General features: G+C 42.7%; 2 protein-coding genes across 2 annotated transcripts; one reads left to right on the top strand and one right to left on the bottom strand.

Moving 5' to 3' along the window:
- Nucleotides 1–4,144: 4,144 nt before the first annotated feature.
- Nucleotides 4,145–12,829, bottom strand: SOCS4 (suppressor of cytokine signaling 4). Its single transcript, XM_054162201.1, has 2 exons — nt 12,697–12,829; nt 4,145–5,729 (listed from the first exon to the last, which is right to left on the bottom strand). Exon 2 carries the CDS (start codon nt 5,628–5,630, stop codon nt 4,320–4,322), a length of 1,311 nt encoding a protein of 436 aa, XP_054018176.1. The 5' UTR covers nt 5,631–5,729; nt 12,697–12,829; the 3' UTR covers nt 4,145–4,319.
- A 253-nt stretch (nt 12,830–13,082) lies between these two features.
- WDHD1 (WD repeat and HMG-box DNA binding protein 1) lies at nt 13,083–47,124 on the top strand. Its single transcript, XM_054162200.1, has 26 exons — nt 13,083–13,139; nt 13,535–13,623; nt 15,212–15,323; nt 18,513–18,664; nt 20,561–20,672; nt 21,250–21,300; nt 22,784–22,879; nt 24,835–24,927; nt 26,546–26,652; nt 28,061–28,196; nt 28,767–28,956; nt 29,124–29,314; nt 30,997–31,181; nt 32,927–33,168; nt 33,684–33,821; nt 34,878–35,034; nt 36,892–37,006; nt 38,388–38,519; nt 39,116–39,333; nt 40,580–40,710; nt 42,255–42,311; nt 43,664–43,707; nt 43,851–44,009; nt 44,511–44,644; nt 46,086–46,221; nt 46,777–47,124. Exons 2-26 carry the CDS (start codon nt 13,547–13,549, stop codon nt 46,978–46,980), a joined length of 3,369 nt encoding a protein of 1,122 aa, XP_054018175.1. The 5' UTR covers nt 13,083–13,139; nt 13,535–13,546; the 3' UTR covers nt 46,981–47,124.
- The last annotated feature ends 4,225 nt before the right edge of the window (nt 47,125–51,349 follow it).

Genomic DNA, 51,349 nt, shown 5'->3' with positions numbered 1-51,349 from the left:
GAACCCTTTTAGTGAAGACATTTCTTCAAATGTCCAATTTAAACCACCCCTGGTGCAACTTGGGACCATTCTCTCTTGTCCTATCACTTGTTACTAGGGAGAAGAAACCAGTACCTGCCTGGCTCCAAACTCCTTTCAGGGAGTTGTAGAGAGCAATGAGGCTTCTCTTCAGCCTCCTTTTCCCTATGCTAAACAACCCCAGTCCCCTCAGCTGTTCCTTGTAAGACTTTTTCTCCACTCTTCACCAGCTTTATTGACCTTCTCTGGACCCACTCCAGCACCTCAGTGTCTTTCTTGTAGTGAGGGCACCTCTAAAGGCACTATTTTTATGCACCACACCTTCTTCCCCCAACTGCTGCATTATATAGGTCTCCTAAAACTGGAGCACTCAAGACATTTTTGGGGTAAGTGACGCCACAAGGAATGTCAAAACAAGGTAGGCTGCATACAGAAAAACATGGAAAACACAGTGTGTTGGGGAACTATACCAAAACCCAAGGTTCTTTCACGGCCTTTTGAAAGGACAAAATCTTTGCCGATTTTGGTGGTCTTCACTAAATTCCAAAGCAAGTGTGACCTTTGGTTGAAAACTATTTTTAGGGGTCTAGCAATAATCCCTCCCCAACAATCTATTAAAAATTAGGAGCTTTTTGCCCTAATTAAGAGTTTCTGAAAGAATTTTAATCAGAATGCAAATATCTCTGACATCACTCCATGAAGTCAGACTTTGAACCACATACTATTACTTCGTACTGCACCCACGCAAATCAGAGACCACCACTCTAAGATCATAAAATCATAGAATTGCTTCAGCTGGAAAAGATCTCCAAGATCATCAAGTCCAACCATCAACCTCAGATCACCATGGCCATTAAACCATGTCCTGAAGTCCACACATTTCTTGAACACCTCCAGGGATGGTGACACCACCACCTCCCTGGGCAGCCTGTTCCCATGCCTGACCACTCTTTCCATAAAGAAATGTTTTCTAATATCCAACCTAAACCTCCCCTGGCACAGTTTCAGGCCATTTCCTTTCGTCCTATCACCTGATACTAGGGAGAGGAGACTGATGGCACAGGCAATGGACACAGAAAATGACCCTTGCTGCTTAGTCACTTTGCATTTGGAAAATGGCAGTGATAGGTAGAGGGAAAAACAGATTTCCTAGAATGAATCTGTCCTTAATAAAATACTATTTATGTAGAAGGGCAATGTTGGTTGAATAGAAGCAACACAAGGAAAAGATTACCACAAAAAAAGGGTGATTTTTCTGGCACCAGTCATACTATTATGATTTACATGTGGAGGAGGGAGAATCTCAGCTGGTACAAGCTATTGTGAGCTTATCAATAAAGCCAGGCTGACTTAGAGCAGCTGAGAGTTTGTCCTGTCATCTATTCATCCGTGTGCAACGCGATAGATTGCTGCGTTCGTGTTTTCTCCCTGGAGACTTTGGCTCAAAACCCATTCAAAACACAGTGAAAACAAACGGGCTGGTCTCTAAGCAGATGGACTTGGAAATCTGTTTGCATCATCACAGTGACCATAGCTCAGTGGAAAGGGTTTTCTCTGCTCAGAGGGCAAGGGCAGGGTAGCAGGTCCTCGGTGGTGTTGCATAGGAAAGATTCCTTGGTAGCTCACACAAACATAGAATGATAAGGGTTGGAAGGGACCTTTGGGTATCTTTTAGTCCAGCTCCTGAGTACTGAGCTCGCAGGATGGAGTTGATGTCCACAAATTTGTAGGATTTGTATAAAGTGAAATTAAAAGATTCAAATAGAAATCGTGCTTAGTCTTAGGCTACAGTCTGGGAACAAGTCTCCACAGCACTGTGCTCTGCTGCTCCAGGCCTGCACACAGACATAACCTCAGACACAGAGGTAGTTGATGCTTTTTGATAAGATGTTAGAAGGAAATTCTTTGCAGTGAGTGTGGTGAGACACTGGAACCGCTTGCCCAGGAAGGCCATGGATGCCCCCTCCTTGGAAGTGCTTAAGGCCAGGTTGGCTGAGGGCTTGAGCAACCTGGTCTAGTGGAGGGTGTCCCTGCCAATGCCAGAGAGGTTGGAATGAGATGGTCTTGAAGGTCAAGGTCCCTTCCAATGCAAACCATTCTATGGATCTATGAATCTGCTGCCTACATGAAATGAAACACATTTGTAATTCTGCAGGGTTTGGTCTCAGTTTCAAAAGCATTTAAAAAAGACAGAAAAGCTCCCTGTGCTCAAAGGTGAGGAAACAAGGTGGTGCTTGTAGCCAAAATTGCATCATCTCACATACTTTTGGCAGAATAGTTCTGGGCCCCGTTCTGTGAGAGCAGATAAAGCAGATGAAAATGAAGACAACAGAACTACAGGTCACTCCTACATCTCCTGGAGTTGCACCAGGAGGCCAGCCTGGAAAGCAACAGAGTTTCTTGCCTGACCCCAGACTGACTGAGTCTCACTGGCATTTCACCATTCAGCAGCTGATCTGCCTCTCCATTCAATGTAAGTAATGCTTTTAGAGCATTATCCATGCATGGTTTTCCCGTACGCAGAATTTGGCAGGAGGCCATTCAACCACATGTTTCACATTGCAAGAAAAATCTGCAGACTTTTTGGTTCTTTTGAAACTGTACTTCTTGAAAAAAAACAACCCCCCTACTGTCAAAGTAAGAAAGTTATTCAGCATCACCTCAGGTTTGACCATGCAAGATCAGGGAGTTAATAATCTGCAGATTCTGAAGGAAGTATCTTCCTTCTCACCCTCCCACTCCATGCCTTGTAATTTCAGAAGCAGCTGTTCCCATAGTGAAAACTGGGTATTTCATATAATGAAATACTAACATAGAACCAAGTCCCATCCATCATAAGCAGCTGTGTTAGTATTTCATTATATGAAACACCCAGTCGAGAAACTGGACATGAGCTGGCACTGTGCACTCACACCCCAGAAGCCAACTGTGTCACGGGCTGCATCCCCCGCAGCATGGACAGCAGGTAGAGGATGGGGATTCTGCCCCTCTGCTCTGCTGAGACTACCTCCACCCCCCACCATCGAGACACATGAACCTGGTGGAGTGCAGCTAGGGGAGGCTACAACAATGATGTAAGGGCTGGAATCCCTCTCCTCTGAGGACAAGCTGAGTGAGTTGGGGTTGTTCAGCCTGCAGAAGGCTCCAGGAAGACCTTGTGGCCTTCCAGTACTTGAAGAGGTACTACAAGAAAGGTGGGGACAGACTTATTAGCAGGGCCTGTTGTGACAAGAAAAGGGGTGTTGGTTTTAAACTAAAAGAGGGGAGGTTCAGACTAGAGAGAAGGAAGATTCCTCTTACACTGAGGTGAAACATTGGCACAGGTTGCCCAGAGAGGTGGTAGATGCCCCATTCCTGGAAGCATTCCAGATCAGCTTATTTGGGGCTCTGAGCAACCTGCTCTATTTAAAGATGCCTCTGCTCACTGGGGGGAAGTGGAAATGGACTAAATGAACTTTAAAGGTCCCTTCTAACACAAACCATTCTATAATTCTATGATTATCCCTTCTAGACACTGATCAAATCCCAGTTCACAAGCAGTTGGCTTTTTACTGTTATTACACAAAACTAAAAGCTGTTCCAGGGCCCACTGCTCTGATGATGAAGGAAATACCTTTTCCAACCAAAATCTTTTCACAACCAGTTTATACATGTTTGTTCCTGTCCTGAGTGTTGTCCTTTGCTTGAATTGTTTTTTTCCCCTCCATGGTGTCTGGTCCCCTGATGTATTTATAGAAAGATCATCTCCTCTTTCAAACTTCATTTTGCTCAGAATAGTCATGTTAGAAATAGACAGATGGATTTACTGCATCAGATACATATGGACAGACAGACAGACTCACACAGAGGCTAGAGCACTCATTTTAAGAGAAATGCAGAAAATACAGAGAAGTCAACCTTTAGTTAACAGGGCATTATTTCAAACAAGTCAGCAACACATGGAAATACAATATAAAAGACAGATCTAAAAATCAGTTTTGAGCTCGATCTAAAGACTATCCATCTATGGAAATACCAAAAAGCCTACCTGCAACTCTGTAAAACTCTAGTCTGAGAACAGTACCAAAAGCCCACAATGAACATTAGTACTAAAAAGGAAAAAAAAAAAAAAAAAAGAGATAGCTGGGAAGACTCAAAGTACACTTGGATTAAAAAGCCTTGAACAGAGGCTAGTCTGGGTGGTAAATAATCTGCAGAATAAGGAAAAAAAAATCAAATTGCTATTAATAAGAAAAAAAATCCTACAAGGAAGAAAGACTGAAGAGACTATTTGTTTGGAGGCAATCTCATAAAAATATGTTCTAGCTTTGCTGCTCTGGCACATCAATCCTGAGTACTCTCACTTTTGACTTATAGTGATACTCCTTCAGGTAGAGCTTCACCGACGGAGGAACGGGAAGCGCGTCAATACCGTCGTACGTTGTAGAGTTGCAAATAACTGTTCTGCATATGTGCTGAAGAGAAAAAGGAAAAGTCCTGTTTAGTGGAGTGGATAAAAGTGGTTCAAAGAACATACAGGAACTTGGATCTTTATAATGCTCTAGGAGTCCAGTGATGTCAGGAGAATGGAAGACACAAGGATCGTGGGCATCAAAGCTGAAGTTGTGATTCCACTGCTCTATCCGTGCGTGGAGGGAACGACTGTAGCGCCTGAAGCTCACAGAAAACAAATAGTCTTCTTGGGCAGAATCTCGTAACAAAAACGTTCCCTCTGGCTTTCCTTCCAGCAGCGCCTCAGCTGCGTATTTATCCATGACTCCCCAGTAGCAGGGATTGTTGTTTATCTGGAGGAGGTCTGGGACTAGGCAGTGGACATAATCGATCTGGGTATGGTATTTTGGAGGTGTTTCCATACGTAGCAGCTCGTCATCAGTTTCCCACTTGGGCTTGTTTCTTTTTCTAGAACTTGTGCACAGCGTTATAACTTCATCATCAGAGTCCATGTCGCTCTCATCTCTACTGTTCCTCCCCACCTTACCTGGAACCAATTCAGACCTCGAATCACGCCTAGAGGAACCGCTGTCGGTAAAGTCACAGGACTGGGAGGGAGAGTCCATTCCCCCATTGGCAATCTCATCGTCTTGCAGCTGATCCTCCCTTTCCTCCTGCTGGGATAAATCAGCAATTATCCAGTCTTCTGCTTTTGGACTTATAGGGGCTGTGTGTCTTTTGATCAAGTGCCACCGAAAAGCCAGCTCCGAGCGTGGAGGGAAAGGACACTTGTCTAGCATTAACTCACTGATATGAATTTTTCTTTTGGATGGCAGTCCTGAGGTGTGACGACTGCTACAATTCTTGATAGGAAAGCACTGACCCACAGCATCCTGCAGCTTCTGCTTGAGAGACCGACCTAAAAACCTGTGGCCACAGGAACGATCTAGATCCAGCTCGATAGAGGAGCAGCTGTACTTCCTCTCTTGGCTCCTTAAATTAGCCCCTGATCTTCCTGAAGCGCTTGCTGGTTCCACATCAGAACAATGCTCACTCTTTTTTGACCAGGAGAGCTTCTTTCCACTCCAGACGTAACCATCCTTTCTGTCTGCACTTCTGCTCCGGCTGCTTTTGGGCCTCACGTCTGCGCTTTTAACATTACTGTCCTTATTTTCTGCCATTCTGACAGCTCTGCTTCACGAGTTGCCAGAAAGAGCACTGTGCTTCTTGCAGGGTGTTTCTACATATGGAAGCTTCCTTGAGGCACTTTCTGGAAATATCTGAAGGAAAAAAAAAAAGCCAACACAGCTGGGTTAACAGTTGTGCATGCACAGAGCATGAGACCAACGCAGGACAGCAATGACAATTAATTGCTAACCATGTGAAAAATATGATCCTGCTGAATTCACTACCAGGCTGATCCCAGACAATGCTCCTTTACCTTTTCCTTGGAAAAAGCATTTTCCAGAATAATCCACCTTGGGTTTATTTGGGAGACCTCATTGCTCTCTACAACTACCTGAAAGAAGGTTGTAGTGAGGTGGGGGTTAGTCTATTCTCCCTAGTATCAGATGACAGAAGAAAGGAAATGGCCTGAAATTGTGCCAGGAGAGGTTTAGATTGGATATTAGGAAAAATTTCTTTACTGAAAGAATGGTCAGGCATTGGAATAGGATGCCTGGGGAGGTGGTGGAGTCACCATCCCTGGAGGTGTTCAAGAAATGTGTGGACATGGCACTTTGGGACATCATTTAATGGCCATGGTGGCCTTAGAATCACCATTGAGTCCAACCATCAACCTATCTCAGGTTATTTTTATAGTACTCATTCCCACTACACAGCAGAGCAGAGTTTTAGGTGCTGGCAATCCTATTGTGCTGGGGTCCATTTTAAAGGGAGGCACTTCATGTGGCAGGTGGTACCTCTTGAGCTCTTTAGTGAGCAAGTTCTGCATCTCTTCCAAATAACCTTTCAAGAAGGAACAAGCCAGAACAGAAACAACTAGGTCAGAGTACAAAGAGCTACTGTACCTAGATGATATGCCTGTTTGCTGCTAATCCACAGGATGGGATGCCAGAGATCTTTTTCTTAACTGACACTTCTAGGTCACTTTCTGGATATATTAAAAAAAGAAAAAAAGAAAAATTTTATCAGTCACAGATTCCATCAGTTTCTGAAAGCTGTTTTCCTCTGCCTTTTCAAACAGAGATAGAAAATACTGAGCCCCTAAGGGATTGAAATATCTGGGGCTTTACATACTGAAAAGGATTAAAACAAATCCAGTCCCTTACTAAAAGCAATTTTAAAAGGCTGTGAAAGATGGAACTGCTTATTACTCATTAGAGAAGAAAGTTTACATTATTAAAATCACTGCTGCTCTGAGACCTACGGCTGCTGATTTCATTCTCTTTTGTTTCCAAAAGTGTATTGAATTCTCAGATAGATAAGAGGTTTCCTTTTGAATGCTCTGCTTTAAAAAAGAGAAGGGGGGGAAAAATCCTCTTTTGATTACTCAGTTGAAAGTAGAACAGATTTATTTTTTTTCAGGGTAGATAGATAGCAATATGTTCTGTGCTTTTCTCTCCTGAGGCGAATATTTCCCCTCACTTACCACGATGCTTTTGCACCAAACCCATGTATAGCTCCTCTGTTCCACTGGGGTTTTTTTTTCCTGGATGTGGATTTTTTTGTTGTGTTGTGTTTTGTCTTTTTTTTTTTTTTTTTTAAAGAACTAATTGACATGGTAAATACTAAGCAGGAAGAGAAAAGGGCATCCACTTCCTCTCTCCATTCAATCCATTCTCATCATCAGGATTAGCCAGCATGACACAACCTCTCTGCGGTCCCCCGGGGCTGCGCAGGCTGAGTTCTAGCCTCTGCTTTCAGTAAAAGAATAAGAATGCAGTGCCAAAAGGTTTTACATGCAGTCTGTAGGCCAAATGCAGCCCAGATGGAACTTTCACCCAGGAATTTTTGACATTGCATTCCTTATTTACAGCCCACAAACCTGAAAGCTGTGGGGGAAAGGCAGCGAAAGGGAGGAAGAGATGCAGAAATATAGAATGAGGGGAAAACAGGTAAAATATAGCAAATATGGTGAAGACCCCCTGGTGCTAGAGCAGTGTAGATGAACAATACCTCACTGGTACCCAGAGGAATCACAGATATTCCAACAATTACAAAACAAAGACTAAAATAAAGTTTTCTTTTCCTTCCCTCAGGGTTTTGCAAACCACTTTTCAGTAAAAACCGCTCCCAGGTCTGTGGGTTGGGGAAGGATGCAAAGCAGGCAGGAGAAAGACAACCTTTGTATGTAAGGCCCAAATCACCCTTATTTGGACCAAGATTGCTTGCTTGCTTTTGGAATGCTGGTATTTTTCATACAGAAACAACCAGAATGAAGTGATGAATTTTCTCCACAACTCAAAAAATGAGAACAAAAAAAACCCTATTCTGGTGATAATCGGGAGCAATTGTTGAAGACCAAAAGTTACTCTAGATTCATCCTGTAGTAAAATACATTAACTCCCTATATATGGGATTGTTAATTAGACAGGGAGGTATCATTGAAGTTGCAAAGTCGAGTCCTTAAAAATTAGGACAAGACAGTTTGTAATTGCTTTTGAAACCTTTAGCTATCTCATCCTGCACATCCAGCCCATATAGGGAATAAGAATAGGCAGAATATGGGCTTTTAATTAAAAACTGCAAAATGTACAAAACTCCAAAGTGCTGAAAAGGTCTGTTATCTCCTCCCTTCAGCCCTGCAACTGAACTCAGCTCAGTGGCTTATGTCATTTCTCAGTTGCTGCTGTAGTGAACTGTAAAGCCACCTTTTATTTTGTACCTCTCTTCTACCACAGACTATTAGTGGTACCTAAACCCTGAAACTTCAATGAGAGGAACAGCACGTGATGCTGTACGACATGCACCATTAACCAGCAAGACAGAGAGCTGTTTCCCTGGGGTTTGAAGGCTGCTGGAGCCCCGGCGCCAGTTCTGCCACGTCAGAGCAGTAATTGCTAATCAGACATAACACTGGACCCGTGAAAAGAGCATGGAATACATGAAGGAAAAGAGATGACACTAACTAAAACCAGCCTTGAACTTGGCATTGTGGAGGAAAAGGATGGTTCAGTGACTCGGGAGACAAAACCTTGATTTCCAAATGTGTTACAAGCATCTGCCATGTGAGGAAAGGCTGAGAGAACTGGGGTTGTTCATCCTTGACAAGGGAAGGCTTAAGGAAGACCTGTTTACCATGAACCACTACATAAAGGATAGCTGTCAGGAAGATGGTGACTCCCTTTGTACACGGAGTCACACGGCAAAGACAAAGGGTAATGGCTACAAGTTACTCCTGGGGAGATTCTGATTGGAATCCAGAAGAAAATTTTTCACAATGAGAACAGTTAGACATTAGAATCATCTCCCAAGGGAAGTAGCGGACCCCCACATTAGACAGTTTTAAGACTCAGATTGACAGGGTGCTGGACCATCTCATTTAAACTAGAAAGGCTGGACCAGACAATCCTTGGGGTCCCTTCCAACCTGGCATTCTGTGATTCTGTGATCTGCGCTCTCACAGGCAAGCTGCCTCCTGAAACAGACCCTGTCCACAACATATTTAGGTGCCCAAATCCCACCATTTTGCATTACAGTAAGAGCTCACACCTTCATACCCTTTCAATTCACAGTCCTAACAATAAAATGGGGACCAAAAATAATCTGGGTGCTGGAAAAAAAAGAGGTGTAAAGGGCACCGAGGCATTCGGTGCTGTATTACCACTTAAGGCTATCCACCCAGCCCAGCTATTCCTTTCACTGCAAAGGGCCAAGGGAAATGCCATCCATTAACAGCTGGAGCACGACTGAGAGAGCAGGGCAAGGATAAAAGAGAGAGAACACCGAGTGTACTTTTCCCTACAGGGCAAGGTTAAATGGAGGAGTTCAGCTCTGCAGCTTACACGCATCAGTTCTGAGATCCTTTTGGTAGATACGATTAGTCTCTTGCCTACAAAAGCTGCTTTTGACACAGGGATACCTCCAAGGCATCTCAGAAGCAGGCCTGACAAAACCCTTATGCTTGAAACTCTTCCTTCTAAGCAAACAGCAAAGATAAAACAACATGCAGGGATAAGCAGAGTTCACTTCGGGGCATGGGATCAGGCTTGTAGTTCAAGGTTACCCAACACCGTCACAGCTTACAGTCCGTGAGGACAAGCAGAGAGAGGGGTGGCTTTTGTGGGTGTTTTTATAGTGTGCATGGTTCCCTCCTTCAGAAGCAGGGCTCTTGCCAGGCTGTTAAGAGGGGGGTGCACAGACAGCTGTACAAGATGTTTTTAATCCCATGTGCTGATGCCTCACCACTTAGACTTCAGGCCCAAATAATATCTAATAGATATAAAAGCAATATCTAGTAGCTCTTTAGAGGCAATAACAATATTACCTTCTAGACCGAGGTAGGCTGTGATAAGACAGTTACAGCCTCACCATATGTCTAATTAAATCAGTGGCAAATGCTCAATAACTCCAACAGGAGAAGACTGTTTTTTTTAATTTAATACTGAATTGCTTTAACTAGATATTTATGTCCTAGCTGATGGCCCCTTGCCTCAAGCCCAGTCTCTCCAAGTCTTCATCATGCTTCTTCCCTTTTGGTATAACAAAGGAGGAGGGTATGGTATGAACTATCAGCAAAGCACTGTCTGCTTCAGACATGGGGATCTCCAGCCAATCCTCCCACTTGGAGCAAGAGTGCTGCCAGTGCAGCTCAGTGGAGACATGGCATGGGCTGGCCAGGTCCTGAAAACCTCCAGTGATGAAGGTCCCACCACCCCATGGCTCAGTCTGGCCATATCTTGAAAAATACTGAGGATGGAGATCCCACCACCCCTTTTGTGCTCCCATGCTGCACAATCCTTCTATTGAAGGAACTTGAGTTTTCTGTCCAAGTACACAAAAGCCAAAGCATTGCTGTACTATGCCTCTAATTAAACAAGAAAAGGAGACTTGCACAAAGAACAATAAATCCATTCTGGAATTGTTATAGAAGTTGATATTCTTCTAGAGCTGATAAAATCCTGAGAGGAAAGAGCAAGCTGTAATAAATTGGAGTACTTTTGCTTTTCTTTTTCCTTTCAGCCTACATAAAAAAAGTTATTAAAAAAAAAGTCTCACTGGTCACATGCTGTTTTCATTCATTTCACCCAATTAGATTTTGGCCACAAGACTGCATTTTAAAACCTGACCTTCTCCTGAAGTTGAGCTGTTAGTGACTTATTTTGGAAAAAAGCCCAACCTATTAAGGATAAAATTAAGTCTCAATTCCTCTGTCTTAACTTATTTTAATTCAGTCTTGTCTATGTTTGTTTTGATCTATGATACCATCCAAAAATACCTAAGCTTGACTCCAGAAGCCTTTCCAGCAAATTAAAGCAATAATCACACACACAAAAGAAAGGGACCATCTAAGGATACCAGGATAACCTACAATACTTCTTATTTGGAAATAGCCTGGATTTGTATTGCCTCTGTAATATCTTCAGAACTATAAGAGAAGGGGGTCACAAAGTCATGTCCCCTGACCCTAACACTGGGGCTATTTTATTCATGCCCAGGTGCCAAAGGTGAGGACTGCACATATCTGCTGGTTTAATGAACCTCTGCTCATGTGCTGAAGGAGCAGCACTTGGCAGACCACAGCAGCAGCACTCAATCAGTAAAAGCTTTATGGTCCATGACCAACACTTCGTGCTCCACCCAGAAACCGAATAGGAGAGCAGCGCGATTCCCAGCTCCCGCCCTGCTGCTTGCACCCATTAATCAAGTCAGCAGCAGGTTGAGTTCCTGACCGGATTTAAAGAGTAACTTTGTATTTGACGCCGTGCCACTTCAGACGTGACAAAGCCACAGGACCTGCAGTCCCTTGGCCAAGGGACCACGGGATCCTCTCGCTCCCTGAAAAGCCTCCCCCTAGTTTCCCATGCTGTTCAAAGAGTTATGCCAGCTGGTATCATCTCCAGAAAATTAATTTGTTGCGATACAGAACTGAACTTACACCGGCTTTATATTGCAAAATTAGGTATAAAATATTTTAGGTGTAAAACATTGTCTGAGAGTTTCTGCAAACTAAAATAATAAAGAAAAATAAATACAGTCGACATGCGTTTGTCTCCGTCCCAGGCAGCAGCTTGCAGTAAGAATAGCTTGGTCTTCCCACTCATCTGAGAAGTGGTTCAGCTTGAATCACTTCGCTAGAACACGTTATCCTCACCAGAAATCACGATTTACCGAAATATGTCAGCATACACCCATGGAAAACATGTCTCTACACAGCTTTCATAAGGTTTAATAATGAAATCTGGGCATATAGATGTGTTGGGTTTGGTTTGGGGGTTTTGTTGGGTTTTGGTTGTTTGGTTTTTGTTTGTTATTTTGTTTTTGTTTTTTTAAATAATCCTGTCACTTACTCATTCATGAAAGTACCAACAATGTGACTCTTCTAGGGAGCCCAACCACATTTCCAATATAAATAAATCACTCTGCTCACCCCAACCACTGATAACTCCACCGCAAGAACAAAACTGAAGATAAAAGGGCTTTTGCCTGGCAGCAATCTTTCTTAGAAGCAGGAATAGACTGGGCCAGACCATTAAAGCGACATAAAGGGAAAACAGAGAACTGTTTTTTCAGGTATGACAAGCTCTAACAGCTTTTGCCCTTCAAGACCTAAACCACGCTGCCTTCCTCCTATTTTTCAGCGCAGGAAAGCTTAATGATTTTAGCAGTGCCATCATTACCTGCCTAACTACAACTGCTGTCAACTCCATCTCACAGATGCATCAGGGTGGCTGTAATTACAGTGTTAATTCCATAATTACCAGACCCATCTCCAAGTGGGTTTGATCCTGCTGTCTTTACTGGAGCAAGAACATCCCCCAGCCTCCCTGATACACTTTGCTGTGATGGGGATTTTGGCTAAGCAAGGGGTGAAGGGTGAAAGCCCTCATTTGGGCTTGCCTTGCCATTCACGTGTCTCCTGAAGGATTACCACCAAATAGATGTCCAGAAGTATATACACTAAGTACATATGCACTCCACATATAAGGATATATACATCAGGCTTGCACCCACACACCGGTTTTCACAGGAAAAGCAAACACCCACCGAGGACCGAGCCCACCACAGGGACAGGGGCACAGACTCCGCCTGACACCACCTCAGCTTCCCCCGACCTCAACTTACGATCGTTCCCCCCGCGGAAGCCTCTCGCCGCCCAAGTCGGTTCTTCAGCCGGATAGGGCGGCCTGACCCGCGGCGGGTGACAGCAGAAGGAAGGTCGCCGGCACCTCCGCGACAACCTGTACCGGGTTCCCGGGGAGCGCGGCGGTAGCCTGGGTGAGACGGCGGCAGCCTCGGCTCCCTTCAGCCGCCGGAACACAATCGCTGTGAGGCGCCCCCGGCCGCGCCTGCTGCCGCTACCACCGGCACAGCCACCACCACTGCCGCCGCCATCCTCCCTCTCCCGGCCGGCGGGGGCCAACGGCAGCCCCGCCTGCGTGCAGCTCCGCCCCGGGCTCTGACGGGTCAGGCCCGGCCCTCGGGGCGGGCCGTGCGGCGGGGCCGGACGCGGCGGGGCTGAGCGCGGGAAGGCTCGAAGCGGGTGGCTGGGCCGGAGCGGTGAGCGGGTATGGCTTCGGGGCTGCCCTCGGCCTTCGGGCTCTTCTCGGCCCGGCGGGCAGTGCGAGCCCTTTCCCGTACACGGCGGGAGCTGCGGGTCTGCCCCCCTGGTCTCTTCCAGGGCCTTGTGGATGGCCTGGCTCAGCTCGGCCTGCCCCGAGTGTTGAGGTGCCTGAGGGACAGGCCCCCCGCACCCCCATCAGGGGTGACCTGTTTTTTGCCCTCTTTTCTTTCTCGATTTTCTTTCCTTCACCTCTCCGACTGTGAACCCTTTAGGTCACGGGGGGAGGGCAGCTGGAGGCTGAGCCCCGCGTCCCCAACCCGGTGGGTGGGTGTTAAAGCAGCCCTGATCTTGTCTGAGGCTATCTCTGAAGCTTTAATTTATTTCTTTTGTCTTTAAAAGGTGAGGGTGAAGATGCCATCAGCACAAAAGCCAATGCGGTATGGCCATACTGAAGGTCACACAGATGTCTGCTTCGATGATACTGGGAGGTAAGACCGTAATTCCTGGAGACCAGGAACTGGTCTGGGGAGGGATCGTCTTGGGCCGGTCTGAGGCCTTCCTAGGCACTGCTGGGATGGGTTTATGGCATGGTTTGGTCTGGCAAGTCCTGTGGCTTTTGCCTGTATTGGTAAACTGGTTCTATGACAATATTTTGATGCCCGGGGTTTTGAAGCAATTGATTTTGAGCTTTAAGCATAGGTGTGTGTTTATATATATAAATGCATATATATGTATATGTAAAAGCTCTGTGTGCCCTTTTTTATGGGTGGAGTTGATCATTAAGGTTGGACTTGATGATCTTAGAGGTCTTTTCCAACTTTAATGATTTGGTGATTCTATAAGAGTGACTTTATAGAATATAGCAGGAATCAGTGTAGTGCAGGAGTAAATATGTTCACATAATAAGAAATTTAAAATATACTTGAAGAAATCCAATATTCCAATATATTTTCTTATGCTGGCTCTCAAATGTATAAATGTCAACAAAATACTTGATGTTACCTTTTCACTGATTACAAACAAATGGTAAGCCAGAAAACAGGCCTTCAAAATGAACTCAAGGGGTAAGTCACATATCATGTATGGTTTAAGTCCCTATTCTCATACTCCTTTCTTTAGTTCTTTAGCCTTGGTGCAAAAACTTCTCTTAAGAGTTAGTCTAATAATGTTCCCTAAAAGCCACAAAAAGTCTTCTTTGCTGTCACTGTGCAAATGGCTAAAAATAGATGCAAACACCTCTGCCCAATACCACTGATCCACTACTGCTGCGCTGCCCAAGTACATTAAATATCAAGACAGTGTTATGTTGCTGTCGAAGTACAGACCTTACAGAACTAAGAAGAGCAGCATCACAACTTCACCACTGGCTTTGCAACGTTTTGCTGTTTAATTAGAATTTTGGGAGACTGCAGACAACTTAAGTAAAGAAAGAAATCAAGGCTTGATTATGGATTCATGGCATCTTTAATTAAAAATTCCATGCAAGCTTTTGTGTATTTGCTTTGCAACTTCTGGTTTGTTTGCTGGTTTAAAAAGTTGGAAGTTAACTCCAGCAAACTTGAATTTCGTATTAACTATTTTTTAAGGCTTCTACAGGCCTGGAACACACTAAGCATGCTAAACTTCAGTCACATATGCATTAACACTCTTAGTTTTGCCCTCAACTTTGTAAACAGCTGTGAGGTAAGCTTTCAAGGTCTTGAGAAGTAATTAAATGAATGTCCAGTTCATACAGAAATCAGTGCTAATGTAGTCCTTTGAAGAATTTGCTCTAGGTTCTGGAAAAAATGGATTGATTTGGAGTATCTCAGGGTCAGTTCAGATGAATGCCAGGCCTAGGGACTTACCAGAGACTTGAGGTACTCTGTTATGCTACCAGACGTGATTTCCCATTCTCCCCCACGTTTAAGAAGTTACTTGCATTTGTTATGTTTGTTTGCTATATCATATAGTATGGACCTTATTTCCATTAAAAAAACCCCTAACACTTTAATAACATTTTCATGTTGGGACCGAAAATCACATTGTCTAACCTTTCCATTTCTGGATGTTAACAAATCCTGTCTGTTTTCACAGCTGCATTGTAACTTGTGGCAGTGATGGAGACGTTAGAATTTGGGAAAACCTGGATGACGATGATCCAAAGTCCATTAATGTAGGAGAAAAGGCCTATTCGTGTGCTCTGAAGGTATTGTTAACCAAACTCCTCTGAATTGTGTCATGCATGTCATAGAATCATAGAATCAATAAGGTTGGAAAAGACCTCAAAGATCATCAAGTCCAACCTGTCACCACAGACCTCATGACTACTAAACCATGGCACTGAGTGCCACATCCAATCCCCTCTTGAACACCTCCAGGGACAGTGACTCCACCACCTCCCTGGGCAGCCCATTCCAATGGCTAACAACTCTCTCAGTGAAGAACTTTCTCCTCACCTCAAGCCTAAACTTCCCCTGGTGCAGCTTGAGACTGTGTCCTCTTGTTCTGGTGCTGATTGCCTGGGAGAAGAGACCAACCCCCTCCTGGCTACAACCACCCTTCAGGTAGCTGTAGACAGCAATAAGGTCTCCCCTGAGCCTCCTCTTCTCCAGGCTAAACAATCCCGGCTCCCTCAGCTTCTCCTCATAAGGCTTGTGCTCGACACCTCTCACCAGCCTCATTGCCCTTCTCTGGACACGTTCAAGAGCCTCAATCTCCTTCTTAAATTGAGGGGCCCAGAACTGGACACAGTACTGAAGGTATGGCCTAACCCGTGCTGAGTACAGGGGCGCAATGACTTCCCTGCTCCTGCTGGCCGCACTATGTCTATACAGATGCTGGATTTTCAAGCTCATGGATGTTGCTTTTCAAGGTAGCATTAAATGTATACTGGGATAGCACACAGAAACAGGCAAGAATAATACTGTGTGTCTCACATTTCAGTCTAATGTATGTTAAATATGTTGATCCTTGTCTTCAGATTAATGTATGGAAACAAACTGAATGCTGCTTAATGAGCAGCAGGTATTTAGATGAGCATATGAACACATTCTATCTTTATGTCTAATTGCAAATATTAAAGCAGTGTTGAAACCACAGTTTTCTCAAATGCACAGAAATTTAGTTGATTAAATGTGCCTATAGATGTTTTGAATGTTTTACTTAAGTATTTTATATAAATCAAGACTACTTCTGACAATTCATTTTACCCCACAGAGGGTTATACCAGGCTTCTCTAATGTTTTTGTTTTCCTCTCTTCACATTCAGCTAATCTCATTTCTGACTTTGATCTCATTTCTGAGAACAGAACCCAGCAGATAAAGCTAATTATGCAGTGAACTTTTAAGGTCATTTTAGTGTTTTCTCACAATATGAGTTGCAAAAACTTTCCCAGCATAAGATGCGATCGTCAAGCATTCGGGAAAAGAGCCAAGAGGTTGGTTTTTTGTGGACCTGCTTTAACATCCAAGGAATTATAAGCTACAGTCAAGAATTATTGTCATAGACTCAGTGCCTGATAATACTTTGTTAGCACATTCTCTATTGGCTGACACTTTGCTCTCAAATTTGTCATTTAGCCCAAAGAAGCCCCTGACCCACCATCCCCAAAGCCAAAAGATAATAGGGTTTTTGCTTGTATATGTTGAGAATGCTGACCAGAGGTAGTTCTGTAGTCTGATTGACATTTGAAGCATCATCTGTGCTGTTTGTTTTAAGGCTAAGTCAGTTTCTTTCATTGTATCTTGCAGGAGCTGTTATTTGTAAAGAACAAAAACTTAGCTATGTCAATCTGTATAGTAGAAAATAATTCTTTTTACTATACATGTTCATGTGTTTAGCTTGAGAATTCTCAGAATATTTCCTTTATGTGCTGTTATTCTTTATTTCATCTGTAATAGAAGGTCTAAAATGTCTGTGTGACAAATGTAGAAGAGAGGAATTCCAGGAATCTGCATCAAATCTTTAGGTGTTGCATAGTTAACTTTGCAGTGATAAGGGAAAATTTTGGGGTTTCAACTGTTTGTGATTTTGGAGAGGAATATGAAGGAGGAAATAAATGAGAATTAACATAAGTATTAAAAGTGGTAATTTGAAACTTTATTCAGAGCTACTACCTTAAGCAAAACCTCTTTCTCCTATCCCTTTTAACATACCTTTGCTGCTCTTTTCTTTGCATTACTTCTCTTTTCACACCCCAAGTGAGGCAATTTGACTGAGTTCCACTAGCAAATCAGTAGCAGAGCCAGAAATTGTTAAAGTTATGACTGAATAGAGGAAGGAAAATACCAGGTTTTATTTTTGACATCCAGGGCTTTTACCTTTGTTGTAATTTGCTTTTAGTTTCCTGTGACTGTGTTATTTTTAAACAGTGAGCTTTGTGAGACTTAACTTCAAGAAATCTTATTGCAAAAATTATTCTTCATTAATGGCAATGTTGTGAGGAGCTGATCTGAGGTGTGGATGGTAATAAATCTCATCTTTTATTTAATTAGGTTGTTTAGTACTGGCTGCTGCTTTATCTTCAGGATTTTTATTATGACTTTAGGCAACTTAAAAACACCCCAACCAAACAAAACCCTACACATTCCTAAACTCAAACAAACAAAAACCCTCAAGAAAACAAAGTATTTCTTTATTTCTGTTTTTCCAAACCTTACTGCTATGGACAACAGAGGAATAGTTCTGTCACTTGAACAGGTACTACTTTTCCAAGTGTAGGATAATTATTTGGTTTGTTTTACACTTCTTTTAATCTGGATTAATTTTTAGTAAGCATCAGCCTTCTGTTTTCTGAAGAGAATTAGGCTGTATTTAGGAACTTCTCATCTTTCTCTGTAGTTTGGTCCAAGGGTGCCCTCTCCTGATACCGCAGTGTATTGATCTAAGCAGGATGCAAAATTCTTCCTGGTCTGAGAGCTTCCTTGCCGATGTAAAAGTGAATTTTCCATCCACCAGAAAAAGATTAGGTAGTTCTCTTTGAAATTCATTAGTGACTTTGGGTATTCATTATTTTACTACAGGTACAAGTTGGGAAGGTCTTGGTACAGTAAGTGGCCATATAGCTGGTACAATGAATTTTAGGTCTGCTGAGGCAACTGGGATTTCAATATTAAATCCTGGCAGTGTGCTTTTTTCTACAGGACTGAAAGGAAGAGAATATTTTTTCTAGTTTTCAATAGTTTGGCTCAAGTGCTAAAGTATTAAAGTTACTGTGCTAGCCTGTGTTTTTTGGAGACGAAACACAAGCAAAAAGAATATTTCCCTACTACTCTTACTGTCAGACCTCTTCCAGAACTACTAGAGTTAAGCTACACAAATATTAGGCACATCAAAGCAATTTTGGGACATACATATGTTTTAACTAACAAATTTTCTGCTGGGTTTTGTTTTTAGAATGGGAAACTGATCACAGCAATATCAAACAACACTGTCCAGGTACATACATTCCCTGAAGGAGCTCCAGATGGCATCCTTACTCGTTTCACCATGAACGCAAACCACATCATCTTTAATGCTGATGGTACCAAAATTGCTGCTGGGTCAAGGTAAGCTGTGCCTCATAAAAGTATTGCTGTCATTCAAAATCTGGCATCATGCTGTCTTTTACCAATGAGATCAGTAATCCATGTACCTCTGAAGCTTTTGAAGTATTGTAAAATGCCTTCCAGGGGTGGATGGAAAAGAAGGAATGAAAATGACTTTAGGAAACCATGAAAGTTACTTGATCCACTGAGTAATTCAAAATGGGAATTTGGTATTGTGAAATTATTCCTTTTCTTGGGGAGTCTTGAGTGTTTTCAGCTTTCAGTCCTTTAATGCATAAGAGTTTGCCCATATGGATCTCATTGCAGCATTGAGGATTTTGTTGCTGTGTGCTAAAGGTAATGTCCTGACTGCTCAGGATCATGGTGCTGCAGTTGTGTATACACAAGCAAAAGTTAGATGGATACTGATTTGCGTGAGTGCTTTGAGTCATTATCTGGCATAAGCATCACCGCTATGCTGCCAAGTGATAACAGATGACAGTTGCAAGACTTGCCTGAAGGGAATTAAATGTGTAGTTCAGTTAATTTCTTAAGGCAGTGTGTTTGCTTTTATGTAACATACACTATATTGTCCTGGTTTCAGCTGGGATAGAGTTAATGCCTGGTGAAAAAAGACCTGAGTGTTGGTTGACAGCCAGCTGGATATGAACTAGCAGTGTGCCCAGGTGGCCAAGAAGGCCAACAGCATCCTGGCCTGGATCAGCAATAGTGTGGCCAGTAAGACTACAGAGGTGATTTTTTTTCCCCCCAGTACTAGGCATTAGTAATGTCACACCTTGAATCCTGGGTTCAGTTTTGGACCCCTCACTCCTGGAAGGACATTGAGGTGCTGGAGCATGTCCAGGGAAGGGCAAGAAAGGTGGTGAAGGGTCTAGAGCACAAGTCTTATGATGAGTGGCTGACAGAACTGGGTTTGTTCAGTCTGTAGAAAAAGGGGCTCTCTGCAACTCCCTGAAAGCAGGTTGGAGTGAGGGGGGGTTGGTCTCCCAAGGAACAAGCAACAGGTCAAGATAAAACAGCCTCAAGCTGCACCAGTAGAGGTTTAGATTGGACATTAGGAAAAATGTCTTTCTGCAAAGGGTTATCAAGCCCTGGAACAGGCTGCCAAGAAGGGTTGTGAAGTCTGTGTCTGGAGATTTTCAAAACCCACCTGGATGCATTCCTATGTAGCCTGTCCTAGGTGATCCTGCTTTGGCAGGAAGAGTTTGGACTCAGTGATCTCTGGAGGTCACTTCCAATCCCTAACGTTCTGTGATTCAATTCTTAGCTGCATTCCTTCATTTCAAGGCTGGTAAGATGCCCTCTCAGCCTTCTCAAGACTAGACAGCCCCAGGTCTTTCAGTCTTTCTTGACAGAAGAGATGTTTGAGCCCCACAGACATCTTTGTAGCTCTCTCAACCAAACACCACCATGCCCACTAAACCATGTCCTGAAGTGCTGTGTCTAAACACCTCCAGGGATAGTGACTCCAGCACCTCTTTGGGCAGCCTGTTCCAATGTTTCACTACTTTCAGTAAAGAATTTTTTCCTAATGTCCAGTCTAAACTTCCCCTGGCACAGCCTAAGCCCATTTCCTCTTGTCCTATTGCTAGTTACTTGAAACACAAGACCAGTTGTAGCCTCCCTACAACCTCCTTCCAGGTTGTTCTAGAGAGCAATACGATCTCCCCTTAGCCTTCTCTTCTCCAGACTAAACAACCCCAGCTCCCTCAAGAGCAATGATTACTTTCTATAGCAAGTAGTTCTGCCTTACTCCTATTGTTGTAAGCCTCAGGATTCTCATTTTCCCTTAGATCATACAGCATTGAGAGCCACAGCTTCCTCAGACTATGCCTAGTACCCAGTTTTAATTGCCCTAAACACAGCTTGTCATTGTTAATACCTTTGTGTCTACAGTGACTTCATGATCAAAGCTGTGGAGGTGTCTGATAGCAGCAAGCAGAAAACATTCCGAGGACATGATGCTCCTGTTTTAAGCCTGTCTTTCGACCCCCAGGATGTTTACCTGGTAAAAACATTTTGTTTGCTTTCTGCTTTGAATCTCTTTTGCCCTGGGAAAGAAAATAAATAAATGCTTTTTGAAAACAAACAAAACCAAACCAAAACAAACCACCAGCAATGACTGGGCACATGAGACCACTTCATTTCAGCTGATGTTACTGATGATGGACCGTGCCACAGTTCGTTGCCTCCCAGGAGAACCCAATCTTCGCTTTACTACTCAATTAACTGTCTATGTTCTTCTGGAATCTAATGCTGGTCTGATTTTAGAGGTGAAAAGATGGGTCACTAAAGAACTTTGAGTCTCTTTTGCCAATAAGCAGCTCAATTGAAATATGAGGGTTTGCAATAGCAGTAGCTTGAAACTAAGCATAGTTATCGAGGTGACAGCATTAGAAAGTTTTAAGTCTTAAAATGGTTTAAACAGGATGGCTTTCTTTTTAGAGCTGCCTCTGTATTGTATGTCTGTCTGTATGTCTATTGTATGTCTGTAGCTTTGGTTACAGGAATTTTTAAAATTCTTATTTTCTCGCATTAATTTGTCTATGTCTTTATTGATTGCTTTACAAAAATCTCTCACACAGGCATCCTCGAGCTGTGATGGGTCTGTCAGGGTATGGAAAATTGCAGATCAGGTAAAATATCTCCATTTCAAGCTTAAGATTTCCTAAGAAATCTGAGGTTTCACAGACAGCAATAAGAGCTGGACTGAAATAACTCTGCTGGGATAGTGTTCTCTTTTTGGGAAAAGGATCTAACTACATTTTACCTAATGCTTTTGTCTATTTCTGGAAGAAATTCCAAAGCCTGGTGCTGAAATGCTACCTGGATAAATGTGGACTCTTTTTCCTGTCTGTGGAATTTCTGATTTCTTCCCTTCATCTTTCTTCATTGGCCAACGTTGTGTGTTTAGTCCTCAGCACAATCATAGAATGACAGGGGAAAGGGCCTCTCAAGATAATCTAGCCTATTCCCTCTCCAGAGCAGGTTCACCTAGAGCAGATTGCATGGGACAGCATGAAGATGGGTTTTGAATGACTCCAGAGGTGGAGGCTCGACCTGTCTGGCCAGTCTGTTCCAGTGCTCTACCACTCTCAAAGTAAAGAAGTTCCTCCTCATGTTAAGATGGAACTTTCTATGTTCAATTTTGTGCCAGTTACCTCTTGTCTGGTCACTGGCTCCATCCTCCTGACTTCCACCCTTTAAGTATTTATGAGCATTGATAAGAGCCCCCCCTCAGTCTTTTCTTCTCCAGGCTAGAAAGCCCCAAGACCCTGAGCCTTTCTTCATAAGAGAGAGGTTGTAGCACCCTAATCATCTTCATACCCCTATCAGAAGCCCTATTATCAGAAATAACTTCTGTGTGAAGATGGCAATGACCATCAAATTCCTTATTTCAGGACTTCAGCTAATTGCTTTCAGAGTTAAAGAAGGATTTTAATTTTAATAAACAATGCTGTAGGTGTTTTTATTGATTTTTGCCAAGCTTCCTATGAAGCAATGAACAATAGTCAGGATTGCAGACTGTCTGGTAAAGGTGGATTAATGTCATGAGATGCTACACAGCATCTTTTGTAAGTGATGTTGTTACAACATGATTACTTTGACTTGAGATTAGGAGGAAATTTATTGCCCATGATGATAACATTTTTCTTTGAATGGGGAATTTGAACACTGTTGATTCAGTCTGTGCTGCTCTCTGCTTTTTGGGGCAGTTACACTACCACTGTCCTGGGATAGTGGCAGTATGATGTATCTGTGCTGTAATTTGAGAATATAGCCATTTAGGTTGATGAGTGTCACCTTGCTGCAGTTGATCTGGACTTGACAAGTGCCTTTTGGCTAGATCTCTCTATAACCTAAAAATATGTGAGCTCATTTGTTCTGTACTTGTTTAGCAACACTTGTTCTGTAATTTTTATTTGTGTTACAAGTAGTTGTATTGTCATTAAAACAGTTTCAGTTCTATATTTGGATAGAAGAGATTATTTCAGTTCCAAAAATGCTTTATCTTTTAAAATTTATTTTCCCCCCCCACCATTTTTTCTTTAAGAATTTGTACTGCACAGTAGATTTTGATAGAGCTGGAAAGTTCATTGCTTGATGCTTTGGTTTCAGACATGCACAACAAGCTGGCCGCTGCTGCAGAAATGTAATGATGTGATAAATGCTAAATCAATATGCAGGCTTGGCTGGCAACCTGGCAGCGGGAAGGTAAGTGACGTTGGTTTAGTCACATCTTAATCCTCCTTTTACTCTTTGTATGTCCAAGAGCAGAATTCAATCTGGGCAAGTCCAAATTGCAGCTCCTGAGAGTAAGGAAAATATTTGGGGTGAAGTTCACTTTCAGGAAAAATCAAAAGCTGGAAATGTTTCCTTCTTTAAGCCCCAGGCTGTGTTTGGCAGTAGTCCAGCTGTCAGCCCCAACCACCCTTAAACAGTCATGTGCTGAATAGGAAGAAACACTGTACACAAGGGAAATAATCAAATTGCTTGCAACAGAGTATCAAAGGCGTTTAGGCTTTATCTGGTTCAAGTAAATTTTGCCCTATAAGTAATCTTGCTCTGTAAATATTTCCTTAGTAAGTTGATCTTTTCACCTGAAGAGCGAAATTGATCCTGTTGTGACTAACAATGCTGCTGATACATAGAATCATAGAATTGTTTGGGTTGGAAGGGACCTTGGAGATCAACAAGTCCAACCATTAACCCGACACTGCCAGGTCCACCACTAAGAAATTGTTCCTCATGTCCAGCCTAAACCTCCTCTGTTGCAAAATACTAGAGGTCTGGTGCATTGTGTACATACTGCTGCAGTAGTACTGTGTATGGATCACTAATTAAAACAGCTTGGGGAGTGAATACAGCTGTATAGGTGTCTCTGTTGCATGTCACCTGGAAGACCTCTGCAGTCTCTGATAATGCAAAGGGGAGAGGCAGAATGAGCAGATGAATGCAAACCTGTATGAATTGGGGCATGAACCATTATACTCAAAGTAAAGAACAGTGAATTGAGCAAAAGTTGGTCATTTGGAAACAGTATGTTTGGCTTCTGTTCTTGCTTGTGATATTAGTGTGGCAGAGCCTATTCATCCTTTGTTGATATTCCAGTACATTGAAGCTATAGAGTATTTCCCAGGGTTTTTCTCACAGTTCTTATCTGAATAATCTTGTTTTCCTAACTTAACCTTTGTGTCTGTCTACCTCTGTCCACTCTTCAAAATACCAATCTGCTTTGATAGAAATATGTGTAACTTCTCTGTGGAAGAAAGAATGTCAACTGTAGTGCAAAGTGTTTCAATACCTATGCTTCATAAAAGCAAATCTTTATATTTTTTTAAAGGCTAATTATTCACACACACACATAGAATCATAAAATGGTTTGGGCTGGAAGGGACCCTAAAGATCACCTAGTTCCACCCCCCTGCGATGGGCAGGGACACCTTCCACTAGATCAGGTTGTTCAAGGCCTCATCCAGCCTGACCTTGAGCACTTCCAGGGAGGGGACATCCACAACCTCCCTGGCAACCTGTACCAGTGTCTCAGCACCCTCACTGTAAAGAATTTCTTCCTAATATCCTTCTTCCCTATTTGGAATGTAAGTAGTTGTCTTGCTTCTCTTAAAATTGCAAATTGTTAGAAGTCTTCAAAAACCCCCTAAATACTAAGTAAATAAAGAGTCAGTAATATTTGTGTAGTTTTGTAAAAGGTGAAATGAGCTATGAATCAACGATTGAAATCAGATTTACTGAGAAATTATAACCTGATCAACAGAGGTTTGGGGAGGGAGGGAAAAGGAGAACATGAACCCTATGCTTACAGCATTGAAAACTGCGTGTGCATGTGTGTGTTAGCTGTTCCATAAATGAGAACTTGTAACCTTACAGTGCAGCTGTCATTATCTTCAATTTTCTGCCAGAAAGCAATGCATATTAAAACAAAAGCAGGCATGCTTTGCTATGCTGCATGTGGAAAGTGTTAAAGAATCTTGTAATTCAAGTGACTTCAACTTTCTTTTCTCAGCTGGCACTGGGGGGATTCTAGGGAGCCATTCAATGCTGCAGTAGTCACAATTGTAATCCTTCTGAATGAAGGAACCCTGCTGTGTGAATGGCCTGTTTGAAAGGTAACTTTTTGTAACTGTTTGATTGTTGTTTCCTTTGAACAGTTGCTGGCAATTCCTGTAGATCGAGTTGTGAAACTATACAGAAGAGAAACCTGGGACAGTCAATTTGATCTATCAGATGCATTCATCACACAGGTAGGTACATAAATCAGGTGCCTGCTAAATCTTTCATGATTTAAATGCTGTTCTGCCAGAAATTCTCTTCTGGACAGTATTTCTCCCTGCCTCCTTTGTAACAGTTACTCACATTTTCTATTTCATTTCTGATCCTGTTACGTTCTGTTGGAAAATGAGGCAAGAGATACTGGAGGAGTGTCAAACGTCCTTACATGGCTGTGGTTCTCCTCTTTCACTTATGAGTAGATTTCAGGGATCTAGTGGGTTACTGGTGAGTCACCAACTGCAGCTCCAGAGCATCTGTTTTCACAAACTGCTCTAAATAGAGAGCTTTTTAGGGAAAACATCAAGAATATTATTGCTGTACAGAACAGAGAGATCAGTTGTTCACTTTAGACTTTATTAAGCTGAAATTTAACTGCATAGTAGTTCTAACTGTGCCATCTTCTTTCTTTTGACTTTGGAGAGGGGCCAGGCAGAGAGGGACCTGGGGGTACTGGTTGATGGTAGGCTGAACATGAGCCTGCAGTGTGCCCAGGTGGCCAAGAGGGCCAATAGCATCCTGGCCTGCATCACAAAGTGTGGCCAGCAGGAGCAGGGAGGTCATTCTGCCCCTGTACACTGCACTGGTTAGACCACACCTTGAGTACTGTGTCCAGTTCTGGGCCCCTCAGTTTAGGAAAGATGTTGACTTGCTGGAGCATGTCCAGAGAAGGGCAACAAAGTTGGTTTGGAACACAAGCCCTAGGAGGAGAGACTGAGGGAACTGGGGTTGCTTAGCCTGGAGAAGAGGAGGCTCAGGGGTGACTTTATTGCTCTCTACAACTACCTTAAGAGGGAGGTTGTAGTCAGGCAGAGGTTGGTCTCTTCTCCCAGGCAACCAGCACCAGAACAAGAGGACACAGTCTCAAGCTGCACTAGGGGAGGTTTAGGCTGGAGGTTAGGAAGAAGTTCTACACAGAGAGTGATTGCCCATTGGAATAGGCTGCCCAGGAAGGTGGTGGAGTCACCATCATTAGAGGTGTTTAGGAGGAGACTTGATAGGGTGCTTGGTTGCATGGTTTAGTTGATTAGGTGGTGTTGGATGATAGGTTGGATGTGATGATCTTGAAGGTCTCTTCCAACCTGGCCTATTCTATTCTATTCTATTCTATTCTATTCTATTCTATTCTATTCTATTCTATTCTATACACCTGGAAATGCTTGGGTTAAAGAGGTCCACTTTCTTAGTGTTCTTAAGATACAGAGCACACAGTCTTGAATTTTAATTTATGAACCTGTATTAAGTTCAAAATAAATAAAGCTTTTTAGTGCTAGAGTTTCCAAAATATACTGTGCTTCTGCCTACGTGTCTGGAATCAGGCTGTGATAGACCTCATGGCAGCATTTAGTAACAGAAGATGAATAGTCTTGGGGAAAAAAAACCCACCCTAAAGTGTGCTGTCTATAAAGAACAATTCTTGTAGGGAAATGCTTAAAGCCAGCTCTAGCACAGCAGGCTGGGTATGATTTGTAAAGGTTATTATTGTTTTCTTCCAAGGTGTCTGTCAGTGTTAAGCTCCACAATAGGAATGCTGGGTGTGGATTGGTAATTTTTTTCTTTTACATTTCTCTTTTAAAATTATTTTTTCCTTAGCCCTTGAATGTTGTGGCCTGGTCTCCTTCTGGGCAGCATCTGGCAGCTGGAAGTGTCAATGGGAGTATAGTGGTGTGGAATGTGGAAACCCAGGAGTGCATAGAGAGGTACTCAACTTTATTCCATAATGTTTTTCTTAAAGTAGGATTTTTGTTATCTTCTCTGTGAAACTTGTTTGTGCAAATCATAGAAGCGTGAAATGGTTTGGGTTAGAAGGGACCTTAAAGACCAGCTAGCTCCAACTCCCCTGCCATGGGCAGGGACATCTTCCACTAGACTAGGTTGTTCAAAACCTCATCCAGCCTGGCCTTGAACATTTCCATTGATGGAAGGATTCACAGCCTTAATAGCATCTTGATCAGGACCTGGGAGTCCTGGTGCATAACAAGCATGAGCCAGCAGTGTGCCAATGATGTCTTGGGGTGCATTAAAAAGAGTGGGACCAGCAAGTAAAGGAAAGTTCTCCTCCCTCTCTACTCTGCTCTAAAGAGGCCACAGCTGGAGTACTGGATCCAGTTCCAGGGTCCCAAATTCAAGAGAGACAAGGAACTACTGGAGAGAGTCCAGTGGAGCTGATGAAGATTCTGAAGAGCCTGGAGCATCTCAGTGAGGAAGAAAAGCTGAGAGACCTGGGGCTGTTTAACCGAAAGAAGAGCAGCCTCAGAGGGGATCTGATCAGTGATGATCAATAGCTGAAGGGTGAGGGTCAAGAGGATGAAACCAAACTCTTTTCAGTGGTGCCCAGTGATAGGGCAAGGGGCAACAGGCACAAACTAAAATATGGACAGTTCCATCTGACTGTGAGGAGAAACTTCTTTACTGTAAGGGTGCTGCAGCCTGTGAGCAGGCTGCCCAGAGAAGTTGTGGACTCTCCTTCTCTGGAGAGATTTCAAACCCATTTGGATATTGTGATCCTGGACAACCTACTGTGGGTGACCCTGCTTTAGCAGGGTTGTTGGACTAGATGATCTTCAGACAAAAACAAACAAACAAAAATCCCAACAAACAAACAAACAAACAAAAAGTATTGATTAAGTGAGGTAGAGAAGGAATGATTGATCTGTCTGAATATTGTGGGTAAGAAACTTGATTGTTACTGTAATTCCTGTGCTAAGAATTAGTCAGATTATGGGAGGATTTTTAATGACAATAAAGGGTGGATAAAACAGAGGATTAACTCATCAGTTCAGTACAGGAGAAACAACTCGGTGTTCTTTTTATAAGTGCATGGCCCTGGAATGTGTGACTGCAGGGGATTTACTTTGTCTTTTCTACATCTATCAGGAAGCTTCCATTTTAAGAATATAGTTCTGTTTGTTTTATAAAGCTTAAATGATTTTCTCCATAGAAAAGGAAAACATGCTGTGCATTCTAAAGGTGACCTATTCATCATTTCATTATGTGTAACACCGTTTTCTAATGCCAGGAAATATTGCCACTTGCTGCTGTAACTCTTGGGGAGGTTTCTGCCCTGAGAAGCTAATTAAAAATCCATTATTTTCACATTCTTCTTAGGATGAAGCATGAGAAAAATTACTCAGTTTGTGGACTGGCATGGCACCCCAAATACAACCAAATTGCTTACACAGATACTGAAGGAAATCTGGGGCTGTTGGAACATATCGGTGACGGAAAGAAACCGCATGACAAGGTGGTCAGCACCAATTATTTCTTAAATTATCATGATTGTTTAGGCTACTATTGTTTAGGCTGTTTAGCCTGGAGAAGAGGAGACTCAGGGGTGACCTTATTACTCTCTACAACTACCTGAAGGGAGGTTGTAGACAGACGGATGTTGGTCTCTTCTCCCAGGCGGCCAGTACCAGGACAAGAGGACACAGTCTCAGGCTGCACCAGGGGAGGTTCAGGCTGGATGTTAGGAAAAAGTTCTATACAGAAAGAGTGATTGCACATTGGAATGGGCTGCCTGGGGAGGTGGTGGAGTTGCCATCATTGGAGGTTTTCAGGAGAAGACTTGATGGGGTGCTTGGTGCCGTGGGTTAGTTGTTTGGGTGGTGTTGGATTGGTTGATGGGTTGGACGCGATGATCTTGAAGGTCTCTTCCAAACTGGTTTATTCTATGTATGTATTCTATGTATGTACTCAGTTACAATGAAAGTTCTGGTTTGTGTGCTGAAAATTTCCCTCTTGTGTGTTCATTAATTTCTTGAATTCCAAAAGTTTTCTGATGGTTAAACCTTAAGCCTTAATCTGGTTTTAGGTTGCCAGTACAGTGGCAAAGGACTACAATGATCTCTTTGATGGAGATGATGATGACTATTTAAATGGAGATATTGAATCACAGTCTTCCCCAAAGCCTGGAGCTGATGAAGATGATGATGATGACATTATGCCAACTTCAGGCCATCTGAGACGGACAATAGTTGATGATGATGATGATAACTCGCTAGGTACAGAATGAATTGATTTTCCAGAGTGCTGTAGTGCTGTTATTGAGATAATCTCTCAGCATACATTCTCCCTTATTTTTCCAGAGAAATATTAACTCTTAATTTTTTAACCTACATTCTGTCATAATAATATGTGTAAGATGTAATTATTGTTTTTAAACTTCTAGATATTGGGATGATAAAAGCTAATTCCAATCTCCTGGAAAAGGAAGATGACAATGATGGTCAGTCTGGTGGCTTTCCAGCTTTACCACCAACATCTACACAGCAACCTTTCTATGATGGGCCATTGCCAACCCCCAAGCAAAAGCCATTCCAGTCTGGCTCCACTCCTACACATCTCATGCATCGTTTCATGGTAAGTCTCATTGCTGGGTGGTTATCATAGAATGCCCTTTAGGGATCAGGTCCAAGCCCCCTGCAAAAGCAGGATCACCTATGATTTGGAAAGTCTCTAGAGAAGGAGACTCAACCTCTCTGGCCAGCCTGCTCCAGGGGTCCAGCACCCTCACAGGAAAGATGTTTTATTTTATGTTCAGATGGAGCATCCTGGGTTTCAGTTTGTGCCTATTGCCCCTTTTCCTGTTGCTTGGCTCCACTGAAAAGTCTGGCCCCATCCTATTTGATACCAGCCATTTAGGTATTGATCAGCATTGAGAAGATAACCTTTCAGTCTGCTTTTATCAAGACTCAACAGTCCCAGGTCTCTCAGTCTTTCTTCACAAGACAGATGTTCAAATCTTTTAACCATCCTCACAGCTCTCTGTTGGAGTCTCTCCAGCTGTTCCCTGTATCTCTTGAAGCAGGGTACCCAAACCTGGATACAGTATTCCAGGTGTGCTCCTGACAGGGCAGACTAGAGGGGGAAGAGAAACCCCTAGACCTGCTGGACACTTTTCTTGATACAACCCAGGATACCATTGACCCGCTTAGCTACAAGGGCACATTGCTGTCCCATAGATAACTTACTGTCCACTACAACTCCAAGGTCTTTCTCCATGGAGCTGCTTTGCAGCAGGATGACCCCTAGTCTGCACCAGTGCCTGCTGTGATTTCTCCCCAGGAATCTAATAGATCTGATTGCTTTCTTAATATTTAATAACCAGTTCTGGATGTGCCTTAATGTAATAATTTCCAGGATTTTTGATAATTTTGGTAATGTTTCACAGTGTGAAGCTAAACAGTGGAAAGCATCTTTGTGTTAATGCAAAGACTGCATAATGTCATGCTGTACATGGCAGCTGATTTTGATGTAGGAAGGAATATTTTGCTTTAAGACAAGAGCAAGTTATAAAATCTGTACCTGTGCTATTGAATTCTAGCACAACTGTTTGAAAATTCTTTTTTTAGCCAGGACTTGTGGATATTTTTGTACTGTTAGGACTTGTACATTAGTAATCCACTATTATGACTATTTATTAGTCATCACTTTATTTCTAACTGTACGTTCTTCACACAATTTCATAAGGAGAAAGATGGCTAAAGCAATGAGGATGAGAATAGGTTTTGCCTAATTCAGCTGGTTCAGAAACTACAATTCCTGACCACATGACTCCTCAGTCTTCCCTCCAGCTTTTCACCTACTCTTGTTTCAGACAATAGAAGACTCCAGGGGGACCTTATATCTGCCTTCCAATACCTAAAAGGGAGACTACAGGAAGGCTGGAGAAGGACTTTTCATAAAGGTGTCTAGTGATAAGACAAGGGGGAATGGTTTTAAGATGAGGGAGAGTAGGTTTAGACTGGATTTTAGGAATAGGTTCTTCAGTACAAGGATGATGAGACTCTGGAACAGGTTGCCTGGAGAGGTTGTGGACGCCTCCTCCCTGGAGGTGATGAAGGCCAGGTTGGATGAGGCCTTGAATAACTAAACCTAGTTGAGAAGTATTGCTGCCCACGGCAGGGAGGTTGGAGCATATGATCTCTAAGGTCCCTTCCAACCTAAGCCCTTCTATGATTCTGTGATGTGCAATTTCTGTCAGGTTGTTTTAGGACAGCATCTTTGATTTGTTGGGTTTTGTGGGTGGTTCTTTTTATTAGGTGTGGAATTCTGTTGGCATCATTCGGTGTTACAATGACGAGCAAGACAACGCTATAGATGTAGAATTTCATGATACCTCCATACACCATGCAACACACCTGCCAAACTCCCTAAATCACACAATGGCTGACCTCTCTGCTGAAGCTATTTTACTGGCCTGTGAGAGTACAGAAGAACTTGCAAGGTAAGTCATGGCCTCGCTCTGCAAATATCATAATATAGAATTATACTTAACTTCTTCCAGCACAAGAGAGAGATGGACCTGCTAGAGCGGGTTCGAAGGAGGGCCACAAAGATAATCAGAGAGCTAGAGCACCTCTTCTGCAAGGACAGGCTGAAAAAATTTGGTCTGTCCAGCCTGGATAAGAGAAGGCTCTGGGGAGACCTTGTAACTACATTTTAATGTCTTGAGGGGACCTACAGGAAGGCTGGGGAAGGACTGTTTAGAAGGGCTTGTAGTGATAGGATGAGGGGCAATAATTTTAAACTGGAGCAGAGTAGATTCATGCTGGACATCAGGAGGAAGTTCTTTACAATGAGAGTCATAAAATAATGGAACAAGCTGCCCAGGGATGTGGTTGAGGCCCCATACCTGGAGACATTGAAGACCAGACTTAATATTGCCCTGGACAGCCTGATCTAGTTGGAGATGTCCCTGCTCCTTGCATGGGCATTGGACAAGATGGCCTTTGAGGGTCTCTTCCAACCAGATGCAATCTGTAATTTCTTAAATTTCAGTTTATAATTTCAACTTTTGTAAGCTTTTTTTTTTTTTGAGGTTCTTGGCTTTTGGTGATACTTTTTATTTAGGGGCCCACTTTTAAGGAGGGTTGTCACATCCATCCACCTGAAGACTTCAAGAATGTCTAAAGATATTATTTGTGCTGTGCCCTGAGGAATTTTTTTTAAATCCCTGTTTCAAATGTATTCTGGAAACTTCATACATTGCTGGCTCAAAGGAAATTGTCAACATGAACAATACTTTTTCAGTCTGCTCAGATCAAAGATCAATCATAAGGGCTGTGCTATTTCTTTTCACACTCTTGCTAAAGAGAAATGTTTCTCGATACCCTACGTGTTGTAAGTGTGAAGAACCCAAATTTATGAAAACCATAGAAATATTTAGCAGCTGGGCCAGCTGGACTCTGTTCTTGCATTTAAGAGCAACAGGAATAAAATTTTATTGCTGGTTTCTGCAAAAATATCTTGAAGAACTTCTTTCACACATATGTCATTGTGATCCTTACCTTTAAAAGTATTATTTGTATGTTTTGGTTGTGTGACTCAAGACTTCAATCCTTTTTTCTCAATACAAGTGGGCAATCTCTGAAAAGCCATGGCATCTGTGAATTGGTCATGGGCAGTTTTCAGTTATTAAGAAGGTAGAATTGAAGTTCCTATTTTTTTTTTCCCTTTGGAAGAGAATATATAGTGATGGCTAATACTCGGGGGACTTATGAATGTGAATTAAGCTGGACACTTGCCTGTTTCCAGCTAAAATCTCCTCTCAGACTGCCTGCACCAGGCTTTAGAGGCTTTAAATTTACAGAGCTGGAGGTTGAGCTGGTTCTTCAGTTCTTGAATAATAGAAGTAACACCTTGTCAAACAGAATCATAGGATCATTTCAGTTGAAAAAGACCTTTAAGATCGAGTCCAATCATTCTCTAATTCCACTGAGTCTGGTGCTAAACCACATTCCTCAGCACCACATCTCTGAATCTTTTCAAAACCTCCAGGGGTGGGGATTAAACCACCTCCCTGGGTTGCCTGTTCCGGTGTTTGATAACCCAAATCACCACTTGTAATTAGTAGTTCCTTTGTCACTACCACAGATTCCAGGTGTCTGTAATGTATTGGTGTCTTTTCAGATACTGTATTTTCCTTCATTCTGAGATATTTGACTGATTTTTTTTTTGTCTCTGCGTTAGCAAACTGCACTGCATTCATTTTGGCTCGTGGGATGCAAACAAGGAGTGGACAGTAGATATGCCAAAGGATGAAGACATTGAGGCCATCTGTCTAGGGCAAGGCTGGGCTGCTTGTGCCACTAGTGCTTTGCTGGTTCGTGTATTTACAGTTGGAGGAGTTCAGAAAGAGATCTTCAGCCTTCCAGGTCCAGTGGTGTCTATGGCAGGACATGGAGAGCAGTTGATGGTTATTTATCACAGAGGTAGTCATCTCCCTTCTGTCTTTTACTGAACTTCAAAACAAGAACCTTTGTCTGTTACTAGCTTCAAACACTAGTTAGTTAAAGTGTAATCACCAGAAGTGTTTTATTCTTCTTCTCTTCTTGATGATGATTATCCTTCATGTTCTCTCCTTGATAGTGATTATCCTGCTGCTTATTCTTCTTGATGATGGGTTTGCTGTCTCAGCTCACAGATCTTTGCCTTCTGACAGTGAAGCCCACAATTTATATTATCATGCTTAAGATTATCCTGTAGGGAAGGGGAGAATTTTGTAGTTAATATTAATCCAAACTTGGGGTTTAGGTAGGCCAGAATTGTGGGAAATTAAGGAATAGTTGCTATGTGTGCTCTGTACATCCAAACTGACAGTCACTTGTCTGACAGTGGTATTCATGGATAAACCTGCATCAGAATTGGGTTTATAGTCAAAACTTAGATTTAGCCAAGAGACAAGACAATTCTTTTCTAACACAGTTATTGGACCACTTCTTCCTAGGGACTGGGTTTGATGGGGACCAGTGCCTTGGAGTACAGCTGATGGAGCTAGGAAAGAAGAAAAAACAGATTTTGCATGGAGATCCTCTCTCTCTGACAAGAAAATCCCATTTGGTATGGGTTGGATTCTCTGCAGAAGGTATGAGATACCTGCATGAGTGATGCTGACGAATCTTGACAACTGCTGTGGGAACTTTGGGGGAGAGTTAGGCTAATTCATTAATTCACCCTTTTTGTAATGGTGATCTTGGGCTCTAGATATTTTGTTTCAATCTCAGTGCTAAAAAAAAATTCTGTTTTTCCATTCTTTTAATATGTTTATCAGAAATCTTGAATGCTTCCACTCTGAAGAGAATACACTCAAATGTTATCAGAACTTGTTTTCCTGATTGTTTGCTCTGCTCAGCTAAAAGAAATAAACTGCATTAATACACCACAATAGGTGTGTTCAACTATCTCAGCAAAAGCCCTCCCTCCCACCCCCAAATGTTGGTAACTTGGGAGCAGCTTTTATGATAATCAGACAAAGTAGTTGTAAAATAGTGAATTTTCTTTGGGAATTTACCCAAGCAGTATAAGGAGGAGACACTGAGGGACTTGGGTCTGTTTAGTCTGGAGAAGAGCTGCCACAGAGTGCATCTGATCAATGCTGATCCATATCTAAAGTGTGAGAATCGAGAGGATGGGGCCAGACTCTTTTCAGTGGTTCCAAGTGACAGGCAATGGGCATGAACTGCAACACAGGATGTTCCATCTCAACGTAAGGGAAAACTTCTTTTCCGTGAGGGTACTGAATCCCTGGAGGTGGCTGCCCAGAGAGGTTGTGGATTCTCCTCTGGAGAGATTTCAAACCCACCTGGGCAACCTGCTGTGGTTGACCCTACTTTAGCAAGGAGGTTGGACTTGATGATCTCTGGAGGTTCCTTCCAATCCCCACTATTCTGTGAGCCTGTTTCCGTGGCTTCATAAAATGTGTTAAATTAGAGCTGTCGTTTGACTAGCAGTAGTGTTGACTTGTCAGAAGGTGGCGTATCTTTCTAAGGGAACGAGTTTTGCCCAGCTAGGTTGCGTTGTCTGCGTGGGAGGATGTGGTATTTGAGATCCATTAACTGTCATTTCCCAGCAGTATCCACCAGTTCGGACTAACTTCTGTTCTAATGAATTGCCTGACAGCATGATTGTTTGTAACCAACAGGTACCCCTTGTTATGTGGATTCTGAGGGAATCGTGCGGATGCTGAACCGAGGGCTCGGGAATACTTGGATTCCGGTCTGTAACATGAGAGAGCATTGCAAAGGAAAATCAGATCATTATTGGGTAGTTGGCATCCATGAAAATCCCCAGCAGCTCAGGTCAGATATTTCACAAGGAAATGCTTTGTTTGCATTGGTTTTCAATTACAGAACACATTTTACTAAGAGAAAGTGGAACAACTGCTGAAAGAGGTGGTTGGTAAACATGCACAGAAAACTATCCAGTTCATAAATGTAATTCTGTGTGGATGGTTCATCACTAAATTGGTTTGGAATGAGGTTGTAAGACTTTTGTAATTTGTGACTAATTGTGGCTTTTTGCCTTGCACTTCATTATGAAATCACACATCCTGGATGTAGACGCAGTCCTCGAACTGCATTTTGCTAGAGAAACCTATTGAAAAGTTATGGTTGCTGTTAGGAATATGCTTCTGCTGTTGATGGCCTTTGTGAGGTTGGATTTTTGTGGGTATTTTGTTTATTTTTGGGTTTGTTTTCCCCCTATTTTCCCCCCTGTATTTTCCCCTTTTGTCACTTTGAGAAAAAAGCAATCCTATAGTTAATCTACATCAATAGACACAGATAAATTAGAACTGTTGTTATATTTGAACTGTGGCCATGAAGAACCATTTTTTATTTAAAATTGCTCAAAAATTTAGCTGTGAGTTGGCCATTACTTAATCAAATGTGATACTGGTGATGTCTAAGTAATTCTGTTTCTCTTGATTGTAACGTTCGTCCTGGATATTGGTTTCTAAGCTGTGTTCATAGTCTTCCCTATTCAGTGAGCTGTGTTTGTTTCCTACCAGGACAGAATCCATCAGCTCACATATTTTACTGAATTTGAGGCTTTTCTTCTTTACTAGTCACACACAATTGTGGAGTTTGGTGGGAGACTGCATTTTATCTGTATTTATCTGATATTCTTTTTACTCCTCTATTGGTAATAAGAAATAATTTGACATCACTGGTAAATGTCAATTCACTATCTGCTTCTTCCTCCGAATCATTAAATAATGTTGGCCTCCAGAAAACACACCCAAAATGTGTAGGACACATCACATTGATGAGATGGTCAACTGTGAGTCTGTCATTGTGAGTTTTTTTCCTTCTACACCAAGAAGGAGAGAGCTGCTCTGAGTTGCATAAAAACGTTTTATTCAAAGCCACTGGCATATTAAAGATAAGGTGGGGGAGGGTTGTTGTAGCAACACCATATGCCTTAATTAACACAGATAGCCAGAACACTAGTGCTTCCTGTTCTTTTTTTTTTCCTTCTTCCTAGTGTCTAAAACAGCAGCTTATAAAACCAGACATTTTTGTCAATGCTGCTTTGCTGCTGCTGGAAATTCAGCTCTTCCCCAATCAATGTTTAGCTTAAGTGATTGTTACCAGAAAGCGTTAGTTTAAATAGAATGAAACAATAAGTCTGTGCTTTTAGTGTGTGCTTGTCTGGTTTACCCTTCTTTTTCCCCCACCGCCTTTTCTTTCCCCACCACCTCCCTGTATATGTCTGGACACAGCACTCTTCCCATAAACTACAAGAGCCCCTATCAAAATAAACAGTAGATGTGCCTGCTCCTGCTCCAGTGGCTTCAGTTGTTCAGTACTTTCTGATTTCAATAAATTTCATTTACTTTCTGTAATAGCTGCGACATGCTGTGTTGTGTGAGATAGAGATCTGTGTCTGTTCTGCTTGGGGTTTCTAGTGTGAACAAGAGCAGCACAATGCTTTGCTGTTTTAAACATCTTTGACTGGTTGCAATGCAAAAACAACCCTTTCCAAGTCAATCTTACATGTTGCTATATTTAAGCCAGTAATTTAATTACACCTTTATAAAGAACAAATCCTCTTAAAGTGTCTTGCTTCTTGGGAGACATGATTTAGACATAGAGCAACTGGTGACTGTAGGTGTTGAGGATTTTGTGTGTGTGTTTTTGTTTCTCTTTACACAGGTGTATTCCTTGCAAAGGAGCCCGATTCCCTCCTACGCTGCCCCGGCCTGCTGTAGCAATATTATCGTTTAAACTTCCTTACTGTCAAGTTACCACAGAAAAGGGACAGATGGAGGTATGGCACGGTGTTGAGACCACAGCTGATAGCCTCACGTGTCCTCGTAGTGGAGCTTATACACAATTCCTATTAATCATCTCTGCAATGAAAGGGGGTACTGCAAACTCTGAGTAAGACACATGACTAAGGAGGCTATTTGGGCTTGGTGTTTTTGTTCAGCTTTTCTGGTGTGGTTTGGTTCACAACTGTTTCTAGAAGCATACCAGATAAAGCTGCTAAGCTGATATAAGGTTATATTTACACATAATCTATTTCTGACACATGAAGTCTTTCTCACCCTCTCTTTTATTTTCATAGTGGGTAGTGGTTAATGTTCTAACAAGCACCAGATTTTGGGATCCAGATTAAGACTCCTTTAAGGTCTGCTTTTTAATATTTTAGGCATAACAAAATTTCTGGAAGATGTTTTTTTTTCCCCAGACAAATTAATCTTCAAATTCATGTAATTACTCTGAAAACAGGCCGCCTGCATTGGCTTATTTTCTTAAGGTAGAAGCTGGTGCAGTAAGAGGTACTTGTGGAGAACTTCTAGAAGAATACATGTATTTATCCTTCCATAGTTTATAGGCATAAATATTTCAGTCTCGTGGGGCTCAACTGTAGGGCATGAAATAAAAATGAACCTAAAATTCTAACCTCAACCTTAGAGACAGTTCAATGCTATTTGAAATTTCTTCTCTTTGATAGAAGTGTAGATTAAAAATGTCTATAACCACTTAGTCATTTTTAATGAATTCTCCTTCTTTTGGTTCAAGTCTTTTTGTTCTTTATCTGATGGGGTGAGTCTTTCATCCCTCCACTCCCACAAAATACAGAAGGAGCTGTTAACATAGCTTGAAGGAATGTTCTGTGTAGATGAAGAAACAGATTATTCCAATACATATGATGAAAATATACTGGGTTTGAATAAATTTAGAATGATTTTGTATCAGAGCTAGCCTGACGTAACAGCCATATTGGTATTTCCTTGAAGAACCAGCTTTGTATTTTCTGTTTTCCTGTCCCACAGGTGATGATTACCCCCACAGTTACTGAGTTTTTCTGTAATGCTTACAATTTGCTGTGAGACAGAAGTTAGAAAATAAAATAATCAACTTGTTCTGCAATGGTCTGTCCTGGTAGTGTACAGGTGAACACATAGGGCTTGTCCTGAGGAAGTAAAAAGTGGACTTTAACATTTAGTTTCTATACAGATGGTGATTAGTGTTGTCTTTCTGTTGTTGTTGTTCCTCAGTACTCAATGACTTTTAAAGAGAAATGTGTACCACTCACTCTCTTTGTCAGATGAAAGGAATGTTAAAGTTAATCAAATATTGTTAGGCATTAAGCTATGGACTTTTTTCCCCCCCTCTGACCTCCATCTTTCTCCCTTTTTCAGGAGCAGTACTGGCGTTCTTTGGTATTTCACAACCATGTGGACTACTTATCAAAAAATGGCTATGAAGTGGATGAAAATGCTAAAAGTCAGGCACTGAAGGAACAGCAGGAACTTCTAATGAAGCTCTTTGCTGTAAGTACACATAAATAAACAATGGAAAGAATTCCTGAGACTTTATTTTGAATAGATGGCATCTGATGGAAATTTTGATGTGATCACTCTTCTGGGAATGGAATGAAGCTGGAGGTGGGGAGATTCAGACTGGACATGAGGAGGAAGTTCTTCACCATGAGAGTGGTGAAACCCTGGAATGGGTTGTCCAGGGAGGTGGTTGAGGCCCCGTCCCTGGAGGTGTTTAAGATCAGGCTGGATGAGGCTCTGGCCAGCCTGGTCTAGTGTGGGCTGTCCCTGCTGATGGCAGGGGGGTTGGAACTAGATGATCCTTGTGGTCCCTTCCAACCCTGACTGATACTATGATAACACTGGCTAGTGATTGTCAATCCAGCCAGTTCAGACTATGATAAGAGATGAACTCCAGTTACTGTTACTGCTTATCAGTATGAAGAGTAGGGGAAAGAAGGGAACCAAAAAAAGAGATTTATTTTTGGCTCATGATTGCTGGTGGTTCATCCTTATTCATTCCTTCCACCAAGACCATAACATTCTGGTCCTAGAGAAGAGCTGTGTAACTGCTAAGTGTGGAATCCTCAAGGCTTCTTTTCTTTCAGCTTTCTTGTAAACTGGAGCGTGAATTTCGCTGCATGGAACTTGCTGACCTCATGACACAAAGCGTTGTGAATTTAGCTATCAAGTACGCGTCTCGCTCTCGGAGACTAAATTTAGCTCAGCGACTTAGCGAAATGGCTGTAGAAAAAGCAAGTGAGTTGGAAGCAGCAGAGGAAGATGAAGAGGAGGAAGAAGATTTCCGAAAGCACTCGCGTGCTCGGTAACACAAATTTCTGTGGTTTGGAACCTGGGAACGTGTTTTTATTGATCAGTTAACACTTTGATTTGTCTTTTCTGGACCAGAGTTTGTGATGTATTTGTTGCTCTGCTTAGAAACTGTGCATACAAAATGGTACCTGCTTCTTGATCATAGAATGGCTTGAGTTGGAAGGGATCTTAAAGATCATCTAGTTCCAACCCCCCTGCCATGGGCAGGGACACCTTCCACTAGACCAGGTTGCTCAAAGCCTCATGCGGCTTGGTCTTAAAGATTTCCAAGGATGTGAGGCATCTACAGCTTCTCTGGGCAACCTGTTCCAGTGTCACACCACCCTCATAGCACAGAACTTCTTCCTAATGTCCAGTCTAAATCTACCCTTGCTCTAGTTTAAAACCATTGCCCCTTGTCCTATCACCACAAACCCTACTTTCTGAGGACTCATTACTAACAGGATACTAATACAAAGGGAAACATTTCCACTCCTTGCCTACTGAGGAAAATGCAAGAAATCTACATACTGCTGTTGGGAACTTACAGACTAATCAAGCATTGAAACTTGCTGCCTAAGCTTCAGACTGAAAATACACATCCATGTTACCACCTGTGTCTTATTCATGTATGCAGAAAAGTAATCTGGTATTACTCATGGTATTGGATGTATTGATGTTTAAATGGAGAGTCACAGGGTGGTTTGGGTTGGAAGGGACTGTTAAAGTTCATTCAGTCCAACCTCCCTGCAGTCAGCAGGGACATTTTCAGCTAGATGAAGGTTGCTTGGAGTCCCAAACAACCTGAGAGATTGCAAAGATGTTTTATGTTTGCATTTATGTTTGCAGCAAAGGGTTTTGGCAATAATATGTGCACTCTGAAGAAGGTGGCAGAAGGTTGCTCTTTCTGTTTGGATGATTGCTCCTGTGTGTGGAGCTTCTTTGAAGTCCAGTGCATGTACTTAGCTGTGTGTGAATTTCAGGCAGTTTCATCACCATGTGTGGTCCCTCATAGAATTACAACTACTCAGCCACTTCAGAGAACTACACTTCATGTTTCAGGGTCGACTGAAGTGGTTAATAAAGCTTTATTTTATTTTTAGTAACCGTCACAGTTAAATCAGAGATAGAACATAAATAAATGCCAAATGTTATTGTTCTTACTTCCTAAATTAGGTAAGTAAGTTAGCCTTCCATTGTTCCAGTTTTCCCTCTCAGTGTGGTGACCACTTCCTTTCTGATGGATTCCTTCCATTCAGTTACAGCAACGCTCCCACGGAGTGGGGTCAGCCGCCGGTTAGAAATGTTCAGCAGGACCAAGAAATGGAAGATGCTGAGGAGAGTGATGGCTCTGAGGAGGAAGAAGAAACACCAGAAGTGCCTAAACAGAGTAAGAAAAACATATTCCCTGAATAGGCCGGATGTTGTTTAGATGTGTCTTTCACAGACTTAATCAGGAATTCTGGAAAATTCCCAGGTAATTTGTCATTTGGATAACTCATCAGTCTATAGGACTCTGCAAACAATGAGTTTTCTGTCCTTAGTTTTGTTTGTGTCCTGTTGACATAAAATACAGAAAAGACAGGCCTACCACCTGTCACAGGTCACCACAAGCAAGGTCCATTTAGATCCAATTATGTAAATGGATTTAGATCCATTTATGTAAATAGAAAATAACCCTGTTTGTCTCACTGAGTTCTGAAACTCTGCAGCTGTTACAAGGACAAGCTCTTCTGCTACCTAGTGGGAGCAGGGCTGATGGTGTCCAATCTGTCTTATTTGGGTGTTGATGTGTGGAAAAAAAAATAATCACAAAATGGTAGGGATTGGGAGGGACTTCTGGAGATCATCCAGTCCAACACCCCTCCTAAAGCAGGGTCACCCACAGCAGGTTGCTCAGGATCACAATGTCCAGGTGGGTTTGGAGTCGCTCTAAAGAGGGAGACTCTACAACCTCCCTGGGCAGCCTGTCCAAGTGCTCCAGCTCCTCAAAGGAAAGAAGTTTTTCTTTATGTTTAGATGGAGAGAAGGAAGAAATTTTGATGCTGAGGGTGGAGAGACCCTAGCCCAGGTTGTGGGTTGAACTAGATGACCTTTAAAGGTCTCTTCCAACCCAAACCGTTCTATGATTCTATGGAACCTCCAGTTTGTGCCCAGCCCCTTGTCCTATCACTGCGTACCACTGAAAAGATTCTGGCCTCATCCTCTTTACCACACCCTTTCATTATTGATCAGTATTGAGAAGATGCCCTCAGGCTGCTTTTCTCTAAGCAAAAGCACCCCAGGTCTCTTGGCCTTTCCTCCGCACAGAGCTGCTCCAGGTTACTGATGAAGATGCTGAACAAGACTGGGAACTGGAATAATGGCACAGGAGTAGGAGGTTGACATGCAGTAGCCCCTGCCTGTGGGCTTCCTGTTACGTGGAGTCCCCTATGAGAGATGCATGGCAGTGCCTACTGAGTGAGCAGGTCCATATTCCAGCCTGTGTCTTGCCGTTGCTGCAGGGAAACAAGATTAGTGTCTGTCACCTGCTCTGCCACAACTTGCTTATGCATTGTAGGTCATAACCGTTTGAGGGAGCCTTGGGGAGTTCTTCTGTTGTCTGATACTATTTCTCATGCACTGGGTGACCTTATGAAGTAATTATTTCAGTATCAGCTCAAATCTTACAGGAGTTGAACAGATATACAAGTTGTTTGCTGGGCACACTTGTTCAAGGAATAAGTTTAAGATTTAAGCAATAAGTATACAACTGTGAGGTAAATCTAGGTAGAAGTAACATGGTTTTGCAAGAGTGTGTGCCCCACATGAAAACTATGAGCCCTACTTTAAAGTGCAGATTGTTTAACTTGTCTGTTTGGGAGGTTGTTCTAAAGAAGCTATGCTGTTACATTTTATTGCACTTAAATATGTGCCTCTTTCTTTTTTCTGAAGGGCCAAATCCTTTCTCCAGAAGTGTCACTTCAGCAGAGGTCCCTGCTCCGAAGTCCAGTGAGTACATCTCCACCTATTCCAGGATGAGAACTTTGTCATGCCTCTTGATATGTGTTCAGTTTTGTGTCTCTCACTACAAGAAGGATACTGAGGTCCTTAAGTGGGTCCAAAGAAGGGCAACAAAGTTGGTGAAGGGCCTTGAGAACAGGTCTGGTAAGAAGCGGATGAGGAATATGGGATTGTTTTAGCCTGGAGAAAAGGAGGATGAGGGGAGACCTCCTCACTCTGCACAACTCCCTGAAAGGAGCTTGGAGCCAAGTGGGGATTGGTCTGTTCTCTCTAGTAACAAGTGACAGGATGAGAGGTAATGGCCTCAGGTTGCACCAGTGGAGATTTGGATTTGATATTAGAAGAAACTTCTTTATTGAAAGTGTTCTCAAACACTGGAACAGGGGCCCCAGACACGTGGTTGGATCCCCATCCCTGGGGATATTTTAAGAGATGCACAGGTTTTGTGTTGAGGGATGTGGTTTAACACCAGATTTGATGGAATCAGGGACCTGATGATCTTAAAGGTCTTTTTCAACCAAAACAATTCTAAGATTCTATGTCTACCCCAAATCCTTCACTCTCCCATTAATACCACAGTTCAGTGTGTTAACAGTGTGGTCGAGTGGCAGCTCAGACCGATTGTTGTTCTCGTGTTTTTAAGAGGTTCCCTACTCCTGTTGATATCTTCCTTACCTAATGGTTCCACAACACTGATCTGCTTGCCTTAGCTGTGCCAAATGCTGAATAGCCTGGCTGGTTATGTCATGAAGGCATTCTTTGGGACAGGAGAAATGAGAGCAGTGATCACTTGATTTGTTTTACTAATCACGGGCACATTTACAGGTTGAACTTAAAGGCAGAGTTAATGACCCTGTCTTGGAACTGATCTGAGCAGGCAGGGGCAGAATGAGACCTTCTGCTGGTTTTTTTGCTTCTTCCCTCCTGCTAGCCCTCTAGCAAGAATAATAGCAGTGGAAACGGATTTGGGAGTGGAGGAAGTACTCAGTCTTCCTGTGGATTTGTGTTTTAAGCTATTGGTCCTGTGTGGCATTCCTTATGACTAATAATAGCTGTGCAGTATAACCTTCATGAGTTATTATAGTATCTTTATCCAACCACTTGCAGGCCTGGTGGGAACTTCTTTTCCTTGGGGTGGAATAGTTGATACCTTTGATAGATCAACTCTTCGAATTTCAATGAAGAGGGGCTGGAACACACACAATGAGTGTTAGCCTTGTTCCTTGGAATCAAAGCTAATGTTTCACTACTCATCGAAAATGTGCACAGTGCTTCATAGATGTGTGTGTTTCTACAGCCACACATTTTTACTTCTTGTTTCTTTCTTTCCTATTAAATAGTTGTGATTACCTCAGGCAGCCAAGGACGAGTGAATCCCTTTAAGGTAAGAATGTTGCAGCTGGTTTGATTGCAGTGCTCTGAAAATTATTGTTTGAAGATTACACTGTAACTATGGGGACAGATGTCTTGGAGGGACAGAGGAGGGAACAGAAAAGAAATACACTGTCTGTTTCTTTGTTTTGCTAGGTGTCATCTAACAAAAAGGAGCCAGTGGTCCCCTCAGCGAATATTCTAGACACGATGACCAAGCAGTCAAAGAAAACTTCTTTGGCTAGCAGTCGAGCTGCAAACAAGCAGAACCCTCCAGTTATAAAGCCTCTGATTCCCAAACCCAAGTCCAAGCAGGTAATGTTTCTAGTCTTTTTACATTGTTTCGGTGAGCAAAGAACAGTAAACTGCACTTTCCCAGTTTCTATCAAGTATGAAACCCTGCTGGCTGAGTAAAGCAGCTTACATGGCAAAGTTCACTTAAGCATACCACAGAAACAATAAAAACACACATTTCCTGTCGTCGTAAAATCATAGAATGACAGAATGCTGGGGGTTGGAAGGGACCTCTGAAGATCATCTAGACTGATCTCCCTGCTAAAGCAGGGTGACCCAGAGTGGATTGCACAGGAATGTGTCCAGGCAAGTTTTCTGGAGTTACTTTGTGCTTTTGTTTTAAATGGTGTTAACTAAACATCTGCTGTGCTGAAATTGGATGGATTTGGTGCTCTACTAATGCAATGGTTATGATGTCTTGAGGAAAGGCTTGGGTTTTGCTAGGCTATGTGGTGTGTGTTGTCTGAGAACGAGGTGTTCTTAGCTTTGTTTTCTTTCTTTGTTTAACCTCAATTTCTCTAGGCTTTAGCAGCCTCCTTCTTCCAGCCTCATGCACCTAACTCTAGTGCAAAAGTAGTGGAAGAAAGAGAAGAAAAAGCTGGAAATGAGTCACAGGAAGCGAAAGTCACTGCACAGGAGAACACCGAAAACAGAAGGTGAGTGGACGCTTGCACCTCAGTGCCATGCTCCAAGTCTGATAGCAATGCAAGTCCAAAACCAACTTTGTTTCTGATGACTGGCTGAAGTGGCATCACATCAAGATTGAAGTGTTAGCTCACAAGTTGTCACATTTATGAACCCACTTCGGAAATTTAGTAAACTGCTACTCCTACTCTGTGTGTTATCAAACACACCTGCCAAAACCACACTCTTTGGAGTTCTGAATTGCTGTGTTACCCTCATGGTGACAGAGCAGAGAAGGGCATTCTGGCCATTGAATCTTTCCCAGTGTACATGCAGTGTTACTCCAAGCAGGAGTTCCACATCTACCTAAGACAAATAAATGTGTGAGCGAATAAGTGAACAATGCACGATGCAAGTCTGGGACTCTTACAACCATTTTTGCCTTGATAAATCTGATCGTGACCTTTGAATGATAAATGAAACCATGCTGCTGTGCTAGGTCCAAGTGTAGGAAAGAAAGTGTAAACATCACTGTCAAATCTCAGAGGAAGTCTAAAAGCCAAGGGGCTTATGTCAAAGAGTAAAAGCTTTTATTTTAGCATGGTTTTTAAAGAAGAAAATGAGCCAAAAACCCTTGTATCACCTAAGGAGCACGTCTCTTCCTAGCTAAGACTATAATCTGTCATGTTCCTCTGGAGCAGATGTATTTTCTAACAATCCCAGTCCTCATGAAACTTGCATTATTATAATCATGTTTCATTTAGACTTCATTTCACTGAGGAAGATGAAGGTAATTATTATTCATTTGGGTTAGCATTCTTTTCATTAACCTTTACAGATAATGTTCTAAAACAAGTGGCAAGGAGAATTGTGAGGAGGATTAGCTGAAACATGCTAATAGATGTGCTCTATTTTTAGGTGGATGGGACCCTTTCACAAAGGAGGAGAGCCATTATGCTTTGTCATTCTAAAACTGAAATGTTAATCTCCATATATATCATAGCTTTAATAAAAATGCTTGACTTAGTCTTGCCTTGTCAGCATGTTCTTCAGGCATGCTGCAATAGGAGAAAGCAGACTGCTGACTATATAGGTCTTTTCTTTCAAGAACAAAAAAGCCCAGTTAGGTGGTGTTTAGAAATGTTGTGTTGAGGGATACTTACTTCTTACAAAGGCATGTACTGACAGGATGGGGGAAGCTCAGCTGAGATGAGGCTTTAGGAGGAAATGCTTCTCCATGAAGATGGTGAGGCACTGGAACAGGTTGCCTGGAGAAGTTGTGGAGGCTCCAAGCCTGGAAAGTGTTCAAAGGCAGGTTGGATGGGGCCTTGAGCAAGCTGGTCTAGAAGGAGCTGTCCCTGTCCATGACAGGGGAAGCTGGAACTAGATGATCTTGAGGGTCTCTTCTAACCCAAACCATCTTACATGGTTTTTCTATAACCTTCTTAGACAATTCTTGTGTGCTTGTTTTAGACCAAGAACAGGATTCCAGATGTGGCTGGAAGAGAACAGAGCAAACATTTTGACAGATAATCCTGCTCTGGATGAAGCAGAAGTAATAAAAGAAGGCATGAGTCGATTCAGAGTGCTGTCAGCAGAAGAAAGAATGGTAAGAAAACATTCTCTAGTTTTTGAGAATTTCTTTGCCCTTTGATATTTTGGGTTAGAGATTTTTTCTTTAAGTTCCACAGTTCTCCATCTGCAGGGACTTCTGCTGTGCATTGATCCATGGTATATGACCTATACTTTGAGAGGAGTAATTCAAAGCAGAAAGAATAATTCAAAACAGAAAGGAGCCTTTCCAAAGTGAGAGAAATGTCCTCAATAAAGAAACACCGAAAAAAGAAGAGACAGGGAAGGAGTTAAGAGTGACGTAGCCTGGCTTAATTCATTGGGGTTTACATTTGTTCTAAGGACTTCTGGATCTCTTCTTTGTCCAGAAAGACAAACAAGAACTTCTGTTTTGTGGAGAGGCTCAAATGAAGTATCGTTCTGAGGGAGGATGTTGTTGAGGAAAAAAAAGGAAAGTGAGGAAACCACTCATAAATTGATCCTTACTAGTTCCTAACAGGAATTATTTCAGTACTTAGAGTCAGGGAAATGAAGTGATGAGTTCTGTGGCCTAACTCATGGTTTTCTGTTCAATTATATCCTTTCTTTAAAGGCATGGACTGAGAAAGCGAAAGGAGGAACAGGTAGCGATTTAGCAGAAGATAAAAAACGGAAACGTCCCCCAGCTGAGGATGAGGATGAAGCGAAAAAGAAACAGGAGCAAAATTCAGAGGACTCAAACTTACCCAAAAAATCAAAGCCTTTAGATCAGTCTACGAACGTCCGATTGTCAGCTTTTGCCTTCAAGCAAAGCTAAATAGCCTGGCACCTTCTCAGGGTGTTGTCTGGAAACATTAGGTAGCTCTGTGTGAGAAAGTTGCTGCTGTGCTCGAAGAGCGCTAACACAAAGAGTGCCTTGCTCCAGATAGTTTTCCTAGAAAGTCTTATATTGTGAATTCTTGAGGGAAGTCTTGAATCCACCCCCCAGACCTTTTGCAAGTTACTCGTCTGAAGCATGATAGCAAAACCAGCAGCACTTATGGACCAGGTACCTGGAAGCGCAGTTCCACACCGTGTTGTGCAGCTGTGTGGCTCTGTACATGGCACATTTGATGCTAAATCCAGGTTAATAATTCTGGGGAGGATAAACTACATCCAGAAGCTGTCCTGTGGTTTTAGAGAGCCAAAGTAGTGGCTCCTATACCATTCCTTCTCCCTGCTGTATGAGAAAGATGCTCTCTGAAATGGGAGTGGGGGGAAGTTGCTGGTGTTCAGCTGCATTTTCAACACCTTTGTCTGTGGCATTGGCAGAGAGTGAAAACTAGGGACAGAAGCTGAGTTAGGAAGGTCAGGTGAGCAAACATGAGCTGTTCTAGATTGCAAATGTACTTTCCCAGTCTGTGCCTCAGCAAGGTCCAGGAGGTGAAAATCTCTGTATTATTTTGTCACGTTTGTTTTAAAATAAAATGACTGTTTCTCTCTTTTAAAAGTGGTTGTCTTTGCTGCTTTATAATTGAAGTAAACTTGAAGCTGGAGAGGGACTCTTTACAAAGGCATGTAGTGTCAGGGTGAGGGGTGATGGCTTCAAACTGAAAGAAGATGAAATTTAGTCTAGACATTGGGAAGAAATTCTTGCCCATGAGGGGGGTGAGGCACTGGAACAGGTTGCCCAGAGAAGCTGTGGAAGCTCCAAGCCCTGAAAGTGTTCAAAGCTGGGTTGGGTGAGAGCTTGAGCAACCTAGTTTAGTAGATGTCCCTCCCCATGGCAGGGGGTTGAACTAGATGATCTTGAAGGTCCCTTCCAACCCAAACCATACTGTGATTCTGTGAAACAGACTTCAGCCTGCTAGTCACAAGGGAGTCATATTTGCCCTCTCTGGAGCAAAGGCAGCGTGTCTAACTCGGCATTTGAAGCAAACTCAAATTCGGAAGTAAATTTTAAAGGATGAAGTAAAATAATTTAATTCATGTAACAACTGGGAGTGAAGAGTTTTAATTTAGGTCTTTTTTTCCTCTGTGCACATCCTTTCATCATTTGCTTTTTTTCATTCTTCATTTCTCTTCACATCATTAGTGAGGAAGCAAAGGACTGTCCGTTTAAAACACATTTTTAGCACTGAAATCTGTAAATCGAAGTTTCAGTGAGATTCTGTAACAGCCAATAAATCTCAGCGTAGGAGGCTGTGCCAGACTTTTATGGCAGTTGTTACATGCCATTTTGGATAAAACAGTTCGTTTTTCCACTGTGTGGAGAGTGGGGGTCATGATAACCCAGGGATGGACCCAGTACTCCAGATTAGGCCTCACCAGGGCAGAGTAGAGGAGCAGGAGAATCTGCCTCAATCTGCTGGTCATCCTATTGTGCTTTGCTTCAAACTACAGGCACAAATCTGGTGAGGTTCCTCTCCTGCATTAGAGGCTGCAAACAGCTAATTCCACAAAACATCCAAAGTCCTTTTGGCTGCTGTAGGAGGGAGGAAACATCCAAAGTAAACTTCCATGAGAGTTTTCCGAGAGCTGGATGTTTGCAATTGTGTAGCTCCTCCAAACAAACATGCCAAAGGTCTGTTTAAAAGGCAGCTCTTGCATTTAGTGAGTGGGTTCATGGAAATCACTGGGGATGTTGGGCTCTATCCTGCAGGTCCCTGGTTTCTGTTTGCTTTTCTCCTGGCTTAGTTTTTGCTTCATAGAATGGACTGGGTTGGAAGAGACGTTTAAAGGGCATGGAGTCCAACCGTCCTGCAGTCAGCAGCAACATCTACAACTGGAGCAGGTTGCTCAGAGCCCCAGACAACCTCACCTGGAATGGATCCAGGGACAAGGCATCTACCACCTCTCTGGGCAGCCTGTGACAGTGTTTCACCATCCTCAGGGTAAAAAATATTATTTCTTCTCTCTCTACTCTCAGTGTCCTCCTTTTAGTTCAAAACTCTCATCCCTTGTCCTGTCATAATGGGTTCTGCTAAAAAGTCTGTCTCCTGCTTTCTGATTAGCCACTTTAAGTGCTGAAAAGCCTCCAGAAGGTCTCCCTGGAACCTTCTCTTCTCCCAGATGAGCAACCCCAACTCTCACAGTCTGTCCTCACAGCTCTCAGGTAATTTTTGTGTCCCTAACAATGCATGTGGTTTCCATCAGACCCAGTATCTGCAGCCTCAGGGTCACAGTCTGGACTTCACTGCTAACCCCATGGCTGGTTAGAGGTGGCAAAACTGCTTTCAACATCAGACTTGGAATTTTGCATCAGAGTTGCAAGGCTGTGGTGGGGATGGCAGCAGTGATTTTGTAATTATGAAGGTTGCTGCTGGGATGCTGCTGTCCACAGGCAACAGGGCCTGTTGAGATCATGGAAGCTCTTACACTGAGAGGATCATCTCTCTCGCTAGGCTGCTGTTACATTTCTTTGATCACAGATTGGTTTTGCTCTATTACACAGCTCCAGGCAGAGCTACAAATACACCCTCCATCACATGGAGCCTTCCAGGGAGCTGAGCTGAACAGGATGTGCTCATCCAGCAAAAGCATAACTTTGAATTCAGGTGGAAATGAAATGCCAGACCAAAACCAAACAGAAAACTTGAAATGGACTTTCAAGTGCAAACAGTTACGTTTCTACTAGCTATTGTTCAGGGGTTTCTGAAGATGCTCCTTAAAGGATTTAACAGAATTTCCTTGAAGCCTCCAGAATGTTTTTGTCCTGAATTTGCCACCTTTCTGCTGGAAAACCAGGTATTTTAGAAAAGCCAGTTTGGAAACCTTTAAGGAACCTGCCTGATATTTATTGAACCAGAGAGGGAGGACTGCACTGCAGAAATATCACATCTTTGGATGAGATTTGAAGGGCTCCAGCTATTGACCCCCGACTGGGGCTCTGGCTGTGACTGTGCTGTCTGTGTTGCTGTGGGAAAAAGCTTTGCTGTATCTAAATCCAGCTCCAACTCCCCTACCTGATGATTGTCATTCCTCTTTGAATTCCAGGAACAGAAAGCACTTTCTCCTTCTTCCAGCTTTGGCAGGGGTTTTGGACTCAATGCCCTCCAGAGACTCCTTCCAACCCCTCCCATTTTGTGATTCTATGATTCTTCACTCTATGTGTCCCAGTCTGTGACCATCTTCCATTTCACTGGATCATTTGACTTTAAAACAATCCCTTTCTCATGCACTTCTTACAAACAGTACTGAAGATAGCTTAACATGAGCCAGCAGCGTGCTCAGCTAGCCAAGAAGGCCCACACCATCCTGGTCTGTATCGTCAACAGTGTGACCGGCAGGAGTAGGGAAGAGGTAGTGCCCCTGTACTTGACACCGGTGAGGCTGCACTTTGAATACAGGGTTCAGTTTCGGGCTCCTCACACCAGGAAGGACATTGAGGTGCTGAAGTGTGTCCAGAGGAGAGCAACAAAGCTGGTGAAAGGTTTAGAGAACAAGCCTTATAAAGAGCAGCAGAGGGAACTGGGGCTGTTTAGTCTGGAGAAGAGGAAGCTGAGGGGAGATCTCTCTACAACTCCCTGAAAGGAGGTTGGACTGAGGTGGAGTTCAGTCTCTTCTCCCTAGTATCAGGCAATAGGATAAGAGGAAATGGCCTGAAATTGAGCCAGGGGAGGTTTAGGTTGGATATTTGAAAAAGATTCTTTACTGAAAGAGTGGTCAGGCATTGGAACAGGCTGCCCAGGGAGGTGGTGGAGTAACCTGGTGGTGTTCAAGAAATGTGTGGACATGGTACTTCAGGACACGGCTTAGTGGCCATGGTGGTCTTAGGTTGATTGTTGGACTCAATGATCTTAGAGGTCTTTTCCAACCACAACAAATCTGTGATTCTACATTGTGTTAAAAAAGCATCCTATGAGAACAGAGAGCAGGTGATGGAGTCTGCAGAAAAGAAAACTGATGAATATTTGTGTGTATGGCCCTTAGTTCCCCTACCTTTGCAGCTGCTGTTGTTCCATATCTAACCCAAAGCTGCTCCTTGCTGGAAAGATGCAGCTACTAAACCCCAATAAAACCAGTCATGAAATGGCAGATAGAGCATGTCAGCTTTCCAGGGGTGGATAATCCCAAGTAGCAAACCCCCACCTCCCTTATTCTGCCACTGGCAGAGCATTCCAAGCCCTTTAATTTATGAAAACATCTATAAATTACCTCCAAGGTGTGCTGGAGTGTTGCTAACCTGTTGGACTGCAAGAGGGAGT

This window comes from Dryobates pubescens, chromosome 5, assembly GCF_014839835.1.
Source record: "Dryobates pubescens isolate bDryPub1 chromosome 5, bDryPub1.pri, whole genome shotgun sequence".
Classification (NCBI taxonomy): domain Eukaryota; kingdom Metazoa; phylum Chordata; class Aves; order Piciformes; family Picidae; genus Dryobates; species Dryobates pubescens.
Note: the sequence above shows the minus strand (reverse complement) of the source record. Positions and strands in the feature narration are given on the sequence as shown.

Bases quoted from the DNA above. Each gene is read 5' to 3' on its own strand.
- WDHD1 (XM_054162200.1), top strand. From the start codon at position 13,547: ATGCCATCAGCACAAAAGCCAATGCGGTATGGCCATACTGAAGGTCAC. The intron at 37,007-38,387 runs GTATGGCACGGT...TCCCTTTTTCAG, and splicing joins CAGAAAAGGGACAGATGGAG to GAGCAGTACTGGCGTTCTTT. The intron at 38,520-39,115 runs GTAAGTACACAT...CTTTTCTTTCAG, and splicing joins TTCTAATGAAGCTCTTTGCT to CTTTCTTGTAAACTGGAGCG.
- SOCS4 (XM_054162201.1), bottom strand. From the start codon at position 5,630: ATGGCAGAAAATAAGGACAGTAATGTTAAAAGCGCAGACGTGAGGCCC.